This window comes from Zeugodacus cucurbitae, chromosome 6, assembly GCF_028554725.1.
Source record: "Zeugodacus cucurbitae isolate PBARC_wt_2022May chromosome 6, idZeuCucr1.2, whole genome shotgun sequence".
Lineage (NCBI taxonomy): Eukaryota > Metazoa > Arthropoda > Insecta > Diptera > Tephritidae > Zeugodacus > Zeugodacus cucurbitae.
Window position 1 is genome coordinate 28,100,111 of NC_071671.1, and position 72,089 is coordinate 28,172,199.

Sequence of the window (72,089 nt, forward strand, 5' to 3'; positions counted from 1 at the left end):
TTCCTTACCTACATCATGTGTTCTGAATTTTATAGCTTAAATTGTAGCTTTGATATATCCCTTTTTGTTTAACTACGTGCTATTTTTTAGTCGTTACATATGTCCGATTTTGAATACCAACCTTCTTATAATATCAAGGTTTAAGTATGAGCTAAGATATATTAGGATATCCAGATTAAATTATCGCTTGACCAGATGACCGACCGTCCACTTACCTAAAAATGTGTATATCGTAACGTTCTTCCGTGCTGTCAATATCTTTTGCAAAAGTCTTATTTTTTTCTTAATTTTTTTTTTTTTTATTTTTTGCAATTGTCCGGTTTTGCCTATAGTAGAATCTCAAATTGCTAATTGTAACGTGTACGAAGCCTTAGTAAGATATCTAGATTTTAATTCAAATTATCGCTTGGCCGAGTGGACAGACGGATAGATATTGCGACTAAAATTTGAGATATAACCTATTCTATCTTTTAAGTTGCACCAAACAGCAGACATGTGCAAAATTTCATTAAAATCGGTTCAGTAGTATTGAATATCTCATCAAGCTTGAAAATAATTGGCTACCACTAACTGTGGCTCAATAATTCTATCAACACAATGTAATTGCATATACTTTAAATCATTAAAAATTAAAAACAATTAAAGCGAAAGCAGACTATTTACCTATTCACTATGTAAAATATGGATTTATACCCATTTTTATTTATTTTCTTCTATTAAAATTTTATGGACATACGATACATGTATTCTGTATCTGGAGTTTGCTATTGTTTGGCTCTTGACATCTGTATCCCATGCTTTTGTTACATGATTTATGCAATCCATGAGTGCAATATCATATTTTTTGATTTATGGAAGGAAGTTTGTATGCAATTTTACTTTCATTGCCAATTCAAGAGTTCGAGTTATGGAAAATTTGTATGAAATTTGATTACTAAACGCTATTGCCAATTCAAAAGTTCGAGTTATGGAAGTTCCACTGTACTTATGTATATGGACTTTTATACGAGTAAATTACTTATTTATGATTTATTCATTTAATGAATACACTTTAGTGAAAACCTCGCTAACTTTTTTCATATAGTCTTTCCTCTTCGCTTTCAGAACTTGGCCAAAGTTTAGTGCACATCGGCTTGGCTTTCAATAGCAAATTAATACAGATGTTTTCAAGTTGTTGTATATATTTCTAAAGTGTATATCCTTGTTTGGTACTTAAATCATATAGTAAATCATAAACATAGTATACTTAAATATCTGGAGCCGAAATAAATCTCTTTATTTTATTAACATGTTAGGTATTTTTTATTTTAATTATAACACTACCTCCTAGATATTATTGAAACTATTCACGTTTTGCATATACATTCAATAAACATTACATTCACAATTCTTGCTTTATGACTTTCATACATCTTAAATTTATTTATATTCTTTGCTCATGAATACAAAGAAAAAAAAAGATATTACGAAATAGAACATTGTTTATATCTAAGATCATCTAGTTGTCTAGTACGTACTACCATCGAAATTATTGAAGAGCATACATACATATATATTTGGTCGCACATATGGTTAGAGTGCAGTCCTTTAAAGATTGGTTACATTAAGTAACATGCCTGGCGAACTTTAGTAAACAAACGTTGACGATTTTTTAATTTAAATCAAAGGGTTTTGCGAAAAGTAAATTAAAATAAATTTGTTAAAAATAATTATTCATTCGACTTCCTTAGGCTGATGGTGGTTGCCTGTTTATTATTAAATTTTAGAAATGTAGGCATGTATCACATTTTAATTCAATCATTTGTGTATCCAAAAAGAAGTTATTGTTATAAATTGGCAAAGAAAATTAAAAAAAAGTATGTTTTATAATTCAACTTTCTTTCTCATGAAACTTTTTTATAATCCATCTTATTGATTTATTCTTCTTTACTTCATTTTGACTTTAAATACGTAAGTCCAGAGTCTTAATATAGCGAATTAAAATTCCAGTAGTTTCAATTCCGTTAATTTATAATGAATTTAATATACCATATAGTAAAATTTAGTTACACAGGAAATCGTTATCTAGAGTAATTAATTCCTATAGAGTGAAAGAATAATAAATCAGCTGCATTCCAGAATTTTTCAAAATTAAAAGGGCAATCTTATTCCATCATATATGAACGAAAGTATCCTCCTCACTTCTTACTTTTAGTTAATCTATAGCTTTTAAAATATATAGTGTACACTCTCTCATTTATACTGTTCGTGATAAATAATAAAAAATAAACATAAAAGAGGAGAATCATCAAATTCATTCTCTGGACTAATACCTAATTAATGTCTATGTATATGTATATTATCATTAACGATATTCGTATAAAAAATAATAACGAAATTAACTGAACTATGGTAGTGGGAAATCCTAGGCTTAGAGAGGAGCATTAAATGTGGCATAGTTTTGATTTTTTTCCTCTTTCTTATTTCTGTTAAGTTTATGACTTTTCTTAATTTGTAATTGAAGGGACTCCGTTCACAGTCTTTGATTTCAGGACATCGTTTTCATATGAAAATACAGTCTCCTTTCCATTTTCATAGACTCTATGAATTAAAGATATATACAATTATTACATATTTATATGTGGAAATAAATACATTTCATACCGTTTAGTCATTAATTTTTTACCGTTGACAAATGTCGTTGAAGTCGATGTGCGTTTAACGGCGCCATTTGCCGCACCACCCCTCCCATTTGGCACTGAATTGAACGTGCTGAATGAAGTGAATCCATTTGAGGGCATCATAAAATCCATCATAGAGTAGTTCAGCATTGGCGCTCCGAACGGTGAAGCCAATTTGGTGCCGACATGTTGACGTCCACCGCTGCTAAGTCCGTTATTGTGTCTATTCGACTGAGGATAACCATGTACATCTACAAATATCCAAATAGAAATTAAATTCAACTTTTTACAACATTCAAGACGTCCACCATTTTTACCTCGAAACAAATCAGCGAACGGTGAATTTACACCGAAAAATTCCCGAAAAACTTCCTCTGGCGGGCGGAACACAAATGGAAAACCGCCCATTATGTCGAAGTCATCGAAGTCATGCGTATGATGGTGCCGCGAAGACCGATGATGACCACGATCACCCAACAGCCCTTCCTTGCCATATTGGTCATAAACACGTCGCTTTTTTTCTGTAAGTTTCGAAGAGTATACAGATTAATTTCAAATGCATCCAATTATATAAAATTGTTAGTAAAACAATTTAAATTCAACAAGAAATTGTTATTTACTTATATGAAATAAAACATTTTTTTAGATTCGTAATTAATTTGTAGTGGGGCAACAGTAGTTTTAACGATTCATGCCGGCGATAATCTTCTAGTATCTCAAAACCTTCATACAAAGGCAAACCAGAAAAAAATCGTGGGAGGCCACGCAAATATAAAGGTTGAAAGTGTTTAAATGGATTTGCTGTCAACGTAGAAATATACAACTTCAGATCAATTCACAAGTGCATCCCATGTCTAATGTTTTGGTTTATCTGCACAACTGGATCAATCAGGGGTGTTGTGAAATCCAAGATAGATTTGCTTAGTTGTCAGAATGGCAAACAAATTCTGATTTTCAATTGTGTCGCAGAATCTGATTGGATTTACATACATATATGTTTTCGAATATAAGCGAAACCAATATTCGAATCAGCTGGGTCACTATTTATTCATTGGATAACATTAAAAACACAAAAATTTTTGGAATGTTATAAATTTTAATCAAATAACTACTTTAAAATATTCATTAAACCCGAAAAATAGAATTAAAATGAGAAGTTATTGCAGCCTATATTTTATTGGACAATGAAAGAGCGTAAACGAGAAAAGCTCAAGGGAACTTCATAGAATATTTTGATTTATTTTATTAAATTCAATAATTACATCATTTTGCGTTGGTATCTTCTCTTTTAATAATTATTATATTTTTCCAAAGCGTTTTAAAACCAATAAAATTTCTGATTCGAACATCAAACCAATAATATCAGAATTCATGACATCAAACAAAACTTGTTTGTTCAACAGTAGTTTCCCTCAATACGAATAATATATATATGTATGTGGTCCGAAGGCACTAAGTATAGTACGTAAGTTTTGAGACTGTTTTATGTCTCGGTGACTTGTTAAATCGGAGGTAACCGAAATGGAGACCTGCGCCTTTATTAGGATAAAGACTTTAATTTCTTCAGCATTCATGCGAAGTATTTGATGAAAATTGTATGACGCTATAACGGCACATATGGGAATACAAGTGCTATTCGCTTTTAACTTATATAATTTCCCAAAATTTAATCAAACAAAATCGCAAAAGTAAATGGTAATTCCTCGTTAGTTAAATATTTTAATATTTTATTTTCAATTTTTTTTAACAAATGTTTAACACAGTTATTGGTAACTTTTGTAGAAAAATAATATATTTATTATAAATACAACAGAATACCCTATTTGCTTCAACGAAGACAAAAAACTCGAACTCAAGTCGATTTGGATCAAAACTTATTAGAAGAATGTAAAAATATAGAATATAGAATATTTTTACGTCTAATAGAATATATCTGTGGCATAGTGTTTACAAAAAAGTAACCCAAAATTGCTTAGGCCCGAATTTTAAATACGCAAATATAAGCGTGTTTACATAAATAAAAAGCAACATTTCATGATGAATCTATATATGAGTGGATTGAATTGCAGAAGGATTATAAAAGTTCAGCTTGGTGTTAGTCAATAAAAATGAGAGAACAGACATATGTGCCGAATTATTAGCTAAAAAGCAAGCAACGCCAAAGCTAGTTCTATTTTTACCAAATAATTTATGGAATGGTGTCCATTCAAATAAATTGCGAAAAGTAAAGGAGTGGTGGCGGTTCCCAGGTTTAGTGTATTCGTCGTCGTTATAGTTGTAGTTGTAATCGCGTTTGGGATCAGCGCGGGTTCGATATCTATAACCACTGCCACTCGTATAGCCACTGCTTTTGGAGTAGTTGCAATTGGAGGCTTCCTTCTGTAGAGTCGCACGCGTATCATAAATTTTCCGTCTACGTGCTATAAGCGAGTACATACATACTTGTATAGCTATTTAAACTTATCATATATCCCTTCAGAAAATTAGTAACGTTCGTATGTATATATTTTAAATTTGAAAAAATATTATAGAAACGTTAAAATAAGGGAAGGGTGATATGATGTTATGCACAAATGTATATAGTAAATAAAATATTTATTATTTTTCAACTAGACACAATTTTTCAATAATTATTTTTAAAGAATATCATAAGCTCTGAACATGTGATTCTATTTTTTTTTTATTGTATTTCTCTATAATTAACACAGTAAGAGTAAAAACGACGAACTTAGCGAGGAGATAACAATGCAGCAATAAAAAAAACTTACCATCCGATAAAACTTCATAGGCTTCCGATAGTTCTCTAAATCGCTTGTTGGCTTCATCTAAATTGTCAGGATTTTTATCAGGATGCCACTTCAATGCCAACTTTTTATAGCTATTTGAGAAATAAAAAATATGCTTAAGACACACGTATATAATAAGTAAGTAAAAGTAAGGTATAGTAATTTTATATACGGGTTTACCATTTTTTATTTGGGTAAGTTAACATTGAATAAGTTGGAAAGAAAGCAACGTCTTGACACATTACAAAATATTGGACAACTTTTTGAAAACAACAACAATAAAGCGTTCCTTTTATTTGCCACGCCAAAATTAGACCTTTGTGGCACGTTTTTCATTATTTTCTGAGCATCTCGGAAGGTGTGGCCATAATTTCTTCGCGAATGTTAACCTTAAGGTCCAAAGATTTTTTTTTTACAAAACCACAAAATGAAGTCAGTGAGACTAAATTCTGCAGATTTGTGAGGTCAGGCAAAGCAACAATATCGGTTAGTAATTGTGAAAAAATTCAAAAATTCAAGTTTAAATACCGATTCGTTTAGTAAAATTTAAATACATCTTTTTTATGTACTATACATCCATTATGATAAGCTATTAGTATTTAGTTTTAACATAAACTTCAATGGGTAAAAATATATACATAAATTCATATGTACATATATACACTGATAACAGAAATAATAGGAACGAACTATTTTAGCATAGTTTTTGGTATTTTTTCGTTTCTTTTTCTAGATGAATTAAATTTAACATTGATATTTGATATTTTTATCTTCTTCCTAACCAAGATACAATGTATCGAAGACTATACGCTCACTTAATTTAATATTACTTATAATTAGGTATATGGGATTTGGGGGAAGTTATGACCCGATTTTTACCATTTCAGGTACAGAGAGAAACTGTTATAAGAAAAAAATTCAGAAGGAATGAATTACATTAAAATATCTGAGGGATTTACCTATATTTTCGGTGAAAAATTACCCTTAGGCACTGAGTTCTTCATGTGCGATATCAGGGGCCTTGAAAAGTCATGGTCCGATTTTGACAATTTTTCCACAAGTGATGTCACAGCTCAAATACAGTATTTGTGTAAAGTTTTATTCCACTATCTTCATTGGTTCCTAATGTATATATTATAAAGTGAACGAATCAAAAGGATTCAAAATTGAGTTATATGGGAAGTAGACGTAGTTGTGAACCGATTTCGCCCGAATTTCATTGAAATCGGTCGAATAGCTCTTGAGACGCCACGCCCATTTTCCATTTTGTAAAACAATCTCAGTGCAGCTTCCTTCTGCCATTTCTTATGTAAAACTTGGTGTTTCTGACGTTTTTCGTTAGGGAGTTAACCCACTTTTAGTAATTTTCAACCTAACCTTTGTATGGGAGGTGGGCGTGGTTATTATCCGATTTCTTTCATTTTTGGACTGTATAAGGAAATGAAACGACTGCAGAAAGTTTGGGTTATATAGCTTTATTGGTTTGCGAGTTATATACAAAAAAAAACTATTTGGGGGCGGGGTCACGCCCACTTTTCCAAAAAAATTACATCCAAATGTGCCCCTCCCTAATGGGATCCTATGTTCCAAATTTCATTTTCATAACTTTATTTATGGCTTAATTATGACACTGTATAGGTTTTCGGTTTCCACCATTTTGTGGCCGTGGCAGTGGACCGATTTTGCCCATTTTCGAAAGCAACCTCCTCAGGGTGCCAAGGAACATGTATTCCAAGTTTCATTAAGATATCTTAATTTTTACTCAAGTTATCGCTTGAACGGACAGACGGACGGACAGACATCCGGATATCAAATCTACTCGTCATCCTGATCATTTATGAATATATAACCCCATATCTAACTCTTATATTTCTTGGTGACACAAACAACCGTTATGTGAACAAAACTATTATACTCTGTGCTACAGGTTGCGAGAGTATAAAAATTAAGTAAAGAGTGGCAAAAAAATAGGGACAAGGAACAAAGTATTATGATATTTAATATATACAGCTACAATTTATTGACTTTATATGTACACTGTGGTCGATCGTCTCATTTTTAGCACTTCCTGATATCGTTGGGGCATGGATACCACTAGATTGGCACATAAATCCATAAGCATCATCAAGCTTTATATTCTCCCAACTTTGGTTCTTATTTATGTACTTATAAGCTCCTAAAGACCGCTATAGAACACTCCAAAGTTGCTCTATTGGTTTAAGATCCGAAGTCTGTGAGAGATATTCCAGAACCGAAATACATTCGTAATTTAACCAATTCTTGACGAGTCATTGAAAGTTTTAAATGTATATTCCTAAGCGTGATATGCCAACATCTTGTTGAAACGGGTTACAATTCTATTCTCCCTTCCTCTAGTTTCGGGATTTTTCAGGTACCTTTCTTGTATAGTTTCGCTATTATTTTCCGATCAACCGAAATATTAATAACCTTTTTAGTTTCGATATTTTATTTTATAAACAAATTTACGTACAGCGTCCCTATTATTTTTGCCAACTCAAAACGCTGACAACTGAAACAAAATAACGTTCACGCAGTCATTCTAGAAATAAATGAGAGAAAACGCATTGAACACAAATTACTAGTATCTTTGTTGATACATTTTTTTGCGCTATGAAATTCGTCAATCGGCTCGTCCCTATTATTTCTGCCACCAGTGTATGTACATATATAACATAAATTCGGAGTTTACTTACGCTTTTTTCACTTCGCTTTCTGTCGCACTTCGCGATATGTCGAGAACTTTGTAATAATCAACCATTTTCTGTAATTTATATTTAACGAATCGTAATGATGTGAATTGCAATGATGTCTTCAAAAAGGTTTCAATCCGTTAACCCCGTGCGATTACCACTTGTCTAAATTAATCTTATTCAAAAAGTGATTTACCTAAAAAATACACAATGCAACAAAATGTTAATAAAACTGTGTTTGCCAAATGAGAAATCTTGTATTTAATTTCTAGCCTTTCATAAATAACTAATCATTACTCGTAATTGCTTTCTACCAAATATATATTTATAACAGATGATAAGTTCAATCTAAGAAATATGCAAATAATTATTCTTCAAATCTCCTATGTACATATTGCTCATTTACTGGAATAGTGTCATAACTCAAAAAACACGATATAATGCCCACGATATTATACTCAAGAAAAAGCATTAGTACACTCTATTTGGTCCATTTATGCTCAACATTGTATTTAATATATTACAGGCCACTAGAATTGTCAATAAACTGATGGCATTTAACTATATTTGCTAAATAAGAGACAATTGAAAACTTTAAATCGCTCTCCTGAAAAATCGACTTTTTTGAGTTGTGACCCTAATCAAGTGAATGAGCGATATATTTAAGTTCAAATAACATTTTTCCTAAATATTACATTAAAAACCAAATAATAAGCAACCAACGACGGACAAAACGGTCAACTTAACTACAGCCATAAAGAGTAAGATTACTATCCTTTTGATATCGTTTTTTAGGCTCTGCACCATAAGTTGCCTTATATGGAACGTGGTATAGTTAAAAATTGTGTATTATCTGAAATCTGTACTATATTCGAATAATATATAAAGTATAACGACTTCAATTCAGTTATGAAAGTTTATAAGAATGATGAAAGTAACAGATCTTTACTAAATATATCGTTAATACTGTTTAGCTAATAAAATTCATATTGAATATGCCAATTTTTAATATGAAAATTTTTAACTGCAATACATATAAATGATATATACATTTAATACATTAAATGTTTGAAATAAGCGATTATAAAAAATTTAGCATATTTTACTCCTACACAACTTGTACCTGCAACAACCTACTCGTTGTTGCCTTTAAATAGAACTATGAATATTGAAAGAAATGAAAACAGTGAACTATATACAATACATACATATGTAGGTACATTAAGGTGGTTCATCTACTATTTGGTTTGGATAGGTTGTCTTCTTATAATTATGTTTTACGACTGAGATTAATTGCAAGGGCACAGTAGTGTCATATATAGATTAACAGTTAAGCTTGGAATATATATTACAAATTCTTTTAATTACACATTCATTGTAAGCATTACCCACAATTAAAATATTCAATGGCAGTGTTTGCAAACAAAATTTGTTACAAAATACTCGCGCATATGTATTTAAAGAGAACATATTAGAGTCTTCCAATAATCTATTGCTACTTGCTGCTTATGTTTAAATTTTCGAAACACCAACACTTAATGCTACCACCAACGCTAACAACTAAGCAGTGCCTAGCAATCTTTGGTAACACAGTCAACCTACCTGAAAGCATATATACATAAATCTGGTTTGTGTCAACAGCCACATACTTATATGTATGTATATTTTTTATTATTTTAGTAACAGTGACTCAATGGAGATGTATAATATTTTAGTGACGGCATTTTTTATACTGATTTAAATACGCCTGAACATATTTTGGATTAAATAATTTTTAATTTTATTAATCTACTGCTCTTGTGTGATGGTTGTGTTATTTTTTTAACAAATGTTATCAGTCTGCCTTAACACACTTTATAGGAGAGATTGATTCATTTTGCATCCACTTTTTGATCAACTCATGCTCTTCTCATAGTAATTATGTGCACTCAATATAAAGAACCTTATATAGAAACAATAATAAGAAACATTTAAATTGCTTGTTCGGGAAAACCAGTTTAGTGCTTCATTCATTACCTACTAGTTCGACATCGCGATTACTAATCAAGCTTAACATTTTTAAGCTTAAGCCCACAAAAAGCGGTATAAAGTGGTTTCTAATTTTACTAACATACAGGAACGTAATTTTTTGGTATTCCGTAATTGAAGAAGTACCTAAACGTGTTAATTTCATATGCAATAATCAAAAAGAAAAGTCAATAAAACTTTCCCAATTGCATTTCAATAGTATTAGAAAAAATTAATTAATAACGTGTATAAATATTAATATTTAGTCAAATTAATAAATAAAAACGTGTTGCTTTCCCATTTTACTCACTACCAACTTATCCAGAGTAAATGTCGACAAAATAAAAATTTAACCTGCAATAAGTACCCGCGTGATCATAAATACCTTTTGCATGTCCAACGAACCTTTATCCATTAAACATTTGTTCTAAGCGGAGCAGACACGGAATTTTTCCGGCCAGTACTGTCAACAATGAAGCATTATTATCAAAAACTATAAACTAAAATAGAAGTACTTCATTTACAGATACAGCTTTCCGACGCTTTGGCTGTTGTTGTTGTAACGGTTATCTATCCCTGCCTGAAAAGAAGAGCTTAAGTCTAGTTGTCGTCGAAATCATCTAACGGGAGGCCCAGTAAACGTGCTGTTTCGACAGGGTTGGACCAATGGGAAAGGGGTGTTAGATGAGTAGGGTTCATTGGGCATACAAAGAGGTGGTTAGAGTCATGCCGGGACTCGTTGCATGCGGGACATGTATTTTGTATGTCGGGGTCCAGTCTGGATAAGTAGGAGTTTAACCTGCTACAATATCCAGATCGAAGCTGCGCAAGGGTCACTCTGGTTTCACGTGGCAACGCGAGCTCTTCGTCTGCTATAGGTGGTGGTTTGGTTCCAAGGACGCCATTCACCGGAAGGGAGTCAATGAAGGTGTTTTTAGCTCCACTGTGAATGGCGTTTACAGCGTGTCTAAAACTGTTTGCGTCCGCAGTTTGGTCGGTATAGGGGTTTAGTTCGTCGACGTATTGTAGGAGCGATCTCTTGATGCACCTAGGGGGCGGTTCTGCTTCCAGCAAGTGACTACAAGGGTGATTTCTACGAAAACACCCAAGTAGAAACTGATTGGTAAGCAGTTCATTATGCTCCTTAATATGCAGCATAATGGCCTCACTATGAGAGTGTGTTATTGGTGACATCAAGAGACATCCTGTTGCTGTTCGGAGTGCAGTGTTCTGGCACGTCTGTTCTGGCTTCTTCTGCTGCGTGTCACTGCATCCAGGCGACCATACCGGTGCTGCGTAATTTACGACCGGCCGGCCGATAGCCTTGTAAGTGGCCAGCAACGTTTCTTTGTCTTTTCCCCAATCTTCAGCCCCGGAGAAAGTGTTGTTCGTTCGACGACTTCTAGAAGCGTTGTTAGGTTGATCGTGTAAAAGCTTTTGACAGGTCCAACGCTACTAGGACGGTTCTCTTACAAGGTGGTTTCTGATTTAGACCATGAACTATCTGGGCGTTTATGACGCTAAGTGCTGTGGTGGTACTATGCACTTTACGGAAACCATGTTGATGTTTAACTAGGTTCAGGGTCAAATTGTGTGCTATCTTATTAAAAATATAGCAATAAATGGCGAGAGTATAAAATGTTCTGTTGCACCCGTACTTAGCCTTTCCTAACTTGTTATACCTATTCTCTTTTTTATAATACATCTTATTTATATTATGCATATTTTAACAAGTAAAGAAGGACTAAGTTCGGTTGTAACCGAACATTTAATCTCTCACAATTTATTCATTTAATTTTTATAATCTTGCAAGAAAGTTGCTAAAGAGAGTATAAAAGTCCTAAAACTAAACGAGTTAGATATAGGATAACTCCCAATTTGACCCACTTATTCGGCATAAAGTCCAGTAAAATAACGAAAATCATTATATGGGCATTTCCGCCAGAAGGTCCACCACAGATAAAATATTAATCATTATTATAATTACAGTGTTTTTGCATATTTTCATAGGAAAATATTTAACACACACACCAATTTTAAATTTTTTATACCAATTTGAGTGCAGCTATTCTATACCATCTTTACCACAAAATTTAAGGTTTCTGTCTCAATTAAAGCATGTTTAGTAGTTTTTAACATAACCGTTGCATGGGAGGTGGGCGTGGTTATGATGCGATTTTTTCCATTTTTGGACTGTATAAGGAAAGAAACGATTCTAGAGAATTTGGTTTATATAGCATTATTGGTTTGCAAGATATATACAAAATACCTATTTCGGGGTCTGGTAACGCCCACTCTTAAAAAAATTACATCCAAATATGATGATTCCTATTGCGATTCTTTGTACCAAATTTTATATTGTTTTTCTATAGTGAAGAAAAAATCTTCCGCAGTAATACCACCATCAAATCTTGTCAAAGGTATTAAACTATTATGTTGTTTAATATATGTATATACATTATATATAATTATATAATAATTTTTAATTTATATTCTGCACTTATTATATACTAGTGATGAGCGATATTTCACTACCGGTGAATTTTCACTGTGATTGAAAAATCGCATATAGCAACTGCGATCAATTTTTGTAAATATCAGTTTACAATCGCAATTGCAGTTCAGTAATCTGAGTTCGATCACAGTAGCTATAGAGAAGTTCAGTGCTTTTGTTCGATCACAGTACATATAGGAGTTCAGTAATTCTAATTCGATCACTGTAGCAATAGCAGTTCATTGATTCTAATTCGATCACTGTAGCAATAGCAGTTCAAAAAGTAACGATCACCGTTCAGTAGCAATACCAGTTCGAAAGTAGCAATCACTGTTCGGTAACAATATCAGTTTGAAAGTAACAATCACTGTTCAGTACCAATATAAGTTCGAAAGTAGCAATCACTGTTCAGTGAGCACAGAAGCAATTTTAGTTGCGATTTCGATAATTTTGGGTACCTTGATTACAAAAGCAGGTAAATTTTGGATATTGTTAAAATTAATAAAAATGTAAATGTAAACAAGTAAGGAAAGGCTAAGTTCGGGTGTAACCGAACATTTTATACTCTCGCAATTTATTGAAGAAATTTTATTAAGATAACGCACAAATTTACCCATAAATTCGGCATAAAGTTTAATAGAATAACGAAAACGTCATATATAGATATGAGGGCTGAGGTAATTCCTGAAACGATTTCATTAATTTTCACCAGCAAGGTACACTATATCCAATAGTATACGCTCACTTAATTTTGCTAAGATATATCACATATTAACCAATACATATATGCGTAATCAAGCCCAACGAATTTTTGAAAAACCTATAATTAGGTATATGGGAGCTAGGGGATGATATTTTTGAAAAACCTATAATTATGTATATGGGAGCTAGGAGATTTTGTGACCCGATTTTAATAATTTTTGGAACAGAGACACACTATTGGAAGAAAACAATTTCCTCTGATTTTTCGGTTAAAATTTAACCTTAGGTGTTGAGTTCAACATGTTAGATATCTGGGGCCTTGAAAAGTTATAGTCCGTTTTCGACAATTTTTTCACAAGTGATGCTATGTATTTCTGTAAAGTTTTATTTCGCTATCTTCATTGGTTCCTTATGTATATATTATAAAGTGAAGGAATAAGATGGAATTCAAAATTGAGTTATAAAGAAAGTAGTCGTGGTTGTGAACCGATTTCATCCATTTTCCACACATGTCATCAGGGTGTCAATAAAATATTATATGCCGAATTTCATTGAAATCTGTCGAGTAGTTCCTGAGATATGGTTTTTGACCCATAAGTGGGCGATGCCACGCCCATTTTCCATTTTGTAAAAAAATCTCAGTGTAGCTTCCTTCTGCTATCATTTCTGTGAAATTTTGTGTTTCTGGCGTTTCTCGTCAGTGAGTTAACGCACTTTTAGTCATTTTCAACCTAACTTTTGTATGGGAGGTGGGCGTGGTTATTATCCGATTTCTTTCATTTTTGGACTGTATAAGGAAACGGCTAAAATAAACGACTGCAGAAAGTTTAGTTTATATAGCTTTATTGGTTTGCAAGATATAAACAAAAAACATATTTGGGGATGGGGTCACGCCCACTTTTCCAAAAAAATGACATTCAAATGTGCCCCTCCCTAATGCGATCCTATGTTCCAAATTTTATTTTCATAACTTTATTTATGGCTTAGTTATAGCTCTTTATGTGTTTTTGGTTATCGCCATTTTGTGGGCGTGGCAGTGGTCCGATTCCGCCCATCTTCGAACTTAACCTTCTTATGGTGCCAAGGAACACGTGTTCCAAGTTTCATTAAGATATCTCAATTTTTACTCAAGTTACAGCTTGCACGGACGGACAGACGGACAGACAGACATCCGGATTTGAACTTTACTCGTCACCCTGATCACTTTGGTATATATAACCCTATATCTAACTCGTTTAGTTTTAGGACTTACAAACAACCGTTATGTGGACAAAACTATAATACTCTCTTTAGCAACTTTTGTTGCGAGAGTATAAAAATTAAAAAAAGAGTACAAATTCTCATAAATTCGTTTTTTTTTGTTGTGATCGCAATAACAATATAAAATCACAGTGATTTAAAAAGAGCAATCACTGAAATCACAGTGATTCAAAAATAGCAATATCGCTCATAACTATTATATACTAGCAATTCCCTACATTGTTTCTACATACAGTGGAACTTCTCTAACCCGAATCACCATAATCCACAAAAAAACTTAGAATTAGAGAGAATTATAGAATTTTCAAAAAAAAAATACATTTTTTTCAAAAAGCAGTAAGATATAAATTTATACCCAGTTTTATTTATTTAATTCGCAAAAATTTTTATGTTACAGAATTAAAAAAATATATAATTTTTCAAAAAGCATTAAAATGTAGATTTATTTAATTCGCAAAAAGTTTTATGTTCATACATATAAACATGTATTCTGAATTTTGTTTGTTAAAATCTTCTAAAATTCAAATCGATAGAAAAATTTTAAATTTTGTATTATACCCTGACCAAAAAGTTCGATTTATGGAAGGAAATGTGTATGATTGTTGCCTTCTTTTGCCACTTCAAAAGTTCGAGTTATGGAGAACTTCGAGTTATAGAAATTCGAGTTGGGGAAGAAAATGTGTATGAAATTTGGCTTCTAAACGCTATTGCCAATACAAGTGTTCGAGTTATGGAGATCTTCGAGTTATGGAAGTTCCACTGTATTTATTTTATGTCAATTAATTTAATATTTACTTTAAATAAGCATTTTACTTTTTACAGACTCCTCCTTATATACAAAATAACAAACGGGTTCCATGTTGACAAATAATCAGTATAGCCATATATACATATTTTGAAAACAAATAAAAAAGGGATTATACACCAAATAATATCTCAGGATGTCCAAAGTTTTTCGCGTAGAACTACTTTTTGAATTGGCGGCCTTTGACCACGCTTCAAAAAATAACCCTGGTCGAACCAACGGGGATTATCAAAAAAGGGGAAAACATAAGTTTTTTTCGCAAAAATGGAGTTATTTAAAAAAAAGGGATAAAATCCTTCTTTTTTATTTTTTAGATATGTGATATGGTAACACTTATTTTGTGTCAGCATGCAATCCTTTTTTATTGTACACATAAGAGAATTGTGCAAAAAGTTAAATGTTTATTTGCACCATATTTTAATGTAATTTATAGAAATTTAATATGTAGGAACAAATTACAGAAGTTTAAATATATTTGAAGTGCAAAATATATGTGAAAAATTCAATATATTTACAATGAGAAATAACGTGTTAAAAATTGTACACATTAATTGTCAGGCCTGTTCGTTACTTCGAATTTTTCGTTAATTCGAGTATTCACTTAGAGGTATGTTTTTCAATAAAAATTAGTTAAATATCCGTAAATTGCAGTTTATTAAATTGTTTTATTATTTATTTGTTAAAAAATTAAAAACTATATCAAAACAACTCAAATCAGCTAAATTCTTCCCAATTGGACCAATTTTGACACTTACTTTTCACATTTCTTTTAAAATTTTTCAAGTTATATTTTTAGTTTTGGTTCGATGTTATTTGATTTTTTCCACTTTCTTCATAGGTCTTCTTCATGTTGTTCGTTAAACCGAGCACTTACAAATCCCCGATGTCCGTTATTTAAGGGAGGGGTCTGGGTTTCAGAGCAAAAAAAAACACTTTTTTTGTGATTTTTTATCTCAAATATCGATTAAGCAATTTTAAAACCATTAGCTCGTGACAGAGTTTCCCCTTGGACGTCTTGAAAAAAAAAAAATTTTGCGGTGTTTACTTTAACTCGGCCGGAAATTATCCGAAAATGAAAAACCATAAAAATTTAGTTATATTTTAAACAAATCTTTTCCCCAAAGTTCTCTGATTATTATTTTTTTAGGCACGATTCCGATTACTTTGGCGGTCGGGGTTTGACAACTTCGATCGGTATAAATGGGGTATCGGGTGAAAGAGGAGGATCTCCAGAGCAGGAATATATATAAATATTATTGATCGGATATATAGTTTATTAAATATTCGTGTTTAAATTTCTAAATTTTTCTATGAGTTGCACATGCTATTTCACATACTTTAACACAATTTTCCCATATTTTTCACTTCACATATTGATAATTACACTTTTAACATTGAATTTAATACAAATTTTGCCTTTAATTAAGATTTTTTAAGGAAAAATTACTTATTTTAAAAATCACTTAGCACACTAATAGCTGAAAAAGTTTCTGTGTTTACAATTATGTGTAAAACGAGCGTTGCCACATGTTAGAATCCATAGATGATAGATTTTTTAATGACTGTGTTTTATTTATTAGCATATCATAGTCTTTTGTCGTAGAACTCTCTTCTGCATCAATGATGTATATACAAAATCTTTCCAGGGATGTCCGAAGTTTTTTTCGTGTAGAACTCCTTACATCATTGGGGACCTTCGTCCGCGCTTAAAAAAATGCCCCTGGTGGAGCCAAAACCGGGGTTGTCCGAATTTTTTTCGAGTAGAATTTCTTTCTGCAAAGGCGGCCTGCGGCCGCACTTCAAAAAAAAATTAATCCCATCGATCCAACACCGGGGGTATTCGAAGTTTTTTCGCGTAGAACTTCTTTCTGCAGAGGCGGATTTCGGCCGCGCTTTAAAAAATTACCCTCATCGATCCAACACCGGGGGTATTCGAAGTTTTTTCGCGTAGAATTTATTTCTGCAGAGGCGGCCTTCGGCCGCGCTTTAAAAAAATTACCCTCATCGATCCAACACCGGGGGTATTCGAAGTTTTTTCGCGTAGAACTCCTTTCTGGTCAAGCCAATACAAGTGTTAGCAAAATAATCGGCTGTCCTCGATATGATTTTTAAAAATTCGGTTTGTTAAATAAAAGAGGAATTTTGGCAAAAAAGAGGAATTTTCACAAAAAGAGGAATTTAAGGATGAATTTATATATGGTATCTACAATGTGGCAGCGCTCGTTTTCCGCATAATTGTAAACACATAAATTTGAGAGTGAAAAGTGATTTTTGAAACATATAATGCTAACTTTAAAATTATATAATAAAAGTAAAATGTACATTTAATGCAACGCCTACAGTTTTATTTAATATATTTGAGGTGAAAAAAGTGCGTAAAATGTGTTAAAGTGTATTAAATTGTGTGAAATAGCTAGTTGAAAATTTTGATGTTTTTATCTTTAAAGCGGAATATCTCGAAAACTAGGCGTCTGCGGTACCTATTACCAAACATATTTTTGAATCGGGAGGACGTCCTCTTTCCAACGGTGTAATCAGATCGCGGCGCCATAGTAATCCGAATTGTGCCTTTTTTTATTTAAAAGTTTTTGGCGGCCATCTTAAGTGTGAACCGTTATTTTCGACTAAAATTTCCGCCATTTTCAGAGTAGGAAACACCCTTAATGTTAAAAAAAAATGTTTACTAAACTTGGTCCTCCCCAAGAAGAAAATGTGTACCAAGTTTGAAATGACTCGGTCGAGTAGTTTTCAAATGGCAGTGAACACGGACTTCAAAAAAGTAGTTTTGAGAAAAACGCGTTTAAAGCCGTAGCTGTTAGAGTTAGAGCGTTAAAGGCCCCGAGACTAATTAAACAATAACTTCAAGAATATTGCTTAGATCGGATTAAAATTTTGAGGACATATTCTTGAAATGTTTTTTTTTCGAAAGTGAAAGTGAAAACCCAGACCCCTACCTTAAGGTACTCAATGTATCAAATTTGCTTGTTCGTTATAAGCGGTTTTCGTTAACTACTGGATATATATTCGTAATCTAGACAACATCCTCTATCCGCCCATACCCATTTTCACCCCGAAATCATGGGACGGTATACTAAAGCCGACCCATAACATTTTTTTGGGCTTTTACAGGTCCACCACAGACGAAATATTAAACATTATTAGAATTACGAAGTTTTTGAATATTTTCATAGGAAAATATTTAAATTTCTTTACATTAAATAAATTTTAAATTTTGCTTTACAAGATATACGAAAACCAATTCGCATAGGAGCTACTTTTTATACTCTCGCAACAATGTTGCTAAAGTGAGTATTATAGTTTTGTTCACATAACGGATGTTTGTAACAACCAAAACTAAACGAGGGGAAAACTTTAGTATAGCATCCCACTCACACTTCACAATTTCTTTCCATATATTTATTTTATATAGATTGTTTAGAAATTTGTTTTAAATCGGCATTTTAATTTTTATTAAATTTTATCAATTCACACAATAACAAAAAGGTTGCATGCTGACGAAATATAAGCATTGCTATATCTAAAAATTTGTAAAATGAATCAAAATGGCAAACACATAAAGTACCATAACTAAGCCATAAATAAAGCTATGGAAATAAAATTTGGTACAAAGAATTGTTCTAGGAATAGGCTTATCTGAAAGTATTTTTTTTTGGGAAAGTGGTCATGGCCCCGCCTCCTACTAAGTTTTTTATACATATCTCGTAAATTACTATAGCTATAACAACGAAATACTCAGGAGTCGTTTTTTTCAGGCTTATATAGTCCAAAAATAGAGGACATCGGATTATAACCACGCCTACCTCCCATACAAAGGTTATGTTGAAAACGACTAAAAATGCTTTAATTCAGTAAGGGAAAACACCAGAAACTTTAAATTTTATTATAAAGAAGGTACAGAAGTGCTCCACCCAAATTGGTATACAAAACACCCACTTATGGGTCAAAAACCATATCTCCGAAACTACTCAACCAATATCAATGAAATTTTGTTTGTAATATTTTCCTTGCATCCCAATATGTTGTAAAAATAGGCCAAATCGGTTCACAGCCATGCCTACTTTCTATATACCAGAATTTTGAAGTCAACCTGAATAGTTTACTTTACAATATGTAAAGTAAGCACTAGTGAAGATATCAGAACAGGACTTTGCATAAATACATTTATAGTGTGGCAGCCCCTTTCTAAAAATCGACGAAATCGGACCATAGGCTTTCAAGGCCCCATATATGGAACATGAGGACCTCGGTGCTTCTAACCTAATATTAGGGTTTCCAACTTTCGATGGACTTGTATACCATATTTATGACGAATATGTGGGTCAAATTGTCTATTATATAATATTAAATAAATAAATTGCGAGAGTATAAAATGTTCGGTCACAACCGAACTTAGCCGTTCCTTACTTGGGGTCGGCTTTAGTATACTATCCAGGCTTTCGGTAATAAAATGGGTAACGTTGGAAAGAGGAGGTTCTCCAGATTAAGAATATATATATATATATAGTTTTCGAGATATTCGCACTTAAAGTTGAAAAAAATGCTACTTTTATCTTGAATTTTCACAATATATACTGAATATTTTATTAATATTCTGCACTTATTTTACACTTATACTTCACCACATTGTTTCTGCATATTTATTTTATAAAAATTATGACGAAAATGGCTGTAAATAAATATTTAACATTTTACACAAATCTTCGTTTAAAAAATAGTAAAAAGGGTTGCAGCTTGACAAGTAATCAGTGTTGCCACATCAAATATTTCGCAAAAATCAAAAGAATAAAAATAAACAGAAAAAAGAAAGATTATACCCCAAACCAAACCATAATGGTGTTATGACTAATGCAAAGTCTTTCGGTATTACCTTTTCTTTGTTAACACCCGGTGATTGCCCAACCAGGTTTATTTTTTTGAAGCGCGGCCGAAGGCCGCCAATGCGGAAAGTATTTCTACACGAAAGAATATTTCAATTCCCCCACTTTGATAACTCCTTGTGTTTGCTCGACCAGGGTTATTTTTTTTAAGCGCGGCCAAAGGCCGCCAATGCAGAAAGTAGTTCTACACGAAAGAACTTTTCATTTCCCCCACTTTGATAACTCCCGGTGTTGGCTCGACCAGGGTTATTTTTTTGAAGCGCGGCCGAAGGCCGCCAATGCGGAAAGTAGTTCTACACGAAAGAGTATTTCAATTCCCCCTCTTTGATAACTCCCGGTGTTGGCTCGACCAGGGTTATTTTTTTGAAGCGCGGCCGAAGGCCGCCAATGTGGAAAGTATTTCTACACGAAAGAACTTTTCATTTCCCTTACTTATAGTGCATAGAGTGAATATCATAAACTTTCTTATATTATCTTTATATAATCTTTTTATAGGGCATTTGTTTTCTGCATTTTGGGTATTTATTTATTTTGGTTCTTGTCATTCGTTTGCAAAATATCTGATATGGCAACACTTATTACTTGTCAAGCTGCAACCCTTTTTGTTATTGTTGAAATTAAGAGATTTGTGTAAAATGTTAAATACTTATTTACAGCTATTTTCGTGATAAATTTTATAAAATAAATATGCAGAAACAATGTGGTGAAGTGTAAGTGTAAAATAAGTGCATAATATTAATAAAATATTCAGTATATATTGTGAAAATTCAGAAAAAAGTAGCACTTTTTTCAACTTTAAGTGCGAATATCTCGAAAACTATAAGTCAGCTGCAGCTATATGTATATATATTCTTAATCTGGAGAACCTCATCTTTCCAAGGATACCTATTTCATTACCGAAAGCCTGGGATAGTATACTAAAGTTTCCCCCTTACTTGTTTCATTTAGATTTTTCTACTGCATTTGTTTTTTAACCAAAATTGTTAAAGAAACATATTAACGGTGTCTTCATATGGCGGCGCCAAAGGAATCGGAATTGTGCCCTCTTGCTGCACATATCCCACTTATACCAGAATTCATTTTTAAACTGTCCTCTATCTAAATACACACCCCTCGAGATTGGGGTTTTCTATTTTAAATCACAAAAAATTATAGGAACAAATTAATGTAAATGATAAAAAATTCACAGAACTTTCAATTCACACTTGCTATTACTAGGAAATCGGTGGTATCCATTTTATAGATATCCTTGCTAGATATATATTTTGTACTTAAGGGCTAATAAGGTCATATACCTTTCATGTCCTGGTTTATTGACTCTATTCCGTGAATGTTATAATACATATCTATTATTACATTTGTATACACACGCACAAAACCTACGCTTCAATATATATGTACATGTATTGCATATTCGCCAATAGGAAATGTACACATGTATGTAGTATTTGAGATTCAAGCACAAATGGAAATAAAATTTCATTCAAAAGATTCGTTAAATACAATTTGTACAAACTGCGAATGTAAAAAAACTGAAAAACTGTATGAAACGAATTCTTCTTCTTTGTTGCTACTGTCATCAGTATCAATTTCGGTATTTTCTTCCACTTTTCTTCATAACAAATGAATCAGCACAGATGATCATTATCTTTACCCAACTAGTTTTTACATATTAAAATGTGATATTTTTGCTACACACATTGATGTTTATTGACAACCTTGTTTAAAATTGCACAAAACTTAATACATTTAACTTCTTTTGTCTCAATGTACATACGTATACACACGCATCAATATGACAAACGATGTACAATACGTAAGTAGGTGCCCGCTTACTTTTCACCCTTCTTTCAGCTCCAGAAAATATTGTAGAAAGCCTTTGCCCTACAGCACACAATTTTATTATATTATTCCAAAAGCACTTCAACAGATTTCTTCACCAATATCTTAATAATTTTTCACTTTTTCGTATCCAAATAATCACAATTTTTTATTCACACTCGCATACCCGCACTCTCTTTCAAATCATTCATTCCGTTTGCCGTTTTCGAAAGAGTGCATTGAAATATCCTAAAATATAATCCACACTAAACAAAAACCAATGTGGATGGCAATGTCGATAACAACGACACTGTGCAACCCTGAAAACTTATCAAATGTCTCCATCTCAAATGAATTTTTACTCTATATGCAACATTAATTTATCGTAACGTCTATTCTTCCATAAATATTTTATACTTCAGCATGCAACCTTTTTGTTATTGGATTTAAAGAAAAATTGTAGTGGTACTCATTTAACGTCGCAGTTATATAAAATGGTAAATTTGCAATATGGCAACACAAGTTAAATGAGCCCTCTTTGACAATCTTGTGGCAACATCAGCTGATTGTGAATTAATTGTAAGCATGCCATGAATGCCACTGCAAATGGTCTGGCATATTTGCAAGATTGTCGTAAAATACAATGCATGTACAAATTAAAAGCTGTTTTACGATATTGCAATTACGCATGTTAAATGAGTACCACTGGTATCTTTATACGTTCACTTGGAAACATCAAATTCAACTTTTCGGCATAATTCTATTTGCATATATATAATTATTATATTTTATTATAACTACGAACATCACGCGTTGTAAGTGGAAAGTGGAATTTATAATAATCTGTTACGTAAAGATTTTGCATACCAAATTATAAATCCTCTGAATTAAATTAAGGTACCTGAGAGATTTACCGGTGAAAAATGACCATGGGTCACTGAGTTCTTCATATTCGATATCCGGGTATTGAAAAGTTATAGTCCGATTGTGACAATTTTTGACAGGTGATGCCACAGATCATATACAGTATTTGTGTAAAGTTTTATTCTGTTATCTTGATTGGTTCCTTATGTATATATTAGCTGTCATCGATTGGCTATAGACAAGCCAATCAAACAAACTTTCCAAATTTTCATACGAACTGGCAGCACGAATTGTCTATATTTGGTCGCACTGATCTCTTCTACCACCGTCCATGTCTTAAGCTCAATCTACATAGCTCGCGTATGCGAATGCGAATGCGAAAGCGACAACATGCGCTTGACAGCGTATATAAAGGTGATACACATACACACTTTTTATTTGCGAGTTTGAAAACGACCTAAATAATATGGACGGCGATTTTAAATGTTTATTGATTTTTATAATCAGTGTACATAGGAAACCTCGAATTAAGCAACGGAAGGAAAATTTACACTGTCTACCTTGTTTATTAAAACTTCATCACCCCTAATCTTTAAAAATTAATTCAAATATTTGATAAATTTATTATTAATAAATTAATAAATATTACATTTTCCAAAATACTTATATTGTATCGAAGAAAACGAGCTTAAATAATTAAAACATACAAGATTGTAAGTAACATAATGTTGGTTGCTATTCTTAAGAATGTGAAGGTTGCTGTGTTAGCGCATGAAAGTTGAAAATTTTCAACTTCTGTGCGTCTTCGAATCCGAGTTCGAAATTCGGAGTGTTGGTTGCGAAAACATGCGAGAGCTATGTAGCTCATCTCATAAGATCATGTGTATTCAACTCAACTGTCAAACGTTCGCATTCGCATTCGCGAGCTATGTAGTAGCTGCTTCACGCCTTCTTCATCAAATTTAATTTTTATTAAAGTTTTTTATTCAATAAATTAAATACAAAAATACTGCCATTTTCAATTTCAAATTTGTATAAAACAATTTTATTTTAGTTTGACAGTAATTTGTCCTTTGAGCCGTTCCCAATATTAAAATGGTTCTAAAATGTGTAAAACAAAACTTGGTAGCACTCAGCAAGCGGCGATACAATTTTTAATGAGGTATTCGCATACTCTCCTTCACGAATTCAACTAGATAACTTTGTTGTTGCTTTCACTTGTAAATGCGAGCAGCGCCCAAAGACAGCGAGCAGAGAAGTGACCAATCGATGGCAGCTATTATAAAATGAAGGAATAAGATGGAATTAAAAATTGAGTTATGTATATGGGAAGTCGTCGTGGTTGTGAACCGCTTTCATCCATTTTCCACACGAGTCATGAGGGTGTCAAGAAAATATTATATACCGAATTTCATTGAATCTGTCGAGTACTTTCTGAGATATGGTTTTTACCCATAAGTGGGCGGCGATGCCACGCCCATTTTCCATTTTGTAAAAAAAATCTCAGTCTCAAAAATCTCTTTTATTTCTGGATGACACAAACAACCGTTATGTGAACAAAACTTTTATACTCTCTTTAGTAACTTTGTTGCGAGAGTATAAAAATTCTTAAAAGCTAAATGTCAAAGAAATATATTTTCTACAACTGTTGTCTTGCTGGCCGGAATGCCTCTTGAGTTTCAACTGGATTTCTTGCCCAGCAGTTTCGATGATTCTGAAAGCTGTATTGCCTGCAACCATAAGCAACCCCATTGTTGGGCTCCATATCTCCAGACTGGCTTTAGGACTTGATTATATTATTAACAACTTGTTTGGATTAATAGAGTGTATCGACTGCCGCCTAGGTGCAAATCTTACAAATAGCTTAAATAATATAGACTTAATTATTTTCTTAATTGGATATTTCATTAAATGATCAAATATTTCATCTGCGATGTAAAAACTGATAAAAATCTTGTGTGCCACCTAGTATTCATCTTATACAATAATTGTCCCAACTTCGTTCCGAAGGGAAACTTCAGAGACTATCATATGAAAAACCATTTGATAGCACTGCGCTATTGAAATCATAACTATCCACCGGTGATTGATCAGAAGCAGCAGCCGCTGAATCACGACCCAAGTTGTATAACTTGTGGAGGTAATTAATAAATTTGATGCCCGTACTAAGGAATAAGTTTCATCGCACCCTGAGGATACTCGTGCATGTGACTTAAAGTACGTTTACATATCAAAATAATCTCGTTTTAAGTTGGTTCAATAATCTATCCATTTACAAGGGACATATGTAATTTGCATATATATATAAATCGTATGTTACTCTTCTTCCAAAAGTCTTTCCCGCATTTCGTCTCCTATACTGGTATGAGTATGAAGTATGGGTGACGACATTTAGAAATTTAGAATTAAGTATAATCATTTGAGCACTCAAGGAGAGTGAGAGAGAGAGAGAGTAATCGTTTATATTAAATAAAATAAACTTAAAAAACTCTGTGCGTGTTGTTGTTATTGGCGCAGTTGGCCAGTCCTATGAAGAAGGTCTTTTAATCGAACCTATCACGAACTTATCGCGAAAAGTAAAAAATATTAAATATATTAAAAAAAGTAACAAATAAAAGCAAACAAATTTAAATCTTATAAATAACATTTCTTAATGTTGTAAAATAAAAGTGACATTATAAAACAATAGTGTCTTTCAAGTGGAATTTTAGTGAAAATTAACATTAAACAAATAAAGAATTTAAAAACAATAATACAAAAAGAATTACAACAACAAACAAAAAAAAAAAATTATGAGAACAGAACTCTCTAACAAAAAAAAACAGTAACTTGAATGAAACTGTGAGTACTCACCCGGGAAAAAACTTACAACAACAACATAATCGTCGCAGTGAGAAGTTAAAAAAGGACTCACCTGGGAAAAAACATACAGCAACAAAATTATCGTCGCGCGGTGAGAAATTAAATCAAACAAGTTCTCACCCGAAAAAAAATTTGAGAATTTAAAACATTGTATAAGCATGCAAGTAGCAAAAGAATCAGCTGGATAACGAGAAATTTTCCACAGCTGAGATCACCTGTTCGATTTGCTACGTAATTCGACAAAGAGTTTTAAATAAACGCACTGCAAAATGGAAATATTCTTGTGGATTTGGAAGGAAAATATTAATGAAAAACATCATTCATAACAAAAGTTAATTGCGTATATATAGCTCCTCCTCACCACCTCTGTGGTTGCAATATAGGCGCGTTACGAAATACATAGCTTTTACAAGTCATTACACGAATATTTGCGAAATATTTTAGATAAATTTGTAAACATTTAATGTTTTGGTACAAAAAATAAAATTGTGATCAAAACCATATAAAGTATTCTTTATCATTTAAAATAAAAGAAAAATGTTTGAAGAATTACTAATAATTTACTTAAAGTAATAAATTTTGTAATATAACACGGCAACTCGACATTGCAATTTTGGGTAATTTTTAGTACATTGCAACCCGCGCGAAGTGTCCATTGCCTTGTTTTTGCTGGTGTTATAGTACCAAAATCTACACGACAACCCTCGCCAAGTGTCCTTTTAGTAGTATTAAAAACCGAAACCCTCGCGAAGTGTCTTGCGTTTTCCTTCATTCTTTGATACGATTTAAAACTGCAAAAACTACTCAACCGAAAAAAAAATTAGAATTTAAAAACTGCAAAAATTACTCACCCGGAGGAAAAGAAAGTGAGAATATAAAAACTACTACTGCTAAAAACTACTGCTGATTAAGGAGAGAGCAAACTAATGAACCTAAATGAAGAGTTGAAAAATTTGAATAGGATTTTGAAAGTATTATACATATATTAACGCTGAAACAAGAACAAACATGGCTGAAGAGCAACGAAATAGAGAACTTGTGATGCAAAATATTAAATTAATTCAGTCTTTTAATGGTGATGCTAATTATTTAGCTCTATACATTCAAAGTATTGATTCCATAATGCCTGAGGTAGTATCAACACAATTGGGAGATGGAGCATTTTACTTCAATTGCGTTTTACATACATTCGAGGGGCGGCTTTGGACGTCGTAAGGAGGGAGCAGCCGTCAAATTGGGCAACACTAAGAGAGCTTTTGATTGACGAGTTTGGAGGGCATACTCGACACTTATTTTCAGTTACGTTACGTTAATTACGTAAAATTTAGAAGTAGGGTACGTCTTCTGTGTGAAGATATAAATAATGAAATTTGTAAAATTAAAGATTACACAAAATTAAAATCTGAATGCAATTCAACGAAAAAATGTTTGGTTAATGAGTTAGAACAATTAAGTTTGAAAACTCTGAAAAGAGATTTGCCAAATCATTTGAAAGCCTTAATTAATGATAACCTAGTAAAAAAATCTGCTATTAGAATTTTAAAAGAGAACGATGCTCATGATTACGAATATAAAAGATACGTAAAAAGCAATTCAAGAGTTCCCCGTTATTGCAATAAATGTGAATTTGTTAACTCTAATTTACAATAATTATAATAATAATTTTCAAACAAGGGGAGTCCAATCAGGTAATGCTACTTTAAGTCATAATCAATCCAAGCAGGTAAATGTAGGCCAATCGTGTCCACAAAATTATTATCCTTATTCATTTAATAACTTTACTCCAAGAAATGTTGTTCAAATGGACTCATTGCAAACCAGAAAGCCTGTTTACTCAAATCAGTCCAGAATACGTAAATACGGACAACCTGAACCAATGGATCAGGATTATGCAAATTTTCAATTAGAAACCTCAGAGAACTACCCTCAATAGAGTTAATAAAATTTTTAATTGATACTGGTTCATCTGTTAGTTTAGTTAGTTAAAACCATGTATATTCAGTAGTGAGGCAATTGAAAAGTAAAACCAATTATTTAAAAAACGGCGACTGGAAAAGTCGTGCTAGACAAAGTGCAGGAAATAATTGCTTTTAATAACTATAGCACCGTGCACGTGTTATCAGTTTGAAGGTTAAACCAAAAAAGGATGATTTATTGGCATATAACGAATTAGTACAATAGCATAAAAGATAATACAAAACAAAACGTCAAAATGCATGGTTGCATTAGTAATCAAAAACTTTTAAGCTTTATGTGGTGTTGCCACAGATTGATAGTGCTGTCCTTGGGTGTTATTTGTGTTCGCGTACTATACTGCCACAACCAGCCCCCCTTTCAATCTGTGTGTACTTACAGACACAGACGTTTAGGGAATCGAACTCTTCTTCCCAGGCGAGTTGTGGTTTTTACTTGAGAGTCGCTGATCTCAGCTGGAGTCGGCCCTGTGTTCTCGTCGATAATGTTGTTGTCGTCGGTAAATGCCGCTTTCAGCCTGTCGATTGAAATTTTTCTAATTTTGTTTCGGATGTCCAGCGTGAAATATTTCGGATGACGTTTTATTACTGTGAATGGTCCGTCATACGGCTGCTGCAGTGGTGGTCCATTGCGTCGTTTCGCACGAAGACTTGCGTACATTGATGGAAATCAGCTAGTTTGTACATAACGCGCGTAGGCAGTTGTCCAATTATGGTATAGTATCGTTTTCTGTCGGACACGATACCTGCCGCTTCAAATGCCGCCTCGACTTGCCAGAACCATAGGTCGGTATGTTCCTCAACGAAATCTGGGAGCTTAACTTTCCCTTGGTCCAGCGTGTCCACCCGCATTGGTGCCTGTTGCTCTGGAGCCGGTGTCTCTTGCTCGTCGTTGAGCATATTTTTATTTTCGAAAGATTTCTCACTTGTGGGGGTAGCCAGTATGTTCTGCCGCTTCGTCGGAGTCACCAGTATAGCACCGTGCACGTGTTATCAGTTTGAAGGTTAAACCAAAAAAGGATGATTTATTGGCATATAACGAATTAGTACAATAGCATAAAAGATAATACAAAACAAAACGTCAAAATGCATGGTTGCATTAGTAATCAAAAACTTTCAAGCTTTATGTGGTGTTGCCATAGATTGATAGTGCTGTCCTTGGGTGTTAGGTGTGTTCGCGTACTATACTGCCACAACCTGCCCCCATTTCAATCTGTGTGTACTTACAGACACAGACGTTTAGGGAATCGAACTCTTCTTCCCAGGCGAGTTGTGGTTTTTACTTGAGAGTCGCTGATCTCAGCTGGAGTCGGCCCTGCGTTCTCGTCGATAATGTTGTTGTCGTCGGTAAATGCCGCTTTCAGCCTGTCGATTGAAATTTTTCTAATTTTGTTTCGGATGTCCAGCGTGAAATATTTCGGATGACGTTTTATTACTGTGAATGGTCCGTCATACGGCTGCTGCAGTGGTGGTCCCATTGCGTCGTTTCGCACGAAGACTTGCGTACATTGATGGAGTTCCTTTTGTATGAATGGTTTTGTTTTTGTATGGTGTGCCGTTTGCGTCGGTCGTATCGATTCCATTGCATGTCTGAATTCTTGAACAAACTCTGCTTCGTTTGGGTACGGCTTCGGTTCGGTAAAAAAATCTGCTGGTAGTCGCAGGCTTTTTCCATAAACTAGTTCCGCTGGTGTTGCCTGTATGTCCTCTTTAAATATTGATCGAAGTCCAAGCATGATGAGCGGTAACTCGATTGCCCAGTTTCGCCGATCTTTATATTTTAGTGCTGCTTTTAGTGTACGATGAAAACGCTCAACTAAACCGTTGGCTTGGGCATGATATGCGGTTGTGCGGAGGTGATGTATACCTAGTCTTTCGTTGAGCTGCTTAAAAACTTGACATTCAAATTGTCGCCCCTGGTCCGTTGTAATTTTAGAAGGTACACCAAATCGCGTGATCCATGTATCTATGAGTGTGGTGGCGACAGTTTCAGTCGTTATGTTCTTGATAGGTGCTGCTTCTGGCCATCGAGTAAATCTGTCGACGATCGTTAGTAGGTATCGGTAATCGTTTGAAGGCGGTAGTGGGCCGACTATGTCGATGTTAATGTGGTCGAAACGTGACTCTGTGGTATCGTAACGTCCAGGTGTGGTCTTATTATGCCGCTGAATTTTCGATTTTTGGCATGGTATGCACTGCCTTGCCCAGGTTGCAACGTCCTGGAGAATGTTGGGCCAGACGAATCTTTGTTTGATGAGTCGGGTAGTCGCTCGAATACCAGGATGTGCAATGTCGTGTATAGCGTTAAAAATTGTTTTGCGACATGACTTCGGAATGTAAGGTTTGCATTTGTTGTTTGAGATATGGCAATATATCTGTTTTGCTGAATTGAGCACGGGCATCTTAGTCAAAATTATGCTGTAGCGGTCGTTCCCTTGAAGAATGGATTTCAGTTCACTGTCCGCATTCTGTTCTGCCGAAATGACCTCGTAGTCGATAGGTTCGCGTTGCATTACATTGATGCGTGAAAGGAAATCAGGAACTGTGTTTTCTTTACCCTTTACGTAACGTATATCAGTCGTAAATTGGCTGATGTAATGCAAGTATCGGAGATGTCGGGGCTCTGCCTTTTCGGGTTTCTGTTTAAAAGCGAAAGTGATTGGTTTGTGGTCGGTGTAGATCGAGCAACATCTACCTTCGAGTTGGTCGGCGAAGTGTTTAACGCTTTTATACACGGCGAAAAGCTCTCTTGAGTATGTACTCCAATTACGTTGACATGTTGTTAACTTGCGGGAAAAAAATCCCAGGGGCTGCGCTTCGTCGTTTTCTATTTGGTGCAGCACGCCTCCGATACAGTTGTCTGATGCATCGACTGATAGTGTGAGTTGTGCGTTTTCTTGTGGATGCGCGAGCAGGGTTGCATTGGCTAATTTTAGTTTAAAATCGTTGAATGCTTTTCGCGGCTCTTCGGTCCATTGAATTTTGCGTTTGTCGTTTTTGATGTTGCCCGGAATAAGCGCTTGCAGGATATCTTGGGTACGTGCGGCGCCGGTAGGGATGGCAACGATTAATCATTTGATTAAATTAATCTATTATTATCATTTAATTTACGATTTAATTGCATCGAAACCTTTTCTAATTACTCGAGTATCACTCGAGTAAATGCAAAATAATCGCAAACAGCATTTTGAAATTTAATACATTTTATGTTCATCTAAGTTAGCTTACAAGGGTCGAAATTGGTCACATCAGTCATTAATGACTGCAAACGTTGTAAAAATAGTTAAATTCTAATATGTCAACGTAGTTTAATATCAAAAAATGAATGTCTGGTAACACTGCATTTACAGTTAAGTCAAACGCATTTTACGTTCAGTTGTTTGAAGTGCAAAGGCGCCAGTTAAAAGCGAAGTATGGAAATTTTTTAATAAAATAAGCAATAACTACGTTAAATATCAACTCAAATATCAAAAGCGGGTGCAACTGCGACCGAAAAACGCAATCGTTTGACAACAAAACGTTTATCGAAATTGCTTTTTCTTCAAACTTGGTTGAACAGACTTCTAAATTTTCTTGACTTCAATGAATATATTTTCCTTTATGCTAAGACAAATGAATTTTTAATACGATATTTTAATTTTATTTCATTTTTTGTTTTTGTGTATATACCAACACAATTTGAATGTCTGAAATAAGAATATAGTCTCCTATTTACTGCTACTTTGGACTGAGTAGGCAATTGAACAGTAAAGTCCTCTCTCGACGAACCAAAATCAAACTCTACAAGTCGCTTATCATTCCCATCCTGCTTTATGGTGCAGAAGCGTAGACGATGAACATTTGCAACGGCGAATACCGCAGACGAGGGAACGATGAGCATACGAGAAATTCGACGACATTGACAGTTCGGGGAATAAAAAGACAGCGGCTACGCTGGCTAGGTCATGTTGTCCGAATGGACGAAAACACTCCAGCCATGAAAGTGTTCGATGCAGTACCCGCCGGAGGAAGCCGAGGAAGGGGAAGGCCACCACTCCGTTGGAGGGACCAGGTGGAGAGCGACCTGGTTACACTTGGAATCTCCAACTGGCGCCGAACTGCGAAGGAAAGAGAGGAGTGGCGCGCTCTCATCAATTCGGCTATAACCGGCTAAACGGTTGAACGCCAATCACATACATACATTCATATTTTATTGGTTTTATTTTTACGCAAAGTTGCAAAACATAGTCTTTCAAGCAAGAGGCAATTGTTTTACTTTAAGATTGCTGTGCATATTTTGAAAAATTTAATGTCATTGTGCTACTTAACTTCAAATGTAGGCCATTTTCTCTTTTTGGATATGTCTGGGACTCTGTGATAGAGCATTATAATACAAGATTCGGCGCTGAAACTGGTGGTGGTCTTTATGCAATTTAGTATTATTTGAAAACATTGGAATTAATCGATTAATTGATTTTTTTACATTAATTGCAATTAATTACAATTAATTTTTTATATCTTTCAATTAATCATTTGATTATTTAATCGATTAAAAAAATTTTTTTTGCCATCCCTAGGCGCCGGGTATAAATCTTCGGTAAAAGTTGATAATTGCTATGAAACGTCGTCGTAGGTCCTTTGCGATGGTTGGTTCCGTGTAAGCGTTTATTGCCTCTACTTTTTCTGGCAGTGGCAAAATACCGTTGGGTGTGACTAAATGACCGAGATACCTCACGTTTGACTGGCCAAAAACACATTTATTGCCATTAACGGTTAAGCCGTTTTGCTTTAAACGCTCGAACACAATTCGAAGGTGTTGCTTATGTTGAGCTTCGGTGCAGGACGCGATGCAGATGTCGTCTAGGTATGGTACGACAAAGTCTAATCCACGAAGCACACTGTCGATGTGTCGTTGAAATGTTTGGCCCGCATTGCATAACCCAAATGTCATGTATCGAAATTCGAATAAGCCGAACGGAGTTGTTATGGCCGTTTTTTCGATATCGTCGGGGTGCATGGGTATCTGGTGGTACGCCCTTTCTAGGTCGATAGTGAAAAAATGCTTTTGCCCGCATATACTTGATGAAATGTCTGGATATTTGGAATGGGGTACCTGTCCTTTTCGGTGACGGCGTTTAGTGCCCTATAATCCCCGCACGGTCTCCAGGTATTGTCCTTTTTAGGGGCCATATGAAGTGGCGAAGCCCATTGACTTTTTGACGGCTGGCAAATACCCTTCGCCATCAGGTATTCGAATTCCGCTTTGGCGGCTTTTAGTTTTTCGGGTGTGAGGCGACGTGGTTTTGCGTTCACTGGTGGACCGCTCGTGACGATGTGGTGGAACGTTGCAGTTTTGGCAATGCGTTTATTAGGTGACGGTGCGAATAGTTCCTTAAATTCGGAGAGTAATTCTGTTGTTTGTACCCGTAACAAGTTTAATGCCAGTGGTAGCTGTAGCTCGCGTTATACCATATGTATGTAATCTCGTCGTTTTATCGATTAATAATTTGTTTTTTAAGTCTACTAGCAGGTCGTAGTGCGCTAGGAAATCCGCGCCGATAATTGGCGATTTTACGTCGGCTATGCAAAATGTCCATTCGAATGGGCGACGGAGACCGAAATTTAGTTTAAGAGTTTTCTGTCCGAATGTTTGTATTGGCGTTCCATTCGCCGCGTAAATTGACTGGGTAATCGTCGGTTTATGAGTGTTGTTTGTTGCGGTTGCTGGGATCACCGATATATCTGCTCCGGTGTCGATGAGGAAATGTTGATTGTCGTAAACGTTTTTTATGAAAAGGCGGAGGTTGTTGTTGTAGTGGCCGAGCTGGCAAGCGCCTCCAATGGCTTGAGCTCGGGGTACTAGTTTTTTGGGTCCTCCTGTGTGCTGCCGGCCGTACGGTCAAACTTGCATGGTGGCCTGCACTTACGAGCGCTCGTCCCGTATTTGTAGTGATACCAGCATGTGTCGTGGTGTTCGCGACTTCGTGAACCCGATCGTGTAGGTGTTGGTCTTCGTTGGTTGTCGCGGCGTGGCCATTTGATGTCTCGGAGATCCCGTGAGAGCGCATTGATCTGGCGTTGCATTTCTAGAATTGCTTGACTTGCAGGTTCATTGCCGGCGCTTTGCTGTGGGTGTTTGTTTACTGTCTGCTGAGGGCTTTGTTGAACAGCGTGTATGAATGAGTTACTGTCTTTAGTAGCCTCCATGATACGATCGGCCATCGTTGCTGCGTTGACCAATGTTATGTGCTCGTCTGCGGATAGAATTGCGCGTATTTGTTCAGGCAGATTCCGGAGCCATAACTGCTTTAGGAGCTCGTCTGTAACCGGTGTAGCAGCGGCCCTTGTCCGCATTTCGGCTAACAACTGTGACGGTTTGCGGCCACCGAGTGATAAGTCGCTGAGGAGTTTTGTTAGTTTGGTCTGTGTGCTATCGGCAAACTCGTTAATGATTCGAGCCTTTAGGTTTTCGTACATTTCGTTGCGTGCTGGTGGATTGGTACGGAAATCAGCTAGTTTGTACATAACGCGCGTAGGCAGTTGTCCAATTATGGTATAGTATCGTTTTCTGTCGGACACGATACCTGCCGCTTCAAATGCCGCCTCGACTTGCCAGAACCATAGGTCGGTATGTTCCTCAACGAAATCTGGGAGCTTAACTTTCCCTTGGTCCAGCGTGTCCACCCGCATTGGTGCCTGTTGCTCTGGAGCCGGTGTCTCTTGCTCGTCGTTGAGCATATTTTTATTTTCGAAAGATTTCTCACTTGTGGGGGTAGCCAGTATGTTCTGCCGCTTCGTCGGGGTCACCAGTATAGCACCGTTCACGTGTTATCAGTTTGAAGGTTAAACCAAAAAAGGATGATTTATTGGCATATAACGAATTAGTACAATAGCATAAAAGATAATACAAAACAAAACGTCGAGATCAAACAGCTTTTGGGCTTAGCGGGGTTTTATCGCAAATTTATCAAAAATTACAAATTGATTAAAAAAGGGAAATAGAATAAATGCGCAAGATAAAGAATATTTAAATGCTGATAGTCTCTATTCAAATTATTGATTACAGAAGATTCCATATTATTTACCCAAATTATGAAAGGCATTTACGCTAACTACAGACGCTTCTAACGTCGCCTAAGGGGCAGTATTATGCCAACATAGTCATCCCATTTGTTTCGCGAGTCGCACTCTGAATGAGCATGAACTTCACTACTCTATTACAGAGAAGGAGTTATTAGCAATGGTTTGGGCCACAAAATATTTTAGACCATTTTTGTTCGGAAGAAAATTTACTTTAATAGCGACCATAGACCACTTCAATGGCTACATTTATTCTTGGAAAGGAAAACCACGTAGCGGATGCATTATCTCGCATCAAAATAGAGGAATGCAATGCTGAGGAAGATGAAATAGCCTCAAAGTGTGCAACAATCCATTCAGGTCAAGAAGCCGCAGAATGTTATATTCGAATAACTGAACGACCATTAAACTTGTTTAAGAATCAAGTTATGCTAATAAGCGGACATGAAAATCGTAGCCAATCAGAAAAAATATTCGGTAATACTTTTACTCCGATCACAGACAAAAGATTAACCCCAGAATTTATAAAAGACTTAGTTAAAACTTATCTTCTAAAAAATAAGACGGTTATATACCTGCCAAATGATAACGATTTCCTTTATCTACAAGATATTTACAAAAATTTGATTAGTAGTAGCAGAAACAAAGTTTGTAGGACCACTAAAGAGTTAAAAAATCTTTTAGAATATCCCGAGTTTAAATCCATTGTTACAGAAATTCATTCAAGTGGACTTCGCCAAGGGATTGAAAAAGAAAAAATGAAAGAAAAATACTATTATCCAAATTATCTAAAAGAAATTTCAAATATTATTAATAATTGTGAGCTTTGTAATCACTGTAAAAGTGACCACATTGCTAATAAGATTCCCTTCAAAGTTACACCTCCGATATACGAAGTCAGAGAAAAATTTGTTTTAGACTCCTGGAAGTGGAAAAATGAATATCATTTGATACGTATCGATATATTTTCTAAATACGCTTTACCATAGGTTAAGGTTAAGGCACTAAACTGGCTTGAGGCTAAAAGAGCATTAAAATATATACATTAAGTTTGTCACGAAGTTTGTAACACCCAGAAGGAAACGTTGGAGGCCCTATAAAGTATATATATGAATGATCAGTATATTGAACTGATTCAATGTCCGTCTGTCTGTCTGTCCGTCCGTCTGTCTGTCTATCTGTATATATACGAACTAGTCCTTCAGTTTTTAAGATATCGTTTTGAAATTTTACAGATGTTATTTTCTCTTCAAGAAGCTGCTCATTTGTCGGAACTGCCGATATCGGACCACTATATCATAGAGCTGCCATACAAACTGAACGATCGGAATCAAGGGCTTGTATAGAAAACTTCTGCATTTTACTACATATCTTCACGAAATGTGGTGTGAGTTATTGCTCATAGAAATAATTTAATCTCCGAAAAAAATGTTCAGATCGGTTAGTAAAATGTTTTCTTTTTTTAATTACTTTTTCTTACGTCTTTAGATTTGCTTAAACACATAGTTATTAAAAGAAATGTACCTGTGAAGGGTATATTAGCTTCGGTACAGCCGAAGTTAACTTTTTTTCTTGTTTTTATCTAATTGTGTTTTCATAAGAAAATAAGAATGTAGATTTAAAAAAAATTTAAATATATAAAATAAATTAATACTTATATACTAGTTCAGAACTATGGAAGGAGTGACATATGTATTTTGCATATACAGTAGTTTTCCGAAATAACGAACACATTAATTGTCAGCCTGTTCGTTACATCGAATTTTTCGTTAATTCGAGTACTTACTTAGAGGTTTGTTTTTCAATAAAAATGAGTTAAATATCCGTAAATCGTATGTGACTCTTTTCCCAAAAGTCTCTCCCGCATTTCGTCACCTATACTTACAGATATGAGCATGAAGTGTGGGTGACGAAATTTAGAATTAAGTATCATTACACTGGTCTACATCAAAATTGCCTTCTACATGAAAATATACTATATTGATTGTATTCCACTCGTTGAACATAAATAGATAAGTTAAAATTCATAATTAGCTCTTATTGTGCTTTTATGCCTTATAAATATAATAGAGGGTAGCGCGACAGATTTATCACATTAATGATGATAACTCAAAATATTTAGTGATTACCCGCGGAAATTTTATTATTTCACATTTTTTTGTTGTGTTTAACGTTGACTGTGTTTTGTTCAACAGTTAAAACGTGAAATTGTTACCGTTTTTTTTTGCCATTTTTAGTGAAAAATCTACAGTTTTCGTTATGTCGCGTAAATGTGTTAATAGTGCAGACAATTTTTGTTACATTTGTGGTAAGGTGACCCTTACTAATCAAAGATGCTCAATAACACAACGTTTAGAAACTGATTACTTCCATTATTTTGGAATTAAAATTAAAAATCAAGACAAATCGTGGGTACCACATTTCAGTTGCACAACTTGCTCCACAAATCTGATTAAGTGGTTAACAAAGAGAAACGTTCATTGCCTTTTGGTGTACCAATGATGTGGAGGGAACCTACCATGAACTCAGCGACCTTATACGAGATTTAAATTTGCCAAAAGATAAAGCGGAATTACTAGGATCGAGACTTAAGCAATGGAATTTGCTTCAACCGGACGTCAAAATCAGTTTATACAGATATCGTCAGAAGAACTTGATGCCCTATTTCAAATCCGAAAACCAGCTTGCATTCTGTAATAACGTAAATGGCTTGATGAACGCTTTGAACATTGAATACCATCCACAGGAATGGCGGCTGTTCATAGACTCCTCAAAATTAAGTTTAAATGCTGTTCTTCTCCATAATGGTAACACACAACCATCGATTCCGTTAAGCCAGGCTGTGCATTAGAGCTCTTGGTATTCGACTAATCGACTAACCGAATTAACCGAATAGGGCATTATTCGAATAATAATATTCGGTTTGCACTATTCGGATAGTCGTCAGTCATCGACTATTCGATTAACTGCTCATTTTCGACTATTCGGTTAATCGTTCGTTGCCGACTATTCGAATAGTGCAAGTTCATTAATTTTCTTATTTTTATTGAAAAAAGTGAAACATTAAAACTAACAAAAAACTCGCTATTTTTTTTATGACTGTCATACCAAAACTGTTGTTATGTCACATGCAAAATTAAAATATGACTGATACAACACTGGGTGGAATGTTTCTTGAGTTCGCTATTCTATACCCCTACCCACTTGCTGCTGAATTTTTTCGGTTTTTTGCGCCATATGCCTAGTACTGCAGTAACCGGTTACTTTTTGGAACCGGTTTTTTTGGGACACACTCGTGGCAGTGTGGGCGGTCGGTGGGTGGGGCTTTGGGGCATTTTGGGGCAAAACTTCGACGAGTGGGTAGTCGGTTTTCTGTGAAGAACCGGTTTTTTTGGGTCGGTCAGTGATCGGTTTTGCTCGTGCCCTTCTGCCCGAACACTTCTCAACCGATTTATACCGCACATTGTATATATCTGGAAAATACGGACATATATCAAAGGCTTTTAGACTGCAAACAATTTTCATTTATTGGAATAGTGACAGTATAACTATTCGAATAACCGCAGTAGAACGACTATTCGAATAGTAGGAACATTGCGACTAACCGAATAGTGCTAACCGGTTAATATTCGTACGAACGGTTACAAACCGGATATTCGAATAATCGGTTTTCAGGTTAATCGAATAATTTTAATTTTAAAATATGAAATTCATTTTAGATGCCTTTTTTTATTTTTTCCCTTCTAACTGCGGTGATGTAAGTGACGAACATAGATATCTCGACAATGGAAAAGAGATACCAGGGCCGATGGGATACGTCAATGTTAGCGGACTACTGCTGGAATTTGAAAAGCGATACCCCTAACAGTGATTACAAAAGACAACCGAAAAAGAAGAGAAAATCTTAATCAAATACGTTATTTTTTTAAATTGTAATATTTCCAATTTTATATAAGTGAAAAGAAAAAAAAAATAGTAAATAATTATTATAGTTTTTTTTCATAAAATGTTTTGTACTTTAACGTGTTACTAAAAGCCAAATTTTGTATATTAGGTATATTTCCAAAATTAGAGCTAATTCAAAAAACATATTCTTGTTTTCCTATTCAGTAACCTCAAAGCAATATAAACACAAGTAAGGAAGGGCTAAGTTCGGGTGTAACCGAACATTTTATACCCACGTATTCGTCATATATATTGTATAAAGTCCATTGAAAGTTGGAAACCATAATATTAGGTTAGAAGCACCGAGGTCCTCGTGTTCGATATATGGGGCCTTAAAAACCTATGGTCCGATTTCGGCTGCCACACTATTAACATAGTATTTGTGCAAAGTTTTGCACCGATATCTTCACTAGTACTTACTTTATATATTGTAAAGTAAACGATTCAGATTGTCTTCAAAGTTCTGGTATATAGGAAGTAGGCGTGGTTGTGAAGCGATTGGGCTATTTTCACAACATATCATTGGGATGTAAGGAAACTATTACAAACCAAGTTTCATTGAAATCGCTCGAGTAGTTCCTGAGATATGGTTTTTGGCCCATAAGTGGGCCCATTTCCATTTTGTAAAAAAATCTGAGTGCAGCTTTCATCTGCCATTTCTTATGTGAAATTTAGTGTTTGCTTGGCGTTTTTCGTTAATGAGTTAACCCACTTTTAGTAATTTTCAACCTAACTTTTGCATGGGAGGTGGGCGTGGTTATGATCCGATTTTTTTCATTTTTGGACTGCATTAGGAAGTGGCTAAAAAAACGACTGCAGAAAGTTTGGTTTCTATAGCTCTATTGGTTTCCGAGATATATACAAAAAACCTATTTGGGGGCGGGGCCACGCCCACCTCCAATTACATCCAAATATGCCCCTTCATAGTGCGATCCTTCATAGTGCGATCCTTCATACCAAATTGTATTTCTATAGCTTTATTTATGGCTTAGTTATTGCACCTTATGTGTTTTCGGTTTTCGCCATTTTGTGGGCGTGGTCCGATTTTGCTCATTTTCGAAAGCAACCTTCCTATGGTGCCAAGAAATAATTGTGCCAAGTTTCATCAAGATATCTTAATTTTTACTCAAGTTACAGCTTGCCCAGACGGACGGACAGACAGACATTCGGATTTGAACTCCACTCTTCACCCTGATCACTTTGGTATATATAACCCTATATCTAACTCGTTTAGTTTTGGGTGTTACAAACAACCGTTATGTGAACAAAACTATAATACTCTCTTTAGCAACATTTGTTGCGAGAGTATAATAAGGTATTCAATTGAAAGGCACACAAAAAGTTACATTTTGTAGACCAGTGTTATCATTTAAGCACTCAAGGAGAGTAAACGTTTATATTAAATAAAATAAACTAAAAAAAAACTCTGTGCGTGTTTTTATTATTTACATATAGCGAAATGAGATTATCAACCGTCGAATGTGTTGCATTTGTTGTTGTATTACACATGTTTCTTTATCTGTCGGCCATTTTTGTTTACATTTTCATTTGACATTTCTGCATATATTTTATCGTTTTGCTTATTGAAAATTTATTTTACAGTGAAACTGCCACTGAAAAAGAAGCTTGCTTTTGTTGAACCAAAACAATAAATAGTTTTACTTTATTAAATAAAATATATGCTTTACATTTAGTGCATTTACAAAAGAAGTATACGTCCGAGATAAAATTTCGACAAGTACGGTCGGGCGGAACGTTTTTGACTGTTTGAACTAAAACAGTGAACGATGAAAACCCGTAGACGGAGAGAGACGAAACGTCATGTCTTATGAGATTTCAATATAAATGAACAGTCATCACCGCTTTTACCGTACGCTACCGTAGATATTCAAGTCATTCGTATTTTTCCCGTAGAGAAGAGTACCGATATTTTGTTGTAATTAAAAAGTAAACTTTAATATATTTGAAATATTCTTAAGCTAACTCAAAATCACAGTCGAATACAATTATTTATAAATTGTTAGACTATTTTTAATTGTTGGATATGAGTTTTGATCTTTTATATTATGAGAAAACAAAAATGAAAAACTAACAGCCCTATTCTGAAAAAACCTCATAACTGAGTTGTGAGGAAAAATTTGTGAGGTTTCTTGTGACGTATATTTTGTGAGTCTATTCTGGCTCGAACCTCATAAGAAAAAAGCTTAAAAAAGTCACCAATTGAGGTGAAAAGCATTTTGCTGTCAAACAGTTGTTTCAAGAGAAATAAATTCAAAATAAATACAAATTGATGTAAAATTTGTAAACAAATGAAAAACATCACAATTGCGTATTTACAGTCGAAAGTTAAAAAACAAAAGAATTATAAAACAAGTAAGGAAGATATGGTTTTTGACCCATAAGTGGGCGGAACCACGCCCATTTAAAATTTTGTATACCATTTTGAGAGCAGCTCTTCTGTACCATCTTTACAATGAAATTTAAGGTTTCTGGTGGTTTCCTTACTGAACTTACTGCATTTTTAGTAATTTTGAATATAACCTTTGTATGGGAGGTGGGCGTGGTTATGACCCGATTTCCTTCATTTTTGGACGGTATAAGGTAGTACCTGAAAGAAACGACTCTAGAAAGTTTCCTGGATATAGCTTAATTAGTTTGCGATATATGTACAAAAAACTTAGTAGTGGGCGGGGCCACGCCCAATTCCCCAAAAAAATTACATCCAAATATGCCCCTTCCTAGAACAATCCTTTTTACCAAATTTTCGGTTATCGCCATTTTGTGGGCGTGGCAGTGGTCCGATTACGCAAAACTTTGTTGCGAGAGTATAAAAATAACCTGGGTGTAAACCATCGTCTATAGAGGCTGTGCGTCAGTGTCCTTTGCTTTACAAAAATAATGCGTCCTTATCGGATGTGGTTGGCAGCAAATCGCTCAACAAATGAAAATGCAAGGTACGTCCATATTGCTCCAGATTCGGTTAAACACAATTATTCGATAACTGAACTTTTATAGAGGCCCTTTTTTCAAAGAACAATTCCTCCATGCTCGTTATAGCACGCAAATATTTACACATTTGTTTCCAAATATTGCTAAAAACCAAAACAAACACAAATATTTTTGTATTGTGATGGCTGCTTTCACACGTCACAGATATTTGAGAAAATTGTGAGCATTTGAGCTTTTGAATTTTCTCCAGCATAAGGTAATCATCACAAAATCCAAAAACCTCACAATAGTGAGTGTGGTGATTTTTGTGAGGGCATGAGAATAGGGCTGTAAATGTGTGAAAAACAATCTAGAAAAGTTGAACAATGGCAACAATCATTTCTCATTTTTTCTTTGCTTCTACGGGCATAACTTTTGGCAAATTTCACTGTCAAAAGTTATGCCCGTAGAAGCAAAGAAAAAATGACAAATGAATGTTGCCAGAGCTCAACTTGTGGCGTGGCGTCGTCCACTTATAGGTGAAACACAATATCTCAAAAACTATTAACTCTCGATTGATTTCAATGAATGGTACATAATACTTTCTTGATATCCTGATGACACGGGTGGGAAAATGGGCGAAATCGGTTCACAACCACGACTACTTTCCATATAACTCAATTTTGAATTCCATCTGATTCCTTCACTTTTTAATGTATACAAAAGGAAACGATGAAGATAGCGGAAAAAACTGTATATCGTCAGTGGCTTCACTTGTGGAAAAATTGACGAAATCGGACTATACTTTTTCAAGGCCCCGGGTATCGAACATGACGAACACAGTGTCTAAGGGTAATTTTTCACCGAAAATATCGGTAAATCTCTCAGATATTTTAATGTAATTCAGAGGATTTTTTTTCTTATAGTGTGTCTCTGTTCCAAAAATTATTAAAATTGTGTTATAACTTCCCCTCGCTCCCATATTCCTAATTATAGGTTTTATAGGTCAAAAATACGGTGAGCATTATTCCGCATATATCGATAAATATGTGAGATATTATTGCAAACTTAAGGATATATAAAGCCTTGGATATAGTGTACCTTGATGGTGAAAATAAGTGAAATCGGTTCAGGAATTACCTCAGCCCTCATATACTATAATATTTATGATAATTTTCGTTATTCTAGTGGACTTTTTACCGAATATAATGGTCAATTTGTGTGTTGTTTTAATAAAATTACATCAATAAATTGCGAGAGTATAAAATGTTCGGTTGCACTCGATCCTGGTTTGTTTCCGATCCGCCAATCATCCAGAATTGTGGAAAAATTGCGAGCCCATTTTTTTGGGGTTCCATAAAATAACAGGCCGTCACATGGGATGACCTCATAATTCATCAATTTACAAATAGATCAATTCACATGCATCACATAATTCTTATATCAATCTCTGAGCTAAGGTGGCACAAAAAACCGTTAGATGTATAAAACTAGTATACTCCGTGAAGCATGTTGCGACTGAGACCATTATTTAATTTTTATGAATTTCGCGGTTCGTATTGGCTCGAGATGATAAACTTTTTTGTCAATGACAATGGAAATATTATGACTCAATAAAACTTATTTCGTAAAAATTTGTATCTTTTAAATATACCATACAATATATGTATTATATGTAATTTATATACAAGAACTTTCGCCTTAAGTTTTTGATGTGCCGATGTTCGAATCTCGATAGTGTCCCATTCAACCAGCCCTATACTACCACTTTGTGAATTGTCTAAATGTTTGCATTTTGAATTCCATTTAAACTTATTTGTTATATAAATCTTTCATATCTAACTATTACTTGAGGATTCATTTCTTTTTAAATTACTACCTAAAAACAAATATGTATATAAATATTGAACTAATTTTTTTTATTTTTAGGTTGTACATATCGTATTTATGATTTTATTTTGACATAATAATTTTAAACTAATATGTATATATGTGTATAAATTAGATTGTATAATGAGTACGTAATAACCTAAAAAAGTTTGACTAATAACCGTTAATAAAGAATGTTCTATATACAACACACACTCTTGCATACATACAAACGGGTATACTCTTGATAGGATATACTAAATATTTAGTTTGTGTTATCAAAAGTCTACCAGTATCTAAGTATATATGCCCACAATTGAAATAACACATACACTCTCACATACATACACGTATGTACTGTTTTACAAATTTGCTTCTCCTTCCCACTGCGTGACTGGTTGTAGCGAGTGTAAGTTTCTCCATTTAAACTAAAGAAATACTCAGGCCTTCAGGTAACACAGGGTAAATGTATTGACTAACATCTTCATCAACTGATACTTGATACGTTAATTTTCGCCTTGCCTGTTTCACAGCCATCACTTCCGGCACACAATATTTGTCGCCGAATTGTTGTTGTTGCGCTCCAATTACTTGTGGCAGTACTTCCGATATTGCGGAATTAAAGTCGAGTAAAATTTCATCCTCATCCAGCTGGCGCGTCCAACGCGGTTTTGATTTGGTAGGACTCATTATTTGCGTAACCGATAACGTTGAAGAGCTTGTGCTTTTTTGCCGCAATTCATGGGAAAGTGTAGTTCCGAGACGTCGTAACATTGAGACTACTTTGCCATCTACCAAGGGACGCTTTAACCAGTGATTGTTGTCCATAACCAAAGCGTGATCGTCGAGTTTAGTAAATATATTTTTATGTTCATTTGAATTATACACAAAATCATTGGCAATATTTTGCTCTTCACAGAGCGCAATTGATTTGTTGTTGGCTTGGTGAGCTTGGTTAGTACTACAACCAACGGAAGTTTTGTACTGCACGTGTTTTTGGCGTAGTCTCAAATTTTTTGACAACCTTTTGGGTTTGGCATAACATAATCTATGACGGCATTTAGGTTTAAATATCTTAGTATATACTCCTTTCTTTTCATTTAAGCTTTCTTCTCGCACTGAATGTGCCATTGTATCTTTGGTTAATAGCACTTCACACATTACACCGTTATCACGAGCTTTCGCTGTAATGCTCGGCAGAACCTTGGCTATTGGGCGGCATAGATGTGCATTCGTCTGCCAATGGCACATATTCCTTGATTGTTGGGGTTGATTCTCTGCATTCTCCTTGTGTAGCATGCTATTCATTTGTGGGCGAAAAGTGCCAGAAGGGCTCTCTGCGTCGTTACTGTTTAATGCTTGCAGTGAGTGCCAGTTGATCAGCCAATTGTTACAACTAAAACATAGGTATTTATCCTCGTTTAAAGGCTGAAATTTAACAGAAAAAATCGATTGTTATTATTATGTTTAAATATGAATTCAATTCGAAAATAAAACATGTTCTAAGAATTATTTGTCAACCGGTATCCTAATTGTTGTAAATACATACATAATCTAGTGTGAATGGAGAAATAGTGAACATGTTGTGTAGGTTCAGCTAAAATATAGATATATTTTGATTTTCATTAAAGATTTATGCAGTTACGTAGATATTTTCATATAAAACAATATGGGGAATCTCGAAGAATCGCTCAGAATAACTCAAATTATCATTAGTTTTTTAGGTCGGGTTAAGCTATTTTAACTTATTACCTAAGTATTTAAATACTTTTTTATAACAAATTGATATGGATTAAGGGGTTATGTGGGTTTCAAAATTTAAAAAAAATATTATATACAATATGTTTAAAATATTATCTAAAAATATGATCTCGATCCGAGTAAAATTCTGAGAGGTAGACCCTTTGGGAGTGTCGCCCATTAGCCACGTTATTTTGTCTTTAAAACTTTAAACGAATTTATCTCAATTTTTCAAGTAGGTGGACACGATTTCTCGAAAAGTTATGAAGCGAATTCGTTCAAATTTTACACACATCTTTGAAATAAAATTATCTAGTTACTGGATGAAGGATTTTTTTTTCGTTTTATTACAACTATTTTTTTGAGCCAATTTATGTATGTATGGAAATCAATAAACCTAATATATGTAATTCGATAGTACATTGAAAAATGTAGTTAATGAAAACAGAAAATATTAATAATTGTATTTTTGACAGAGTTCACCAACTTTTCACAAAAAGTGAGTTTTTCTTACTGTCTTAAATATGGACTTGACAAATTATCTAAATATGCATTTTATGTAAATATTCTAAATGATAATACAAAGAATTATGCTAAAGAAAATTGAAGAAAAATGACAATTTGATTAATTGAAATGCAACTGTAGTAAAAAGGCAGACACATCAGATGAAACTTACGGATTCATATTTAAACAAAAAGTAATTATAACAGTTAATATAATTAATTAAAGAGATCCAGATTTAAAATTCAGAGTGAATATCGAACAACCCTAATTATGTGCACATAAATATATATGTATGTATGTACATGTGCACATATGCTTATGCTCATTCTATGAAGGTAACAAAAGGTGTAGAGCAGGAGAAATAATTAAGTGGCAGCTGCCACAAAATTGCACCGGCTTTCCATTTGTTTTGAGCCTCAAAAAATGATACGAAGCAGCGTTTCGTTCATGTACGGAGATATGTAGACATACACACATATATGTACAGTGATCCCCGCTTAATCACCATAATACACAAAAAAACTTCGAGTTATAGAATTTTCATTAAAACATAAAATTTTTCAAAACGCTGTAAAATATGGATTTATACTCAGTTTAATTTATTTACTTCGCATAACGTTTTATTTAAATACGTTAAAACATGTATTCTTTAATTTTGTTAGTTGCAGTTTGCTATTGTTTGTCTTTTGACGTCTTTATCCTATGCCTTTGTTACATGATTTATGCAATCCATAAGTGCAAAATCATATTTTTTGTTCGATATAGAAATACTCTTTTAAAATTCTGCCTCGATAGTAAAATTTAAAATTTTTTAATATGCCCTGGTCGAAAAGTTCAATTTATGGAAGGAAATTTGTATGAAATTTGACTTCTATTGCCAATTCAAGAGTTCGAGTTATGGAGAACTTCGAAATTCTTGCATGTTAAGAAGGGGCACTTAAGCGGGGATTACTGTACATACATATGTACTCATGAAATATTTGGTTAATCGAAAATAGGCGTAAGATAAACGTAAATTTGTTGTAAAAAATGCACAAGGAAGTATGTAGTATTCGAGCAGCGTTTATAAAGGCCAAACAAGTCGGTATTATCTATGTATAAACACACAATTCGTACGGATAAAGTGTGGATGTAAGATTACGTTTGCGATTACGCATTGGCCGTCGATGTCATTCGTCAACACCAGGTGCAAAACAATGCACACAAAAATTAACTGTGTTGGAGCGGAACCTCTGCGTGCGTCGTCTGCATATGCCTACACACTATATATTAATGCATATGCTTGTGTAGTATAGAAAACATCTGTCGTACTGCCAGCATCGTTTATGTGGTAGTACATTGGCTTTACGCATTTTGCTGCGCTGCTGCGATGTCGAATTATGGAACGTCGGTAAGAGCAGCAGCGGCAATGGCAGCATACGGCATATGTTATGGTGTTATGCACCTCAGAAAGTAGAGCGACATTAAAATCCAAATACAACAACCACACAAATGAAATTAACATGCTACTTGCAGCTGCTGCAGCTGCCACCGCCACATGCAACATGATCATCACCTGTAATTACGACGCGATGAATTAAAAGTGTCTGTAAGTGTATGGCACAGCCCTTTGGTGGCCTCTGCGCTTGTTTACCATTTTTGCTTGCCTAAAAAAGCATGCAAAATACATACTAAGTATGTATGTATGTACATATGCATGTATCTATTTATGCACATATTTATGTTTGGAAGATTTATAAATGTTTAACTTTCTAACCAATTTTCGTATTACTACTTATTTTAGGCAATATTCATCACCCAAATAGTTTTCATATAGTCATGTGTGTATATAAATACATACTGGGAACGTGCGAATAAATGCGATAACGGCGCTTGCCGCTCTTTAGTTTATTTCTTTTCATGCCACTGCACCTGACTAAGTATCGACAAATATTTGCCCAGAATTTTAAAATAGTACATTCACCCACCCTACCGAGAATACTTAATTTAATAACTACATAGATACATAAGTATGTATGTATGTATGCCAATGAGCGTATGTATACATGAACACACACACACTTATGCGCATATCCTGCTGGAGTTGTTGTGACTCATGCTGCCCTCAACGTTATCGATTTTTTGTAGATTTTTGGAGGTGCAAATTTTTAATATTAAATACACACATAACATTTTTCAATTTACTTTGGAAATCGCATTGAAACACACCTGAAATTTGAATTTCGCTTGAATTAGTTCGACAATATTAGGCCCACTTCTCGGCTCGTAGATGTTGATAGTTTGATTTGTATGGCAGCCGCAGATAAGGCAAGTTCTCTTCAAAAATTCTGATGATTTTTCTGACATTTCCCTTTTCTGTGCTAACAGGTACACTTTATAGTTTTAACCAAATAATTTCAATTAACTGTTCACCCACACTTTATTTATTGTGCAAAACCAATATTTACTATCATTTGTATATGATATATACACACGCGTATCGCGACACAATACACTCACGTATAAATGAGGCGATGTTGCCGTGCCTCTGCTGCTTCGCTACGATATGCAACACAAACAACCGACACGTCCTTAACTGTGAGCAAATGACATGTGAATGAACCGTTCATAACGAGCGCTCGTACTGCTTTGCAGCTGCCGGGCTTCTTGATTGTACAATGCACTGTAGTCCACTTCACTGGGCTGTTCCTTTGCCAACCTCATTTGTGCCAGTGTTAATATTTGAATTCTCTCTCTTTCTCAAACCAGAATATAAGCAGGTATCTTCTTTCAAGTCCTTTCTGTGGTATATATGTACATATGCATTTGGCTCATTCATTTCTGTCCCAAAATAGGTAGGTACTCGGTTTTGATATTCACTCTGTCAGCGCAAACCATAAATGTTTGAATATTTGGGACTCGAAATAAACCTAAATTTGATAATACGATATTTAAAGAATTTTAAATTAATTGCAATTTTTAAACTCATAAATAAATAATTTAATAATAATAAAAAACATTTTGTATTATTTCATCTATTAGGAATAGATCCTACTTATCACCTTGTATTAATTGAATAAGTTAGAAATCTTATTATCTATAATACTATTGCACCTCGATTATTCGTGAATTGTTTAACCAGCCATTAACCGGGAAAATCAATCATACTGAATGCTTCCATATTATTATAAAAATACGTTATTTTTCTAGAATCCATTACCTCTTTAATTCACCACAAAATTTTAAGAAACTGTTAAATCATCGCGCCTAAAGGTATACCAAGTTTATATAAGTTATGAAATGAACATAAACTGCATTATCGACAAATGATACTATAGACAGAGAACGTATAAGCAAAGAACGTATTATTTATTATACGTATTATTATACGTGCTTTGCTTATATACAGTATACACTCGAAAAGTAAATCGATTGGTATTTTGGGTAATTTACTTTTGAATAATAATCGAATAATTTACTTTTCCAAATATATACATAAATTATCTGTTTTTATAATATTAAATGTATTTTTAAACTTAAAAAATTCATTCATTTATTTGCTTCAATAAAACATATGGATTTACATGAAAAACATATTTACTATGAAGAGAAAAAATCTTGAATATTCTTTTGTTTTTTTCTTTTGCAATATATTTTGCAAAAAGTCTGACACCTGATTTGCATCGTTTTGATTTTTAAACCAGTGGATCAAGTAGGAGAGTTTATTTACTAAAAAGACGCGATAAACAAGAGAATAAGTGTTTTAGCAACATCGTAAAAAACGCTGCTTGCTTCGTTTCGAATTTTTTATCACACTCTCTGAAAAGTATATTAAAAAATTTACTTTTTCGAGGTGCATGTGTAATCTTAAAGGTGATTAACTTTTCCGCGATTATTTACTTTCTGAGAATTTACTTTTCGAGAGTATACTGCATTAGCACATTTATATGTAATCATATGTAATCATGTGTTCTAATATGACATTTATTTATGAATGCATGCAAAATTAATTCATTTCAAATAAATTATGAGATTTCAGAGGCATATTTGTAGTCAAAATGTTTAAACGGACCTACATTTTAATGTTTTAAAATAATATACCAACTTTCTTAAAAAATTTTATATTTTATTTCATATATGTATATACAAAAGCGCTTACGTACATATGTAGATACATCCTAGATACAAACAGCTACGGTCAACTAAATAACAACGATGTGCACCAAAGAAATCTTTTTGTCCTAACACCAAATATTTCTTTAATCTGATAAAAAATTTAGCTTGATTTCAATTTTAAAATTGTTCCCATGCGTTATAAATCTATGCTTATTCAAAAAGTCCCGTTAGTTTACAAACCTCATGTGTTTTTCTGAAGTAGGCTTAAATTACAGTCGGTCACAGTGTTTGAATACTTTTTTTATCCACATTTACAAATAATTGAGGTAAGTTTCTTTAATTTATGCATAATATAATAAATTCTAAAATTATTGTGCATAATTAGCTTTCGTAAAACGGGCAGAAACAAATGCTATTATTAATATGAGCAACGATGCGAAGTACTATTTTGAGATTGCACAATCTTTAAAGATCTTTAAAATAACGGGTTTCAACACTGTTCAGTATTTTAAATCCTATAAAACCACAGTTAGAGTGCCAAGCAAGAAAATACCTTTTACAACCACCGCTAGAGATGACGAGTGAATCAAAAAAATTCCCCCAAAAACAGCAAATGAAATTCGCGTAGATATTTTTGGCGAAAATGATAGAGCTCCAACGGTAGAAACTGTCAAAAATCATTTAAGAGAAAAATTACTGTTTTGGAGGATTTCACGAAAGGAGCCACTGCGGCCTGAGCAAAATCGTAAACAACGACTTCAATTCACCAAGAAATACCGTCATTGGACTCTAAAGGAGTGGAAAAGAGTCATATTTTCGGAAGGAACTAAAATAAATACACTTCCACCAGATGGAAAAACTTCCGTTCGGCTTCCACGAAGTAAAGGGTTTGACCCCAAGTACAGTCGCCACACGCTGCAGCACGGCGGGGGTACTATAATGATATGTGATGTTGTATCATGAAGGGGTGTTGGGCCTATAACAAAAATTGAGGGCCATATGGATCAGTACTAGTATATTTCTATACTGAGAGGTGTAATGATTCCATATTTCGACGACTATGTTAGTATTACTTGGCTGTTACAGCAAGATACCGCGGAGTCAACTAAACGATGGATGGACGAAAATATAATTTGTTTATTAGACTGACTTTTGTGCAGACCAGACCTGAATTCTATTGAGAATCTCTGGAGCCAATTAAAAACGAAGGTTCGATTTAACAAAATCGGAAATTTCATCGAACAATTAGGAAGGGTAAAGATAGAATGGAGAGCAATTTCCAGAAGCAGATGTCAAGCCTTACTCAAATAAAAATAATCAAGCCACAAAATATTAACTTTTCAATAACAAACACATTTTTTTTAACAATATATCAAGCGTTGCTAATTACGTGACCGAGATGTTTTAGTAGATATTTTTTAAATAGTTTAAAACGTAGTGCAGAATAAAATAAAATTAAAAAACTACATATTATTTAAAAAGCAACTAAATATCGCTTAATTAACTCAACAAGTTTCAATTATTCTAGTCAACTTTTCGACTTAGGAATGATTACATGACTGAAACAGCAGCGTTGCTAATTAGTTGACCGTAGCTGTATGTATGGACATCTTCCAATATTCGAATTGACGAACAAGTAATGCATACACAAACTTACATTCGCAAATGCGTACACGTAAGTTTGTCAACCATCACAAAAAATCAAAAGCTATTTCTACAAAAACAACAAGCGCCTCAAACGCATAAGGGGCCATCCATAAATTACGTCACACCTTGAAGGGGGGGAGGGTATCATTCAGAAGTGACAATGTGTGACAAGGGGCAGGGGGGGTCAAAAGCTTTGTGACATCACATTTCAAAATTTAGGGCAACATCGTTTCCCGCTCTGCTGCGCTCCTGGGTGCTAGACGACTGGCTGCTCTGTACCACGCCGATCACGCAGCAGCATAATTAAGTATCTATTATTTCTTGACTAGTCATTCGTTGTCTCTGTACTTTAATATTTAACTAAATGTTGATTTTATTAAAGATTATTTAATAAATATAAGAATAAATATAATAACCTGTTTGTTTTTTATTTTATGATAAATCTATAAAATTGGAAAATGGGTGACGTCACGTCAAAGTATGCTGTTATGTTTATTAATGCTATATATCTGTTTGCCACACAAAAAATGGACGTTAACACCTTGCTCATAGTACAGTATTAGTCCACTATGCAGATCAGGTCGCTTCATAGCAATTAGGTATACAGGGAAAAATGATTTGCTTTTTGTTTTTTGGCTGTCGCGGTGTCAACATCTCGACTATTGGAATTATAAAAACAACTAACGAGGATGTAAGCAATTATTAAAAATAATTCCTATAAAATCAACAACTAACTTTCATTTTAGTTAAAAATGTGACTTGGAACCGAATTTCGTCTAAGGAACAGATCCAGATTGAGATGATGAACGAAGATGTTTGAAAAAATTATGTAAATACTGCTGAAGTAATGTAGAATCGAAAAACCATACGAAACTTTTTGGAAACCCCGAGGAATACAAAAAACATAAGCGTACTGGACCAAAATTTTCGATAAATGAACGTACCAAATGCGGCCATTCGCAAGAATTTGGCAACTCAGGACTTGATGAGTCGTATGAAAGCAAAATATATATGGAATTGTTGGACAGTGAATTTATCACGTTTGCTGAGGCATATCATGGCGACAACTGGTTATACCAAGCGAAGCCAGGTCCCTCTCCACCTGGTCCTTCCATCGGAGTGAAGGTCTCCCTCTTCCTCGGCTTCCACCCGCGGGTACTGCATCGAATACTTTCAGAGCTGGAGCACTTTCGCTGGACTATGTCTATGTCGTCGAATAACACATACAGCTCATCGTTCCATCGTCTGCGGTATTCGCCGTTGCCAATGTGTAAGGGTCCATAAATCTTCCGCAAAACCTTTCTCTCGAAAACTCCTAGTGCCGTCTCATCGGATGTTGACATCGTCCACGCTTCTGCACCGTAAAGTAGGACGGGAATGATGAGGGACATTTAGAGTTTGGTTTTTGTTCGTCGAGAGAGGACTTTACTTTTGAATTGCCTACTTAGTCCATAGTAGCACCTGTTGGCAAGAGTGATTATGCGTTGGATTTCCAGGCTGACATTGTTATTGCTGTTAATGCTGGTTCCCAGGTAGACGAAATTATCTACAACTTCAAAGTTATGACTGTCAACAGTGACGTGGGAGCTAAGACGCGAATGCGCTGACTGTTTGTTTGATGACAGGAGATATTTCGTCTTGTCCTCGTTCACCACCAGACCCATACGCTTCGCTTCCTTATCCAGTCTGGAAAAAGCAGAACTAACGGCGCGGGTGTTGTTTCCAATGATATCGATATCATCGGCGTACGCCAGTAGCTGTACACTCTTGTAGAAGATTGTACCTTCTCTATTTAGCTCTGCAGCTCTTATAATTTTTTCCAGCATCAATTTAAAGAAGTCGCACGATAGTGAGTCACCTTGTCTGAAACCTCGTCTGGTATCGAACGGCTCGGAGAGGTCCTTCCCGATCCTGACGGAGCTTTTGGTGTTGCTCAACGTCAGCTTACACAGCCGTATTAGTTTTGCGGGGATACCAAATTCAGACATCGCGATGGTGTGTGTCGATCCTATTTTCACGGGTCTTCTCCAAAATTTGGCGCATGGTGAATATCTGGTCTGTTGTTGATTTTCCAGGTCTAAAGCCACACTGATAAGGTCCAATCAGTTTGTTGACGGTGGGCTTTAGTCTTTCACACAATACGCTCGACAGAACCTTATACGCGATGTTGAGGAGGCTTATCCCACGGTAATTGGCGCAAATTGTGGGGTCTCCCTTTTTGTGTATTGGGCAGAGTACACTGAGATTCCAATCGTCAGGTATGCTTTCTTCCGACCATATTCTGCAAAGAAGCTGATGCATGCACCTTATCAGCTCTTCGCCGCCGTATTTGAATAGCTCGGTCGGTAATCCATCGGCCCCCGCCGCCTTATTGTTCTTCAAGCGGGTAATTGCTATTCGAATTTCTTCACGGTCGGGCAATGGAACATCTGCTCCATCGTCGTCGATTGGGGAATCGGGTTCGCCATCTCCTGTTGTTGTACTTTCACTGCCAGTCAGCAGGCTGGAGAAGTGTTCCCTCCACAAACTCAGTATACTCTGGTCATCTATAACTAGATCACCTCTGGGGGTCCTACAGGAGTGTGCTCCGGTCTTGAAACCTTCAGTTAGTCGCCGGATCTTTTCGTAAAATTTTCGAGCATTACCCCTGTCGGCCAGCTTGTCAAGCTCTTCATACTCACGCATTTTGGCCTCTTTCTTTTTTTGTCTGCAAATGCGTCTCGCTTCCCTCTTCAGCTCCCGGTATCTATCCCATCCTACACGTGTTGCGGTCGATCGCAACATTGCGAGGTAGGCAGTCTGTTTTCTCTCCACTGCGAGACGACAATCCTCATCATATCAGCTGTTTTTTTGGCTTTTCCGAAAACCAATGGTTTCGGTTGCAGCTGTACGTAAGGAGTTTGATATGCCGTCCCACAGCTCCCTTATACCGAAATGCTGATGAGTGCTCTCAGAGAGCAGGAGTGCAAGTCGAGTAGAAAATCGTTCGGCTGTCGGTTGTGATTGCAGCTTCTCGATGTCGAACCTTCCTTGTGTTTGTTGACGTGTGCGCTTTTCTACACAGAGTCGGGTGCGTATTTTAGCTGCTACAAGATAGTGGTCCGAGTCAATGTTGGGACCACGAAGCGTACGCACATCAGAAACACTGGAGACATGTCGTCCATCTATCACAACATGATCGATCTGGTTGCGAGTGATTCGATCCGGGGAGAGCCAAGTAGCTTGATGGATTTTCTTATGCTGGAATCTAGTACTACAGACGACCATATTTCGGGCCCCGGCGAAATCGATCAACCTCAGACCGTTTGGTGATGTTTCGTCATGGAGGCTGAATTTTCCGACTGTTGTGCCAAAGACACCTTCTTTACCCACCCTAGCGTTGAAATCGCCAAGCACGATTTTGACATCGTGGCGGGGGCAGCGCTCATAGGTACGTTCTAGGCGCTCATATAAGGTATCTTTGATCACTTCGTCCTTCTCTTCCGTCGGGGCGTGGGCGCAAATCAGCGATATGTTGAAGAACCTCGCATTGATGCGGATTGTGGCTAGACGTTCATCCACCGGAGTGAATGCCAGGACTCGACGACGGACTCTCTCCCACCACGAATCCCACACCGAATTTGCGTTCCTTTATATGGCCGCTGTAGTAGATGTCACAAGGACCCACCTTCTTCCGTCCTTGTCCCGTCCATCGCATTTCTTGGATTGCGGTGATGTCAACCTTTCATCTTACGAGGACATCAACCAGCTGGGCAGAGGCACCTTCCCAATTAAGGGTCCGGACATTCCAGGTACATGCCCTTAAATCGTAGTCCTTTAAACGTTTGCAGTGGTCGTCATCAAAATTGTGATCTCTCATCCAAGGCTGTTTTGTTCTTTTCATTGGGGGGTGTTTTTATGTGGTGGGTCCCAAACCCTACGCACAACCGCATAAGCGGGTTTTGCCTTCTCACTTAAGCTCGCCTCCAAACGGATATCTGTTGGCTACCCAGAGGATACTTGGTCTAAGACCGGAAGTCGTGAGCTGCTTGAGCCAATTTAATTTAACAAAAATATTTCAATTAATCTTCGATTCGATTTAGGCGTTAATAGCGTAAAATGTCTGTCTGAGAAAGAGCTATGAAAATCTGTTGGAAGCAGTCTATGTTGTCTGTAAATCGAAACGTATTTTTTTTATTTGCTAATTATTTTTTCATTGCATTATTTCTTATTTTTATGTATGTTTTTTTTAACTATGAAAATTAGAATTAAAAGTTATATCTATACTAATATTATAAAGAGGAAATGTTTGTTTTTTTGTTTGTTTGTCTCGAATAGGCTCCGAAACTACTGAACCGATTTGAAAAATTCTTTCACCGTTGGAAAGCTATACTATCCCTGAGTGACATAGGCTATATTTAGTTAAAAAAAAATAGGGTTCCTTACCAAAACTCCGATAATGTAAAAAAATACCAAAAAACGTTTTTTAATCGCGAATGCTGCGAAAACGATTGAAGATATAACAAAGTGATGTATTACAATTTTGTAGAACTTATCATTATCTACAAAAAACGTCCCGACATCATATCTCTAACTATTATAGTTTTTTCACAATAAGCGATTTTATATAAAAAAATTAATTGAAATACCACTACTTGAAAAGGCTCTTTATTTGTACCTAAGTATTAATCCTTACCGAAATAAATAATTTATCATTTAAGATCGCTTCAAAACCTTTATATAACTTTTTGAATTATTAGATTCTGACATTCCATTCAAAAGATATCACGAGTTAAAAATTTTTAAAAGTCGCTCGGCGGCGAACTATGCGTTGTAGAGTTGTAGGCGTCAGGGTTAAGATCACTCGCGCAGTCGGCTCCCTACTGAATGGTCGTGTGCGTAATTAAAAAAAATTGTCGCTTGATAATATTTTGTCGCTTGATAATACTTCGTTTAGTAGGTAACTAAACCCATTCAAAAAGATCTAGACCCATATATATAGCACAGATATTGTACATTTAGTTATCCTAAGAAATGAATTGAATAAGTTTTATGATTTAATTTTAATAAATAGGTTGTAGTTTTGTATGTTGTTATAGTAGGTAGTTGTAAGAACATCAAAGATTAGTTTAAAGGCGTTTTTTTCTTTTATCATTTAAAAAATGCCCAAAACATCAAGATCTCAACTTTCTAGAAATAATTCCCAGGCCAGGGCCAAAAAAATATGTCGAAATAAAGAATCTTCATCTGAAACTGAAAATCGTATTTTAAATCAGAGAGAATATGTAGCGCAATCGCGTGCCAGAGAGTCGAGTACCGAGCGTTCGCAACGGCTCGCTGAACAAAACATGAGAACCTCTCAAAGACGCGCGGGGGAGTTCAGTCTTGAGCGTTCGCAGCGCCTAGCTGAACAAAATTTAACAACTTATCATGTGCACGCGCGAGAGTCAAGTACTGAGCGTTTGCAGCGGCTTGAAGAGCAAAATTCCAGAAGTATACAATCCCGCACTAGGGAATCAAGCTCTGAGCGTTCCCAACGCCTTCAAGACCAGAGAGAACGACAACAGACTTCAAGAGCTAGAGTCCGCAATCGAGTTGTAGCTCACAGTAACAGATCGGCTTTTAAATACTATCCACAGATTGATTATGCTCGACAGTCTTCCGTCCAAATCGGCGACATGAATAAGATTTGCCCTAAGTGTTCTGCCAAAAAATGGGTCGATGAAACTAATGGTATGTGTTGTGCTTCTGGAAAAGTTATTATCCCCAATATTCAAGAACCACCACAGCCAATAAAAAATCTATTGACAAATAAATAAATAAACATAGCTCCAACGCTAAAAATAGATTTAATTAATGAACTACAGACAGCACTGAAAAGCCACAACGTATATATACGAAGCTGTAAACAAAATATTGAACGCAACTCTTCGGATAATTTAAAGCTAATTATTCTTTCCGACCGCCCACCGCAGACTGCTCACCCGGGTAGATACAATTCTCCAGCTGTAAACGAGGTAGCTGTTCTCTTGGTTGACGAAGAAAAAGGCCCCAGAGACATAGTGCTGCACGGAAGAGACGGCCAACTTAAAAGGGTATCCGAGTTACATCGATCATATGATCCACTACAGTATCCCTTAATGATCGTTAAAGGAGAAGACGGTTATTATTTAACCATTCCACCGGAAGGTACAGCGCGTAACAAAACTATGACATGCATGCAATTTTATGCATTCAGGTTGATGGTTAGAGCAAACAGTTTTAATTCATTACATTATTACAGGGACTTATTTAGCCAATATATTGTCGATATGATGGCAAAAATGATATCGGAACGATTGAATTACATATGTCGTAACCAACAGAGACTAAGGGCTGAAGAATACATTCATCTCAGAGACGCTTTAAATCAAGACGGAAATGTTGACCCATCAAATATCGGTCAGCGCGTAATTTTACCATCTTCATTTACAGGTTCTCCACGTTACCTGCATGAGAAAACACAAGTCGCGATGACTTATGTCCGAAACTACGGGAGACCAGAATTATTTGTCACGTTTACGTGCAATCCTGAATGACCTGAAATTAAAGCGGAACTACTACCTGGTCAGCGATCTTTCGATCGTCATGACATCATTTCAAGGGTGTTTCACTTAAAAATGAAGAAATTCATAAAATTATTCAACAAAGATGAAATATTCGGCAAAGTGAAATGTTACATGGTGAGTGTGGAGTGGCAGAAGCGAGGTTTACCACACTGTCATATGCTGTTTTGGCTAGAGACAAAAATCCAACCAGACGAAATTGATAGGGTCATAGTTGCGGAACTTCCCAACCAACAAAACGATCCAATATTGTACGATATCGTAACTAAAAATATGGTGCACGAACCATGCGGAGAACATAACTTAACAGCACCATGTATGAAAAACGGCATTTGCACAAAAAAAAAATACCCGCGACGTTTGGTCAATGAAACTCAAACCGGAGATGACGGATATCCAGTATATCGTCGTCGTGATGCCGCAAATGGAGGTCAGAGCGCTTCGCTCAATATCAGAGGCAGTAATTTCACTATAGATAATAGCTGGATTGTCCCTTATTCTCCACTTTTGTGCAGGACGTTCAATGCTCACATAAATGTTGAGTACTGTCACTCAGTTCAATCCATCAAATACATTTGTAAATACATAAATAAAGGATCGGATCAAGCCACATTTGGCGTCAGAAACCCAAATGATGAAGTGGAAAACTACGTGAATGGCCGCTACATAAGTACTTCCGAAGCTGCCTGGCGAATATTGGAATTTCCGATCCACGAGCGTCATCCTACAGTCTTGCAGTTAGCTGTTCACTTAGAAAATGGCCAAAGGGTGTATTTTACCGCAGGAACGGCAGAACAAGTGGCCCAAAATCCACGTAAACAACTTTGCTGGCTTTTTTTGAGCTATGTAATGAAGATGAATTCGCAAAAACACTTATATACCACGAAGTCCCGCAATACTATACATGGGCCAATAATAAGTTCACAAGAAGGAAGCGTGGTGAGAACGTAGTTGGCCATCCAGGAATAAAAAAGATGCAGCTTTAGGCAGAGTCTACTGTGTCCATCCTTCTCAATCCGAGTGTTTCTATCTTAGGACGTTACTACATCACGTACGGGGCCCAACCTCATTCCAGTACTTGAAAACCGTTGACGGAGTTCTCAAAGAAACATATCAAGCTGCTTGCCGTGCTAGAGGTTTGCTAGAAAACGATGACCATTGGGAAAATACTCTGAGAGAAGCTTTGCTTTCTCAATGTTCACAACAACTGAGAGAATTGTTTGTAGTCATACTTTTATTTTGTCAGCCATCGGAACCATTAAAATTATGGAACATTTTCAAAGACAATTTATGTGAAGATATTAGACACAGAATCAGACAGCAAAATCTAAACTTCACCTTACCATACAATGCGGAAATTTACAACCAAGGTCTGATACAAATAGAAAATAAACTGATGCAATTAAATGACAAAAGCCTAAGGGACTTTGGATTACCATGTTCAGTTCGTACAGAAAATAAAAGAAGCAGAGACAATGACTAATCGCTATGATACACATAATTTGACCGCTTTTGTTAATGAAAACCTACCAAAATTAGTCCCAGATCAAAGAGATGCTTTTGAAACTATAGTCGATAGCGTCATTAATGACAATAGAAAAGTTTTCTTTTTGGATGCACCCGGTGGAACAGGAAAGACGTTTCTTGCTAATTTGATACTTGCTAAGATAAGAGAATCGGGGAAGATAGCAATAGCAGTTACTTCCTCAGGAATTGCTGCAACTCTCTTGACGGATGGAAAAACTGCTCATTCTACTTTTAAACTTCCGCTATCCGTAAATCTTGAGCAACAATCTAAATGTTCTATCCGCAAAAATGGGCCTGTTGGTAAATTACTACAAGACGCCTCATTGATTATGTGGGACGAATGCACGATGAGCCATAGAGCACATATAGAGGCCGTGAACAGAACCTTACAGGATCTAAGGAACTCCTCTGCAGTCATGGGCGGGATTACTTTTGTTTTTGCGGGAGATTTTCGACAAACTCTCCCCGTTATTAACAGAGGTACGCGAGCAGATATCATCAAGGCATTCTTGAAATCGTCACCCTTATGGGCTTCAATTGAAACATTAAAATTACGAACGAATATGAGAGCTCATGTTCATGGAATCACTGATAGCGATTTCCCACAACAACTGCTAAAACTTGGAGAAGGAATTTTTCCCACTCCAAATTTAAGCGATCATTGTGACATTCTTTTGGATGAGTCTCTAGGTCAAATACTTCATAATTTGGAAAACTTAATAGATGCTATATACCCTGATATTGAGAATTTGCACCAAAAGGACTTTCATTGGCTATGTTCTAGGGCTATAGTGTCTCCTAAGAATGATACTGTTAATGAAATAAACAATCTAATAGTTCAAAAAGCCCCGGCCAAATTAAAACATACAAATCAATCGACAATGTGACTAATATCGAAGACGCAGTCCATTATCCACAGGAATTTTTAAATTCGTTGAACCCTTCTGGACTGCCACCACATGAGTTGTCGCTAAAAATCGGAATCCCAATAATCTTCTTCTTCTTGACTGGCGTAGACACCGCTGACGCGGTTATAGCCGAGTCCAAAACAGACGAAATTGGTAGGGTCATAGTTGCGGAACTTCCCAACCAACAAAACGATCCAATATTGTACGATATCGTAACTAAAAATATGGTGCACGAACCATGCGGAGAACATAACTTAACAGCACCATGTATGAAAAACGGCATTTGCACAAAAAAAAAATACCCGCGACGTTTGGTCAATGAAACTCAAACCGGAGATGACGGATATCCAGTATATCGTCGTCGTGATGCCGCAAATGGAGGTCAGAGCGCTTCGCTCAATATCAGAGGCAGTAATTTCACTATAGATAATAGCTGGATTGTCCCTTATTCTCCACTTTTGTGCAGGACGTTCAATGCTCACATAAATGTTGAGTACTGTCACTCAGTTCAATCCATCAAATACATTTGTAAATACATAAATAAAGGATCGGATCAAGCCACATTTGGCGTCAGAAACCCAAATGATGAAGTGGAAAACTGCGTGAATGGCCGCTACATAAGTACTTCCGAAGCTGCCTGGCGAATATTGGAATTTCCGATCCACGAGCGTCATCCTACAGTCTTGCAGTTAGCTGTTCACTTAGAAAATGGCCAAAGGGTGTATTTTACCGCAGGAACGGCAGAACAAGTGGCCCAAAATCCACGTAAACAACTTTGCTGGCTTTTTTTGAGCTATGTAATGAAGATGAATTCGCAAAAACACTTATATACCACGAAGTCCCGCAATACTATACATGGGCCAATAATAAGTTCACAAGAAGGAAGCGTGGTGAGAACGTAGTTGGCCATCCAGGAATAAAAAAGATGCAGCTTTAGGCAGAGTCTACTGTGTCCATCCTTCTCAATCCGAGTGTTTCTATCTTAGGACGTTGCTACATCACGTACGGGGCCCAACCTCATTCCAGTACTTGAAAACCGTTGACGGAGTTCTCAAAGAAACATATCAAGCTGCTTGCCGTGCTAGAGGTTTGCTAGAAAACGATGACCATTGGGAAAATACTCTGAGAGAAGCTTTGCTTTCTCAATGTTCACAACAACTGAGAGAATTGTTTGTAGTCATACTTTTATTTTGTCAGCCATCGGAACCATTAAAATTATGGAACATTTTCAAAGACAATTTATGTGAAGATATTAGACACAGAATCAGACAGCAAAATCTAAACTTCACCTTACCATACAATGCGGAAATTTACAACCAAGGTCTGATACAAATAGAAAATAAACTGATGCAATTAAATGACAAAAGCCTAAGGGACTTTGGATTACCATGTTCAGTTCGTACAGAAAATAAAAGAAGCAGAGACAATGACTAATCGCTATGATACACATAATTTGACCGCTTTTGTTAATGAAAACCTACCAAAATTAGTCCCAGATCAAAGAGATGCTTTTGAAACTATAGTCGATAGCGTCATTAATGACAATAGAAAAGTTTTCTTTTTGGATGCACCCGGTGGAACAGGAAAGACGTTTCTTGCTAATTTGATACTTGCTAAGATAAGAGAATCGGGGAAGATAGCAATAGCAGTTACTTCCTCAGGAATTGCTGCAACTCTCTTGACGGATGGAAAAACTGCTCATTCTACTTTTAAACTTCCGCTATCCGTAAATCTTGAGCAACAATCTAAATGTTCTATCCGCAAAAATGGGCCTGTTGGTAAATTACTACAAGACGCCTCATTGATTATGTGGGACGAATGCACGATGAGCCATAGAGCACATATAGAGGCCGTGAACAGAACCTTACAGGATCTAAGGAACTCCTCTGCAGTCATGGGCGGGATTACTTTTGTTTTTGCGGGAGATTTTCGACAAACTCTCCCCGTTATTAACAGAGGTACGCGAGCAGATATCATCAAGGCATTCTTGAAATCGTCACCCTTATGGGCTTCAATTGAAACATTAAAATTACGAACGAATATGAGAGCTCATGTTCATGGAATCACTGATAGCGATTTCCCACAACAACTGCTAAAACTTGGAGAAGGAATTTTTCCCACTCCAAATTTAAGCGATCATTGTGACATTCTTTTGGATGAGTCTCTAGGTCAAATACTTCATAATTTGGAAAACTTAATAGATGCTATATACCCTGATATTGAGAATTTGCACCAAAAGGACTTTCATTGGCTATGTTCTAGGGCTATAGTGTCTCCTAAGAATGATACTGTTAATGAAATAAACAATCTAATAGTTCAAAAAGCCCCGGCCAAATTAAAACATACAAATCAATCGACAATGTGACTAATATCGAAGACGCAGTCCATTATCCACAGGAATTTTTAAATTCGTTGAACCCTTCTGGACTGCCACCACATGAGTTGTCGCTAAAAATCGGAATCCCAATAATCTTCTTCTTCTTGACTGGCGTAGACACCGCTGACGCGGTTATAGCCGAGTCCAAAACAGCGCGCCACGTATCCCTCCTTCTGGCAGTTTGGCGCCAATTGGTTATACCAAGCGAAGCCAGGTCCCTCTCCACCTGGTCCTTCCATCGGAGTGGAGGTCTCCCTCTTCCTCGGCTTCCACCAGCGGGTACTGCATCGAATACTTTCAGAGCTGGAGCACTTTCATCCATTCGAACAACATGACCTAGCCAGCGTAGCCGCTGTTTTTTTATTCGCTGGACTATGTCTATGTCGTCGAATAACACATACAGCTCATCGTTCCATCGTCTGCGGTATTCGCCGTTGCCATTGTTTAAGGGACCATAAATCTTTCGCAAAACCTTTCTCTCGAAAACTCCTAGTGCCGTCTCATCGGATGTTGACATCGTCCACGCTTCTGCACCGTAAAGTAGGACGGGAATGATGAGGGACTTGTAGAGTTTGGTTTTTGTTCGTCGAGAGAGGACTTTACTTTTCAATTGCCTACTTAGTCCATAGTAGCACCTGTTGGCAAGAGTGATTATGCGTTGGATTTCCAGGCTGACATTGTTATTGCTGTTAATGCTGGTTCCCAGTTAGACGAAATTATCTACAACTTCAAAGTTATGACTGTCAACAGTGACGTGGGAGCCAAGACGCGAATGCGCTGACTGTTTATTTGATGACAGGAGATAGCTGGTTGATGTCCTCATACAACTAAAGGTTGACATCACCGCCATCCAAGAAGTGCGATGGACGGGACAAGGACGGATGAAGGTGGGTCCTTGTGACATCTAATACAGCGCCCATATAAAGAAGCGTAAATTTGGTGTTGGATTTGGGAGAGAGACTCCGTCGCCGAGTCCTGGCATTCACCCCTGAACGTCTTGCCACAATCCGCATCAAAGCGAGGTTCTTCAATATATCGCTGATTTGCGCCCACGCCCCAACGGAAGAGAAGGACGATGTGACCAAAGATGCTTTCTATGAGCGCCTAGAACGTACCTATGAGCGCTGCCCCGCCACGATGTCAAAATCGTGCTTGGCGATTTTAACGCCAGGGTGGGTAAAGAAAGAGCCTTTGGCACAACAGTCGGAAAATTCAGCCTCCATGTCGAAACATCGCCAAACGGCCTGAGGCTGATCGACTTCGCTGGGGCCCGAAATATGGTTGTCTGTAATACCAGATTCCAGCACAAGAAAATTCATCAAGCAACATGGCTGTCCCCTGATCGAAACACGCGCAATCAAATCGATCATGTTGTGATAGACGGAAGACATGTCTCCTGTGTTTAAGACGTGCGTACGCTCCGAGGGCCAAATATTGACTCGGACCATTATTTAGTAGCAGCAAAGATACGCACTCGCCTCTGTGCAGCAAAGAAAGCCCGTCAACAAACACAAAGAAGGTTCGACGTCGAAAAACTGCAATCACAACCGACAGCCGAAGATTTTCTACTTGACTTGCACTCCTGCTCTCTGAGAGCACTCATCAGCATCTCGATATAAGGGAGCTGTGGAACGGCATCTCAAACTCATTGCATACCGCTGCAGCCGAAACAATTGGTCTCCGGCAACGCCAAAAAACCAGTTGGTACGATGAGTGTTGTCGTTCCACAGTGGAGAGAAAACAGACTGCCTACCTCGCAACGTTGCGAAAGACCACAACACGTTCGGGGTGGGATAGACATCGAGAACTGAAGAGGAGAGCGAGACGCATTTGCAGACGTAAAAAGAAAGAGGCCGAAATGCGTGGGTATGAAGAGCTTGAAAAGCTGGCCGACATGGGTAATGCTCGACCGGAGCATTATCATGTAGGGACCGAGGAGGTAATCTGGTAATGAATATCCAGAGCATACTGGGATTATGGAGGGAACACTTCTCCGACCTGCTGAATGGCAGTGAAAGTACAACACCAGGAGATGAAGATGGAATAGATATTCCATTACCTGACCATGAAGAAATTCGAATAGCAATTACCCGCTTGAAGAACAACAAAGCGGTGGGGGCCGATGGACTACCGGCCGAGCTATTCAAATACGGCGGCGAAGAACTGATAAGGTGCATGCATCAGCTTCTTTGTAGAATATGGTCGAAAGAAAGCATGCCCGACATTTGGAATCTCAGTGAGCTCTGCAAAACTAATTCGGCTGTGAAAGCTGACGTTGAGCAACACCAAAAGCTCCGTCAGGATCGGGAAGGACCTCTCCAAGCCGTTCGATACCAAACGAGGCTTCAGACAGGGTGACTCGCTAACGTGAGAGTTCCTCAATCAGAAAATCTCGAAATTTTGGGAAATTAGGAAAATTAACTCTATGCTCATTTCAGCTAAGAATTAAAAATTATCGGAAAGCCGGAAAAGTAGGAAAACCTGAAAAATCGAAAATATACTCATTTTACTAGAGAATTTCACTAGGGACGTGATTCGATGGTCGGAAAATCGCTAAAAATTATGGGACGCCGGAAAAGTAGGATACCCGAAAAATCGAAAATATACTCTATTTAGTAGAGAATTTCACTAGAGACGTGAATCGGCGGTCGGAAAATCGCTAAAAATTATGGGAAAGCCGGAAGAGTAGGAAAACCCGAAAAAAATATATATGCTACGATTATAGCTTTAAAAAAATCTACATTTTTATTTTTGATTAAAAGAAAAAACTCGATAGATGACTCCACTTATGAGGATGAAGTAGAAAAAAGAAAACAGAAAAGAAAAGAATATGATAATCGCTACAGAGAGAAACACCCACATGAATAAAGTATTCAAAGGTTGAATAAAAGTTGAGAAAAATAATAGTGTACAAATAGCAATTTTCCTGAGGTATGTTTGCATGCTCATACATATTCATACATATTTACGACCAGCCGATTTTCTACCAACAACGCAGTGTAGCGTCGTTTTGACGTCGCGCAGGCGGCCATCAAACCTTCCACACATCGAGCTCTACAGAGCCGTTTCAAGTGATCTCCCTAATTATAAACGCGCTAATTATGTATCGTATAGTGTTGACCTACAATTAGCAAATATAAATAATTAAATGTATTTAAATATTCTACCAATATATTATGCCATATTTTAATGTAATACGATTGATATTTTTAAGAATCCAGACATAAAAATATAAACGATAATATGAGGTGGTGACCTGGACCTTTTTGCCTGCGAACGCGCGACGCTGATGTCCGTGGCCACGGAGATTTTATAAGAAAACATAAACAAATTTACAAACACTAAGTGCTAAACACATAGACGACGACAAGCGACGAGCGACATCTGTCAAATATTACAATACACGCGTTCTTATGGGTACAGCTTTTTAGACAACAGCACGACTTCGCGACAAAATGGATGAAGTCTTCGCTGTCGCCAAATTAGAAGTGTTTCTAATTTTGCCGACGACAATGGCTGCTGAAGAGTTGCCACTAATATGTGAAATGTAAAATTATTCAAAGTTCTAACACTTATGACGTTATTTTGCCTGCAGAAGCGAGTAGCTTTGATATATCATTTGTATTAACAATCGATTATGTAAAACAAATAAATCGACCTCTTTTTACATTTTTGTACAAATAATTTCACTTTCAACTAAATATGTAAATTTTATTGAAGTGAAAGGTTTCAGTACGGCAATAATGAAATTGCTGTTTGATATGTCGCTGCAATCTTCAAAATGTTCAAGACGCTGGCTTCAAAGCGACATTTGTAGACGACCGTCGCAAGGTCGTATCGTATCGTCGTCTTTGTGTTCAGCACTCAAGAATGATAGATGACTAGATTACAACATAGTGACGCGCTCACGACCACCGATTGGGAATAGGCAACAGAAGGATTTGTCAAATGGAAAACGGAAATGTAAAACATAGTGAACCTCATTGAATAATGTGCAGATAAAATATCACAATGAACGTGATTCTTAAAAACGTGATCTATAAAATGATCCAATATAATAATGCATATTTATAATTAAAATTATATGTTTTGTCGCCAATTTGCCAACTTTTTTGTTAGTTGCAAAACGCTCTTTATATACGACTTTTTGTACACTGTTGTTTAATTCAGCCATTGCGGACTTCTTTTTTGGTCTTTCTGACGTTTCTCGTTAGTGAGTTAACGCACTTTTAGTCATTTTCAACCTAACCTTTGTATGGGAGGTGGGCGTGGTTATTATCCGATTTCTTTCATTTTTGGACTGTATAAGGAAACGGCTAAATGAAACGACTGCAGAAAGTTTGGTTTATATAGCTCTTTTGGTTTGCAAGATATATACAAAAAACCTATTTGGGGGCGGGGTCACACCCACTTTTCGAAAGCAACCTCCTCAGGGTGCCAAGGAATATGTGTTCCAAGTTTCATTAAGATATCTCAATTTTTACTCAAGTTATCGCTTGCACGGACGGACAGACGGACGGACAGACAGACATCCGGATTTGAACTTTACTCGTCACCCTGATCACTTTGGTATATATAACCCTATATCTAACCCGTTTAGTTTTAGGACTTACAAACAACCGTTATGTGGACAAAACTATAATACTCTCTTTAGCAACTTTTGTTGCGAGAGTATAAAAAAAGTAACGGTAAACGAATGAAGTAATCTTGTCTTCTATCATTCTTGGATGGGACCATACGATAAAAAACTGCGATAAAATCAGTCTGCTACCAGCAGTCATTGTAGAAACCTACAAGTAGATAATCTGAAATACATAGAAAGAAATTGCGGTAAGAATGCATTAGAATGAAGGAAACGCAAGACACTTCGCGAGGGTTTCGGTCATTATATACTACTAAAAAGACACTTGGCGCTTAAAGAATACTTTATATGGTTTTGATCACAATTTTATATTTTGTAAAGCTATGTATTACGTAACGCGCCTATATTGCAAACACAGAGATGGTGAGGAAGAGCAATATATACGCAATTAACTTTTGTTATGAATGATGTTTTACATTACTATTTTCCTTCCTAATCCACAAGAATATTTCCATTTTGCAGTGCGTTTATTTAAAATATTAAATGCATTGTTTTTATAATATTAAATGCATTTTTAAACTTAAAAAAATCATTCATTTATTTGCTTCAATAAAACATATGGATTTACATGAAAAATATATTTACATTTACATACATACATAAGTATTTACTATGAAGAGAAAAAATCTTGAATATTCTTTTATTTTTTTCTTTTGTAATATATTTTCTGACCATTTTTGTACGACAATTCAAAAAGTCTGACACCTGATTTGCATTGTTTTAATTTTTAAACCAGTGGATCAAGTTGGAGAGTTTATTACTAAAAAGACGCGATAAACAAGAGAGTAAGTGTTTTTGCAACATCGTAAAAAACGCTGCTTGCTTCGTTTCGAATTTTTTATCACACTCTCTGATAAATTATAAAATTTACTTTTTCGAGGTGCATGTGTAATCTTAAAGGTGATTAACTTTACCGCGATTATTTCTTTCTGAGAATTTACTTTTCGAGAGTATACTGTACATCAATTTAACATTATTATACTAAAAACTAATAATATTTTTTATTTTGCATACATATGTATGTATTTTGCAATAATAAATAAAAATTAAAATAACTAATAATAAAAAGTAATATTAATAAAGAAAATAAATAATTAGTATATAAGAATAATATAATGTAAGATAATTTTTAAGGACGAAAAAAGGGAGGAGATAGAATATAAGAATATTTGTACATGAATTAAATAAACATATTTCTTTGTATTTCGTAAACATTTGTTTTATTTTTTGTAAAAGTGTTTTTTTCAAAAGTTTTTCTCAGGCGTAGAACCATAAGCGTTGATGGGCCAGTAGAATCGCTAGTAATTTTGAATTAATGACACCTCTAGCGTGTTCGAATTAGTCAAATCACTAGCCATTTTGAATTAACGAAAACGCTAGTGATTCTGTATTAGCCATTCACTAACGATTTTGGAACTAGTCCTTTCACCAGTGACTGGTAATGCAGAGTCGCATCGCTCGATTACTCTCGTAGGGCATTGCAATGTAAAAATCGTTAGTCAAATAACATTGCATGTAATCGGGCTGGGACCGGTGCTAATGATTCGGAATTAGTTATATCGTTAGCTCTTCTCCGATGGTACCGTACTACAGGGATCCCTGATGATGATGATGACAAAATTTCAATATTAGAATGTTGAAGAGACAACAACCATTGAAAATGCTTCTTCTATCCATCACCGCATATTCTAGCCGCCCACAAGTTATTTCTTCACGAACTTGCTAAAAATCAAGAGTTGAAGAATTTCTAATGAAGTGAAAAGTTGCAACATAGCCTTTCCATACAAATAAAGTGCTGAACACAAAGGCGACGACACGACACGACGTAGCGACGGCTGATTATAAATGTCGCTTTGAAGCCAACGTCTTGAACATTTTGAAGACGGCTGCGACATATCAAACAGAAATTTCATTGTTGCCGTACTGAAACCTTTCGCCGCAATAAAATTTACAAATTTAGTTCAAAGTGAAAATTTTTGTGCAAAAAACGTATAAATAGGCAGATTTATTTGTTTCAAATAATCGATTGTTATTACAAATGATATATCAAAGCTACTTTTCGCTTCTGCAGGTAAAATAACGTTATATTTGTTAGAACTTTGAATAATTTTACATTTCACATATTACTGGCAGCTCTACAGGCAAAATTGTCGTCGGCAAAATTAGGAACATTTCTAATTTGGCGACAGCGAGGACTTCTACCCTTTTGTCGCGCAGTCGCAGTTTCCACACATCTTTATTATACATAACTATTTTTCGAATCAGTATATGGCAAAAATTTCACCACAAAAGTTAGTTTTTTTGTTCAAAATCTATTAAGAACTCGGTTTTTAATCTTTTCTTTTTTCCTTCGTATATTAACAACAAATATTTTTGGGAAGAACCTCTTCATGGTAGATGAGGTACCAACGACTAAGCTTTCGAAATTTGTAAATATAAATTTCACAAATTACTGTTTAAATATGTATCTTTAATATGCTGAATGAAATATATGATTGTATACAAATGCAATACAATGTAAATGTAAATATACTCTTGTTTTCAACATCTTAAACCCACCTAACCCCTTAAAGGAGACTGCATTCATATGTACATATGTATGTCCACTTAAAGTTTTTCAAATATTTGAATAGTTTTTACCATTATAAGAAAAAATGCAATAACAATTTTATGTACTTACATACATAGGTATCTATGAATCTATTTATGTACATATATATATTTGTTATTAAAAAATTATACAGTGTTGATTAGAAGATTAGTTTTTCCAACAATATTATTTGGTGGAATTAACCGGGGAAATGATTTTTGATGACATATATTTTGAACCAACTAAGCGGGAAAATCAATTAACCGAGTCCAGTTATCCGAGAAAATTTACATGTGGTTTCATATGCTATATTTTTTGCCCGATAACACGTTCAATTAAACGGGGAAACCAATTAACCATAGGGTCAATTAAACGAAAAGTACTTATTACATTGCCCAAATTAACGATAATTTATACTAGATATAAAATATTATTAATTTTTAGATTCATTAACACGTGCACATATTGGTATTGAGCAATCGTGCGGTATAGAACTGTTCGCTCAACCTCTGCAAGCAGACTGAAGTGCTGAACACAAAGACGACGACACGACACGACGTAGCGACGGCTAATCACAAATGTCGCTTTGAAGCCAGCGTCTTGTACATTTTGAAGACGGCAGCGACATATCAAACAGCAATTTCATTGTTGCCGTACTAACATCTTTCACTTCAATAAAATTTACATATTTAGTTTAAAGTGAAATTATTTACGCAAAAAATGTAAAAATGGTCGATTTATTTATTTTAAATAATCGATTCTTATTATAAATGATATATCAAAGCTATTTTAAGGTTCTACTGGCAAAATAACGTCATACTTGTGAGAACTTTGAATAATTTTACATTTCACATGTTAGTGGCAGCTCTACAGCGGCCATTGTCGTCGGCAAAATTAGAAACATTTCTAATTTGGCGACAACGACAACTACAAGCCTGTTGCCGCGTAGTCGTGCTGTTGTCAAAAAATCTGTGCCCATAAGAACGCGTGTATTTTAATATTTGACAGATGTCGCTCGTCGCTTGTCGTCTTCTATGTGTTCAGCACATGAATATTTTTAATGGCTGATTCGCTTGGTTCCATGGTAAGCGCACTAACACCATCTCATTTTGTGATGGTCTGTTGATGAGTTCACAATACACATACATTTGTTAAGTCAGTACTGACGGTCAATTTATGGTTCAATTGACTGTTATTGGAAATGTTAAAAAGAGACATCTACTAAACATCATTCTTCACAAATGAAAGAATGCAATAACTAAATTCTTTAATATTGTCAATATTGACGGTAAAATGATAAATGAAATGATAGTCAGTATTGATGCGTGTGAACAAGAAACAGTGATCACTTTTTCATAAGCAAATTTTGTATATGACAGAAAGAGACAATAACATTTTAATAATAGACGCCGTGCAATACCATGAATTACTCTGTTTTTATACTCTCGCAACAAAAGTTGCTAAAGAGAGTATTATAGTTTTGTTCACCTAACGGTTGTTTGTAAGTCATAAAACTAAACGAGTTAGATATTGGGTTATATATATCAAAATGATCAGGGTGACGAGACGAGTCAAAATCCGAATGTCTGTCTGTCCGTCCGTCCGTGCAACGGATAACTTGAGTAAAAATTGAGATATCTTTATGAAACTTGGAACACACGTTCCTTGGGACCGTGAGAGGGTTGCTTTCGAAAATGGGCAAAATCGGACCACTGCCACGCCCACAAAATGGCGAAAACCGAAAACACATAAAGTGTCATAACTAAGCCATAAATAAAGTTACAAAAGTAAAATTTGAAATAGAGGATCGCACTAGGAAGGGGCATGTTT

General features: G+C 35.7%; 2 protein-coding genes and 1 pseudogene across 6 annotated transcripts; 1 reads left to right on the forward strand and 2 right to left on the reverse strand.

The window, feature by feature from the left end:
* Positions 1-1,243: 1,243 nt before the first annotated feature.
* LOC105220357 (dnaJ homolog subfamily B member 6) lies at positions 1,244-22,418 on the reverse strand. Of its 5 annotated transcripts, none has more exons than XM_011196798.3 (7): positions 22,101-22,418; positions 8,161-8,353; positions 5,429-5,538; positions 4,841-5,080; positions 2,978-3,181; positions 2,644-2,911; positions 1,244-2,580 (listed from the first exon to the last, which is right to left on the reverse strand). In XM_011196798.3, the coding sequence occupies exons 2-7, from the start codon at positions 8,223-8,225 to the stop codon at positions 2,487-2,489; spliced, it is 981 nt and encodes a 326-aa protein (XP_011195100.2). In that variant the 5' UTR covers positions 8,226-8,353; positions 22,101-22,418; the 3' UTR covers positions 1,244-2,486. The 5 variants fall into 5 exon arrangements, with proteins under 5 accessions (XP_011195100.2, XP_011195099.2, XP_054088683.1 ...); XM_011196797.3 differs by having other exon boundaries at positions 22,160-22,417; XM_054232708.1 differs by lacking the exon at positions 22,101-22,418 and adding an exon at positions 21,619-21,767.
* Positions 22,419-26,417: 3,999 nt separating this feature from the next.
* On the forward strand, positions 26,418-27,994 carry LOC114805179 (uncharacterized; annotated as a pseudogene).
* A 15,919-nt stretch (positions 27,995-43,913) lies between these two features.
* Positions 43,914-48,535, reverse strand: LOC105219381 (protein phyllopod). Its single transcript, XM_011195481.3, has 2 exons — positions 48,098-48,535; positions 43,914-45,072 (listed from the first exon to the last, which is right to left on the reverse strand). The coding sequence occupies exons 1-2, from the start codon at positions 48,233-48,235 to the stop codon at positions 44,068-44,070; spliced, it is 1,143 nt and encodes a 380-aa protein (XP_011193783.2). The 5' UTR covers positions 48,236-48,535; the 3' UTR covers positions 43,914-44,067.
* Positions 48,536-72,089: the final 23,554 nt, after the last annotated feature.

Excerpts from the sequence above, each read along its gene's own strand:
- LOC105220357 (XM_011196798.3), bottom strand. The coding sequence starts at position 8,225 with ATGGTTGATTATTACAAAGTTCTCGACATATCGCGAAGTGCGACAGAA. Across the intron at positions 5,539-8,160 it reads GAAAGCGAAGTGAAAAAAGC|CTATAAAAAGTTGGCATTGA; the intron begins GTAAGTAAACTC and ends TTTCTCAAATAG. Across the intron at positions 5,081-5,428 it reads CTATGAAGTTTTATCGGATG|CACGTAGACGGAAAATTTAT; the intron begins GTAAGTTTTTTT and ends ACTCGCTTATAG.
- LOC105219381 (XM_011195481.3), bottom strand. The coding sequence starts at position 48,235 with ATGTCAGAAAAATCATCAGAATTTTTGAAGAGAACTTGCCTTATCTGC. Across the intron at positions 45,073-48,097 it reads AAGCGAAATTCAAATTTCAG|CCTTTAAACGAGGATAAATA; the intron begins GTGTGTTTCAAT and ends GTTAAATTTCAG.